Source organism: Periplaneta americana, chromosome 2, assembly GCF_040183065.1.
Source record: "Periplaneta americana isolate PAMFEO1 chromosome 2, P.americana_PAMFEO1_priV1, whole genome shotgun sequence".
In the NCBI taxonomy this organism is placed as follows: domain Eukaryota; kingdom Metazoa; phylum Arthropoda; class Insecta; order Blattodea; family Blattidae; genus Periplaneta; species Periplaneta americana.
Genome location: NC_091118.1, coordinates 20,452,517 through 20,524,605, shown reverse-complemented (window position 1 = coordinate 20,524,605; position 72,089 = coordinate 20,452,517). Strand labels below are relative to the sequence as shown.

General features: G+C 36.3%; 3 long non-coding RNA genes across 5 annotated transcripts; all 3 read right to left on the bottom strand.

Annotated features, from left to right (window-relative positions):
• Positions 1-13,209: 13,209 nt before the first annotated feature.
• Positions 13,210-18,772, bottom strand: LOC138715575 (uncharacterized). The gene is made up of 3 exons (XR_011336475.1): positions 18,716-18,772; positions 18,522-18,605; positions 13,210-17,653 (listed from the first exon to the last, which is right to left on the bottom strand). It is a non-coding gene; the product is annotated as an uncharacterized lncRNA (long non-coding RNA).
• A 23,935-nt stretch (positions 18,773-42,707) lies between these two features.
• LOC138715565 (uncharacterized) lies at positions 42,708-66,764 on the bottom strand. 3 transcript variants are annotated; one of them, XR_011336460.1, is made up of 4 exons: positions 66,643-66,764; positions 59,180-59,275; positions 58,103-58,197; positions 42,708-42,839 (listed from the first exon to the last, which is right to left on the bottom strand). It is a non-coding gene; the product is annotated as an uncharacterized lncRNA (long non-coding RNA). The 3 variants fall into 3 exon arrangements; XR_011336467.1 differs by lacking the exon at positions 66,643-66,764 and adding an exon at positions 59,848-59,904; XR_011336457.1 differs by lacking the exon at positions 66,643-66,764 and having other exon boundaries at positions 59,180-59,898.
• Positions 60,772-63,731, bottom strand: LOC138715561 (uncharacterized). Its single transcript, XR_011336455.1, has 3 exons — positions 63,514-63,731; positions 62,990-63,095; positions 60,772-61,926 (listed from the first exon to the last, which is right to left on the bottom strand). It is a non-coding gene; the product is annotated as an uncharacterized lncRNA (long non-coding RNA).
• Positions 66,765-72,089: the final 5,325 nt, after the last annotated feature.

The following is a 72,089-nucleotide window of genomic DNA, read 5'->3' as shown; positions in this document are numbered from 1 at the left end:
ACAGCCATGTTCCCGACATAACAAAACTGTGATTTTTTAAAATTAAGATACAATTTTCAAGGTATTCTACAAGTCTGAGTTATGGAATACTGAAATTATATACCGTTTTGTTCTCACGTACACATTTCTATTGATATCCGATTTTACTGGACTGGAATAATCTTTTCACTGTTTCGTTCACAACAGTATCTGTCATCTTAAGGCCTACGTGCTGGGAGAATACGTGTAGTAAAATATGCTAGGAAAAGAAAAAAATAATAACACAAGAATTGATTTTAATCAGACTTAGTTCCATATTCCTTCCCACCGCCATGCCTTAAACTGTGATTTCACACTGTCTTAAAAACCTCATCAAGAAGTGAGTGTTATAGTACCTTCAACAGTGGTTCATATTCCTCAGAGAAGTGAGTGGAAACAGAGACATGCGTTCAAAATGTTCACCAAGACGCTAAAGTTGATGTAGCTTAGCATTATCATGTTACTTAATCACTACTCTGAAAACACAAGCATGCAAACAAGGCTTAAATGTTAGCTTTCCAACCTCACTTCATACGATCAGGCATATGCTCAATATAGAGGGCGATATTAACAACCGCAGCTCTAGCTGCAAGTCTAGTCAATGACCATTATAAATAAAATACTTGAGTGGAGACCTTCCAGTTTTACGAGCTTAGTGAAGTTATTTTTCATAGGCTTTTCCACTATTCAGAGGCTTGCCTCTTAATGCTCTTTCTTCTCAATGGAGGAGAGTACAATGAACCAGTTGTGATGTTTCTCCGACAGACAGCAGAACTGTCGCGCTTAAGCGACTAAATTAAATGAAAAACACTGACTGAAAGATAATTAATCCTGCGATTAACACTGTGGCAAGAGTCCAAAGTACCAAAACAGTGACAATGTGCGGGTGTGTATGTGTGGACAAGCAGAAATTGGTCGCAACTAGTGAACTCTGGGAGCCACAAGTAGCTCCACTTAACGTCGAACATGTTATGTACAATGTATGTACAGTGGTTGGTTGTACAAGTTGCGACCATTATACAGCAAGTCTAGAAAGACTGCTATCGTCTACGTCAATATGGAGCCACAAGTAGCTCCACTCAACGTCGAACATGTTATGTACAATGTATGTACAGTGGTTGGTTGTACAATTTGTGACCATTATACAGCAAGTCTAGAAAGACTGCTATCGTCTACGTCAATATGGAGCCACAAGTAGCTTCATTTAATCATAGCAGTTGGTAAAACGTCCTAACACAAGTCATTGAAAAACCCTACGCCCACAAGTGCTATGTGCTCAAACACACCATACAGCCCGCACATGTCAAAGGCTCCCTCAAGATAACACCGCACGGTCATAGTTGGCGTTATTTGGCGACTCGTGTTGTGGGACTTAGTTTTATGAAGTAGCTTACACTTAGTTAGTTGACTGCGAACAATTTGTCTGAACATAAAGTTTCTTTCTTTTCATGGTACCCCGGCGGCGCGGTGGGAGGAACCACTTCCCAACTGCAGGATCGCCGTGGAGGATGGAGGTAAAACTCCTCATGGGGATAAAGGGGGGGTGGGTACAGGGAGGGAAGGGGTGGGGTTGGGTGAGTAGGGGTGGAATGGGGTGGGTAGGGGTGGGATGGGGTGGTTTGGGGTAGTATGGGTTTGAGTTGGGTGGGTTTGGGGAGAATATCGCATTAGTTTTGTGAACAGTGCAAATTTTAATTTATTTTACATTGCCGGAGTTCAGTGAATGTGCTTTCCTAAATTCATTTATAAGGCCCAGAAAGTAACAAAACATTTTATTGACTCCCAATAGGGGTATGGGTTTCGTAACCCGAATGGGAAGTCCAACTGACTTAACACACTTCACAGTTCCGAATGGAAGCACAGAACTCCGGCAGCAACACAGAATAAAAGGGGATTTGTGTCTCAATTATCTAAAGGGATGTAAACTAAAAATCTTGACCTCACAACAGAGTGAAAATTATGAAATTAAATCGTAATGAAACAAATTCAAGTCAGTTATAGAGTCATACATAAATTTAGAGAATAACATACTACAGCATTATTCTCATAATAACTGTGATAGCAATAATGAAAGACACATTTATTTATATTGTCATCGTAAACAATTACCATTATTAAATATATAAATATATGCAGCACAGAGAATATTAAACAGTGCTAAGTGTGCACAACAGAGCTAAAAGTCCACATCGGACCGGAATAATAAGGGCCAGCACGACAATTGACTAAAAAGTAACAGAGTTGAATTCTCTCCGGGATAAGGAGAGATATCAACTGTCACAAATTGTCTAAGGGCTTCTAACCGTCCCGCCTCGTTTCGGATGGGTCTCCCCGGGGACTCTATATAGGCATATGCAGAACAAGGTGATAAAGTATGCCTCAATCTCTACCGACACAATACAGAAATCATGGAGCCCTACCTCTATGCCTTCTGTGAACACTACTTTTATTTCTAGAATCGCCAAATGTATGAGAAATAAAGATTATGAAATCGATATGCATATCAACAACTCTGGGCTTATAAAAATAATAAAAACGAATGTACTTATATATCGAAAATTTATATTTCCATGCATTTGTTTAAAAATAAACTGGCAGACCTATCAAAATTCCAAAATAACAGTGATTGCAGAAATGTAACCATCACCTATAAGTTTACATTCACGAAATCATATTAATTACGCTAAATAAAGAATATCTAAAACATAAAATATATGCAGTGCAAACTGCACACAACAGAGTCCAAATCGGACCTGACTAACAGCAGTTGGTAGGGCAACTGACTGGAAGGTGGCTGAGTTCAGTTCTACCGAGATGAGGAGAGGAACTATCTGTGGCACAAAATGCAGTATGGCTGCTATCCGTCGAGGTTTGTTTCGGGGGTTGCCGAGTTACCCAACAACTGAATAACTAGCACAAGATGATCAAAGTTCAATCTTCCTTTGCACAGTACACAAAGCATGGAGCCCTACTTCCTCTGTGCTTTCTGTAAAAAAGTACTTTTGGCCGTATATGGTCACCAGAAGTAGGCTAAGGAAATCTAAAACAAATAATACAAGCCATTGAGCAACTATATTACAAATTAGATTTCCTTGCATTCATGTTAATAATGAATCAGTATCAAAATTCCAAAATAACAGTGATTGCAAGAATGTGGCAATCACCTATCTTGTAGCCTACTTATCCTGAATTTTATCGCAAACAATCATATTCATTATATAAAGGTTGTTTAGCAGATAAAAATGAAATTGTATACAATGAAGCGAGTAAGTACAAACTGGAGTTGAATAATATCAGTTGGTAGGGCAACTGACTGCAATGTGACTGAGTTCAGTTCCCTCCCAGATGAGGAGGGAAACGAACTGTACCAAAAACTACGAAACGGCCATGTGCCGTTCAAATCTCATTTCAATAATTACCTGGTTTGTCTATCCAGGAACTGAATAAGCGGAGCGAGATGATACAAGTATTGGTCAATCTTGCTCCGCACGGTACAGAGAGCATGGAGCCCTACCTCTATGCTTTCTGTAGAACTGAGTCGCCAAAAGCAAGAAATAAAAGAGAAATGAAAATGCAAAATATACCTCAAAACTATGAGTAATTCCCATGTATTTACAAAAAAAAAAAAAAAAAAATACATGGGCATTAATGGATTGTTACAGTGGCATAAAATTAAAAAACAAAAATATGTAACCTTTTGCTAAACATTCTCTATACAAACGAAATCAATTCATAATGCCACTGTTTTAAAAAAATCGGAATTGTTCAGATTAACTGAACTGAATTATCACTCGCGACCACTTGAAAAAAAAATCACAGCCATTTTAAACAATCATAACACCATGTGAAAAAAAATACCATCTCCAAAAAGAAAATCACGTGAAAAAAAAAAATTCTAATTCCAAAAATTACATCACCATCATTTGAAAAAAAAATCACCTTCATGAAAGTTGGCATTACTTATCACGTGAAAAAACAATCAACCTTCCTCCAAGGGGAAAAAGATCCAATGCATCATTTCATCTTCAATAAAAATTTCAAAAACTCGAAAAAAAAAAAAACTCATTACAATATCTGAAATCAATGATACAGTCATCAACTATCAATCTTAATTACATCTTTGCTCATAAATGAAACCCAAAAATATTCTTCAAACAAATCTTTCTTTTACTTCAGCATGCAACATTAACTCAACATGTCATTTCTTCTCATATGAGAAGCAGAACTCCTTCCAAATAATTAATAAAAAAAAATCAAGATCCCACAAGTAATATCATCCAGGAAACATTAATAAATTACCAATACAGAAGAGCTCCAGATAAAGCAAAACATTATCTTTAATAACGTATTCTTCAATGAACAAAAAAATAGAACTAAGAAGAAATTATATTATCTTTTGTCAACAAGGAAAACATTACTGTTTACAAAGAATTAATGCAACTGTGAAACAAAACATCTTATTCCAAGGAAATTTTACTCTACTAACTAGGAACACAAAAATACATTCTACCAAGAAGAAATGCAACAAGAAGCACTTGATAAACAATGAAGACGAAAGAATTTCTAAAATTGGAAATTACTGAAGCAAATAAAATGAAGTAGAAGCTGAAATATCTCTACATTGTATCAACTTAAGAAGAAATAAAATTGTTATAAAGAACATTACGTAACCGGACTTCAGCAGTCATCAGTAACCTACGACTGCAGCGAGGTGCTGAATCATCAGACTTCAGCCATAATCTACTTATAAAATGGCAGCGAGGTGCTGAATCATCAGACTTCAGCCATAATCTACTTATACAACTGCAGCGAGGTGCTGAATAATCAGACTTCAGCCATAATCTACTTATACAACTGCAGCGAGGTGCTGAATCATCAGACTTCAGCCATAATCTACTTAAACAATTGCAGTGAGGTGCTGAATCATCAGACTTCAGCCATAATCAACTTATAAAATGGCAGCGAGGTGGTGAATCATCAGACTTCAGCCATAATCTACTTATACAATTGAAGCGAGGTGCTGAATCATCAAACTTCAGCCATAATCAACTTATAAAATGACAGCGAGGTGCTGAATCATCAGACTTTAGCCATAATCTACTTCTACAACTGCAGCGAGGTGCTGAGTCATTAAACTTCAGCCATAATCAACTTATAAAATGGCAGCGAGGTCCTGAATCATCAGACTTCAGCCATAATCTACTTCTACAACTGCAGCGAGGTGCTGAGTCATTAAACTTCAGCCATAATCAACTTATAAAATGGCAGCGAGGTGCTGAATCATCAGATTTCAGCCATAATTTACTTCTACAACTGCAGTGAGGTGCTGAGTCATTAAACTACAGCCATAATCAACTTATAAAATGGCAGCGAGGTGCTGAATCATCAGACTTCAGCCATAATCTACTTCTACAACTGCAGCGAGGTGCTGTGTCATTAAACTTCAGCCATAATCAACTTACAAAATGGCAGTGAGGTGCTGAATCATCAGACTTCAGCCGTAATCAACTTATAAAATGGCAGCGAGGTGCTGAATTATCAGACTTCAGCCATAATCAACTTATAAATGGCAGCGAGGTGCTGAATCATCAGACTTCAGCCATAATCTACTTCTACAACTGCAGCGAGGTGCTGTGTCATTAAACTTCAGCCATAATCAACTCATAAAATGGCAGTGAGGTGCTGAATCATCAGACTTCAGCTGTAATCAACTTATACTTACAACTGCAGCGAGGTTTAGAAGTTCAGCTGTCGAAGTTCGTGATACGAACTGACAAAGGGATAAAGGTATCTACCCAATTATACACTTTTATGTCTGATTTAGCTTAGGATATATTATATAATGTGTTTTGTTGTGCCATTTTCATTTTAATATGGGTGTTCGTTTAGAGAGTGGTTGGATATAATCATAGGTGAGGGGAATGAAACCTACAAAGTAGGACTTGTTTTAGGTACAAAGCATGTACGGTCAGAAGACATGTGCATTTGATTTTAGAGAACATAATGATAATATAACATCTGTATGCATAATATTACTCAATAAATCCGTCTATCTATCTATTCAACTGCAGCGAGGTGCTGAGTCATCAGAATTCGGCCATAATCTACTTCTACAACTGCAGCGAGGTGCTGAGTCATCAGAATTCGGCCATAATCTACTTCTACAACTGCAACGAGGTGCTGAGTCATCAGAATTCGGCCATAATCTACTTCTACAATTGCAGTGAGGTGCTGAGTCATCAGAATTCGGCCATAATCTACTTCTACAACTGCAACGAGGTGTTGAATCATCAGAATTCGGTCATAATCTACTTCTACAACTGCAGCGAGGTGCTGAGTCATCATACGTCAGCCACTAACAACATCCGGAGGTCAGAGAGAGATGCTGAATCATCAAACAATAGCCACAATCTACGTTCATTGTACTTCTTTCTCAAATATGTAAAAATTAGCTAAATGATTGTTTTATATTCTGACCATCAGTTGTCTTGTCAGATCCATTTGGATGTCAGTATAATAAATATTGATTGCTACTATGTCTATTTTCATTCTTTGTAGGTGTTTTGTAAAACTTCATTCTCTATATTGTAGGCTACGTTAAGCTGCTGTACAATATAATAATAATAATAATAATAATAATAATAATAATAATAATAATAATAATGGCTTTATTTAACCTGGCAGAGTTAAGGCCGTAAGGCCTTCTCTTACACTCAACCAGGATTAAAACTTGCTTACACAGTTGAACATAAAACTGGAGCGGAATTAAGTAATTACATACTGATACAATTTAGGTACATAATGAGATCAAAAGAGGTAGTTACATAAAATTTATCTCATAAAATAAAAATAAACATAGTGGAATACATATTAATGTTGTTAGAATCAAATATGAATCACCTAAAAACAGAAGCCGATAATTCAATTAAAAAAATGTACACAGTAAAAATAAAAATAAACACATTAGTATTAGATTACAATTAAGTAGGATTGACATAATTAAACCAGAAACCGACAATTGAATGAAATGTACACACACAGAAAATAGATTAATAATAAAAAAAACAACACAGTGGGATACATATTGGCGATAAGTGATAAATAAACACGATTCAGATAATAAAAATAAGAAACAAAAAAAATAAATAAATAAATACAGTGGAACACATTCCATTAAATATTTGCAACGCGTTAGGTTTGGCAACTCATCATAAGATATTTTTATAATTTGCATTTAAAGGACTTTTACGGACCTAGTTATGGTCATCTTTCTAACTACGTGGATTATATGCAAAATAGTAATTCTAAGTCATGACTTGAAGATCACCTTCTGATCGGTATGTAAAGAGTAAGGCCTATACATATCAAGTTGGCAATATATTTGAAAGTATATCTTTGAACATAATAGATGTAATGGAATTCCATATTTACTTAGGTATTTACTTATGGCTTTTAAGGAACCCGGAGGTTCATTGCTGCCCTCACATAAGCCCGCCATCAGTCCCTATCCTGAGAAAGATTAATCCAGTCTCTATCATCATATCCCACCTCCCTCAAATCCATTTTAATATTATTCAACCATCTACGACTCAGCCTTCCCAATTCTGCAGGTGTTATATGCTCTCCTCATCCCAAACGCCTGGATTTGTTTCTAATTATGTAAGGTGAAGAACACAACACGTGCAGTTCTGCACTGTGTAACTTTCTCCATTCTCCTGTAACTTCATCCCTCTTAGCCCCAAATATTTTCCTAAATACCGCATTCTCGAACACCCTTAACCTATGTTCCTCTCTCAAAGTGAGAGTCCAAGTTTCACAACCATACAGAACAACTGGTAATATAACTGGTTTATAAAGTGTAACTTTCAGATTTTTCGAGAGCAAATTGAATGATGAAAGCTTCTCAACCAAATAACAGGCATTTCCCATATTTATTCTGCGTTTAATTTCCTCTCGAGTGTCATTTATATCTGTTATTGTTCATTCAAGGTACAAATGATAGCAGGATTTTGCATGCTTCAGGTATCGAAAACTGCATCAGTCCACTGGAAAAAAACTTCACTGTAGCCGTAGACATGTAACTTTGTGAGTGCAATAGATGAACAGTAGACGTTAACATAAGAATGAAATTAAGTGAGTTATGTTGGAAGTATTTGATTTGTGTTTAACCATTTATAATGGCCTATACTTTACGAATAATAAATTGTTATAGTAGTATTAACTGCATTTATGTGTGAACTAGAATATTATATACCCTACATCCTACCCAGCATGTAGGTAATTAAGTATGGACCCTTCGTGTCGGTATCATTGATGTAGCCGGACTGATTTCAATGACCTTCAAGCCAGCTAGAGCGTGAGATTCTGCTTTCTCCCTAGAGTTGGCACTGACATCACACCAGTTAGCAGTCGACACAGCGGAAATATAACACATACAATTAATACATCTAGGTACATTATGGACTCAAATAAAATAAACTGGATCCATAAAATAATAAATCCGTCATTAACTGTAATATCTAGACTCCAGAGTTGCTTTATAATGAGAGTTGAGACATTGACTCCAACAACAACTAAAATATGTAATGATTTGATAGCACTGAAAATGGAAAAACAAAACTCTTGAGAAGTAAAACCATATACCTAAATTATATTATATACAGATATTAAATGAATTCGATACTTAATTTTATAATGTATTATATTATTTTATAATATAATTTATTATATCTGAAATATAAAAAAAATTATTATTACAACTAGTTTGCCACTGAGAAATAAGGAAAAGCTGTTAACTTGCATTTATTTGAAGCAAAGCGTTACTGGATTATGCAATAAGGTAGGCGATGTTTGGATCCTGTGTCTCAACTCTATACTCAATTATTATCTTAGCGTATGCTCGATTACACTAACCTCTAGCGCTTGAAAGTGGAACTAAATGCTGGCGCACAGAGAAACTAAACACAGGAAAATTCGCTCAGTGTCCATTCTTTATAATTCCTATTCGCTGTCCTACCTGTAAGAAATTTTTTATTTTCCCGCCAAAAAAGATAAGCCTTTTATAGTGATTAATGTCAGATGTGCAGAGCAAATGCATCCATTTACCTTCTAAGTGCTGTTTATATAGGCTACACTAGAGAACTCTGGCAGACAAACTATACACTACCAGATACTTCATGAATTTATTCCAAGTCCTAATGTTTAATGGATTCAGAAATAATAAATGCATCCATTGAACATCAGGACTTTTTGGCAGGAAAATTTTTTCAAACAGAAAGGAATCTGAATAATTTCGAGGGAAAAATCAACTTTACAGGGACTTATACCTGAAAGCTTGATATGCATAATACACGTCACTGTACATTAACAGAAAACCACAATTTAAGTCACACAGAGTTATTGTGCACTCAATGTTGGTTGCTTGACGGTTGTCAGCCCACTTTGAGGTCTGTGGATATAGAGGGAAAAATTTGATCGGGTGTCTGGTAGAGTTCCCGGGTAGCTCAGTTGGGAGAGCGATGGTACATTTAACCAAAGGTCCTGGGTTCGATGCCCGGCCTCAGAACGATTTTTCCCCTCGAAATTATTCAAATCAACTTTACAGGGCGCTATACCTGAAAGCTTGATTTGCGTGAAAAGGAATCTCTTTGGGAAAGGTGGCAGTTCCAGGAGAAAAAACAGAACATAATACACATATTCTTTAATTAGCAATTCATGTTACAAAATCTCCAGATTACAAAGATATACATAAACTATAATCTCACTAGCAGTTTGCTAAAATATTCACCATCCCATATTCCTGTAACAGAATTTAATACATTAAAATAGCTATCTTCTATCCAATTTATATACATTAATATTTCTACATTATGAAACATTTTCATAAACTGTGTTGCAGTCTTCATTTCATGATTTCACACACTGTTAAATCACTAAAGATAGCTACACACAAAATGACAAATCATTGCCTAGATATTTTGGTTTGAACAGTTTATCAGTTGAAGTTAATTTTTCTAATCGATAAATTCGTGTTGAAAGAGACAACAGCCGATCAGTTGAAGCTTGTTGATCATTGAGAATAGCAGTGCATGCTGCAAGTTTTAGCAATGTCTCATGGAAACCAAAGCACATATCGCAAGAATTTGGAAGCATTCATTCAAAGCCACAGAAATGAACCTTGTCTCTAAATATCACGACTGCAACCAAAAAAAGGCTGCCTAAAAGCTGACTGAAAAATATGAACCCATTGATCCTAATGGCAACTTGATTAATCTTACAACTACAGTAGAACTTGGTTATAACGACATCCAAGGGACCTTAAAAATTATGTTGTTATAAACAAGTGTCATAGTAACCGAGATTCACATTATCAGTCTAGTGAGATGGAAAATGAAAAATAACAAAATTTAATTAGGTTTATTTTAGATGTATTCACTTTTAAGCCTACCATAAACATAATAAAATACATGTACAATTATAAATACAGTATTCTGTATTAAAACAGTTTGTTCAGAATTCACGAAACTACTTTAGTCTACTTTGGAGTGAAGTAATCAGTCATTTTACTCTGTTGTCTCATACTTGCTCAATACACACTTCCTAAATTACGTTCTATGTTCGTTATTTCAGTTGCAATTTCACTGCTCCCTCCCCTAGCTTCGTCCATTTTGTTTAAATGCAACAACAATTCTATCCTTGCTTCCAAATCGTTTGGACTGTGAAATTAACTAGGCAAAACTAACGACACACGTCAGGTTTATTAATTCCATTCTCAATTTGAGGAATCATTTTAACTTTTTCTTCCAACGTTATTAACTTTTCTTTTAGTGGCCATACTGCGTTAAAATGCGTGCACTTAGTGAAAACTTCCTGTCGAAACTGACTGCATGCAGGTACAGTCAATATCGCATCAATTCGGGCGGGTTACAATGGGGTGGGAAGTCTACCTGCATTCCAGAGGTGTATGACAGAGGAGGACAGTAAAAATTTGCCACGTTGCCAGATTTCAATAAAATATTTTGGTTCTTAGAAAATCTTATTCCAAACAGAGGTTGAAAATGACGTTATATGCAAGGTAGACGCATATATGTTTGTCGTATTAAGCAAGGTAGAAAAGCTTATGTCTTATAGGGAATTAGTTGGGACCACAGAATATTTGACGTTATAGGCGAGGTGTAGCACAAGACGAGGTCGCTATAACCAAGTTCTACTGTACTTGCAAGGAATTAAACATGAACAATCTAAAAAATTGCGAGCAGAAACTGAAGACATACAGGCCTGTATTCTACATTTGTGGTACTTTCGTCTATTGCATTACTTATATGAACAAGATCTCCTAGCTAGTTCCAATGGACCCATCGACCAACAGCAGTTGTGGTCCTCCAGAAATTCTGAGGGTTGTGTGTGAATGAAGTAGCCACCAAAACGTTAAAATATGGTGTTCACTTAAATCGGCTACAACTTGCCATTGGCAACAGGCCATGATTGTTTGGCCAAACACCTGCATCGAATTGGAATATATCAGTCCCCTAACTGCCCATTGTGCAACTCAAACCAACAAATGGATTCGGAACACCTCAAAATCTGTGCTTCAGTGGCTGACCATGATAATATCTTTGAAAAATATTGGAGTGCAAGACGTCAAATGACTTTACTGTCAAACGCCTGGCATTAGAAAACAACAACTTCTACATCTACTGTCCATTACTCAGGAGAAGACGAGGGGCAAGAATGTGACCTTCTTGACTATCGCTGTTGATTATTATAAACATCGCTCAGATAAGCATCCCAGTAGCCAGGTTATTACTCGTGCAGGAAACATGAGTAACAATGCGTATGGAAATTAAAGCTAAGTTGAACAGAAGGAGACCTAATATTTTTGCTTACTGCAATACAAATATTGACGTGTTGTCATACATTATCTGATCACATCCCTTCCCCCTCAGTCCGCTCTCGTCTTCTCCTGAGTCACCGACAGTAACATGAGAGAGATAGAATTTTATTAGACCCAAAACTGCAAGTATGTCATCTGTCGACATGTTGCTCAAGCAAATGTGTGTCAAGAACTGATGACCGATGCAGATATCTATGCTGTGTAATGGAGCATTCGATATCACCACTCAGCAGATTGTTACATTTTATCATTATGTGTGTAGCTACCTTAACACAAAAGAAACAAAGTGTATGGAGTAAAATATCGACAATACAGATCAAGCCTACTCTACACAAGAACTGAGGCGTTCCCTAGAATAACAACTTAATGTATGTTACATAATTTCTCCATTTCCAGCATATTATATTGAATTCTTAATAACACATCTCCCTTCTGACAATATTATTTCTCTCCAACAAACATAGCACACTCTACAAACATTTGAAGGATCCAGGGGAAAAACAAGTTAAGCCACATTTTCCAAATTTTTCAGGACAGCATTTACAGACTTGCAGAATAACAGTTTCTTCCCGTGTAAGCCTTTCCTTAATACACTTATAATGTGGAAATAAGCGATTTTCTCTCCTGTATGATTAGGGGCTCTTGAAGATCTCAACTTTAACTGTCAGATTCAATTAAAATATACTTTCTTATGGCTTTCTTCTCATAAAGACAAAAGTTCTTCAAAACATACAAAAGAAACCTAATGATTTACAAATGTTCCACAACATTCCCAGACACATACAAACTTCCTTAGCAAGAGCCAGGACAGGCCATGTTATCACTAAGAAGTATCTTCACTGCTTTAATCTTGTTGACTCTAGTAGTTGTTGCTGGTGCAACAATAACAAAGAAGATTTGGAACATATCCTTTTAAACTGGCCTGTCAGAAACTTCCATAGAACTAATCTAAAATCTGTAATCCCTGTAACCTTGGACAATTCTCTCCAATATAAACTGAATACACCTCATCTTTGGAATGTGGCTGCTGAAATATACAACCAGCATCGTGCTTTTTACCCATCATTTGTAAGAAGAGGAAACATAGTGGAACACGTGTTGTCAGCAAATAGCTGGATACACTACGAAGATAGAATTAAAATATACAAATTACTAGATTTGGACTAAACATGTTTTTGCCTGGACCCTTCATTTGAATGTGTAATGTTGTTAACAAGATCTAAAATGTCTGATGCTCTGTATCTCAAATTCAAGATTTTGTAATTGAGCTCTTGTTCCAAAGAATGCCTCGACTGAAAAAAAGAACAGCTTAAGATTACACTAAAAGACAAACCAAACACTATAAATGAAATCCCCCCACCCCGGGAATAAGGGACTAAGTACATTGCGAAGCCATGCATCATACACCCTTATTCCAGGGGGGAAGGGGGTATTCAAATGTATCAGAAAATTGACTTCCTCTGGAGGAGAAAGTCACTTGCATCTAATTTGTCATACTGCTCATGAGAACAATATACTTAAAACTTTTTCTATACTATACCATTTGATACGCCAGCAGAATTAATACAAGAGGGTGGAAGTGCATTATATAGCGAAATTTATAAACTTGTACTTGCTATTTGGGAAAAGGAAATTGTACCAGATCAATGGAAGGAGTCCATAATTGTACCTATTTTTAAAAAGGGGGACAAAACCAACTGTGGTAACTTTCGAGGAATATCACTTTTGTTGACGTCGTACAAAATTTTGTCCAATATTCTTTTGAGGAGATTAACTCCGTACGTAGATGAAATTATTGGGGATCATCAGTGCGGTTTTCGGCATAATAGATCGACTATTGATCAGATTTTTTGTATTCGGCAGATAATGGAGAAAAAATGGGAGTATACGGGTACAGTACATCAGTTATTCATAGATTTCAAAAAGGCATATGACTCGGTTAAGAGGGAAGTATTATATGATATTCTTAATGAATTTGGTATTCCCAAGAAACTAGTTCGATTAATTAAAATGTGTCTCAGTGAAACATACAGCAGAGTCCGTATAGGTCAGTTTCTATCTGATCCTTTTCCAATTCACTGCGGGCTAAAGCAGGGAGATGCACTATCACCTTTACTTTTTAACTTCGCTTTAGAATATGCCATCAGGAAAGTTCAGGATAACAGGCAGGGTTTGGAATTGAACGGGCTACATCAGCTTCTTGTCTATGCGGATGACGTGAATATGTTAGGAGAAAATACACAAACGGTTAGGGAAAACACGGAAATTTTACTTGAAGCAAGTAAAGCGATCGGTTTGGAAGTAAATCCCGAAAAGACAAAGTATATGATTATGTCTCGTGACGGGAATATTGTACGAAATGGAAATATAAATATTGGAGATTTATCCTTCGAAGAGGTGGAAAAATTCAAATATCTTGGAGCAACAGTAACAAATATAAATGACACTCGGGAGGAAATTAAACGCAGAATAAATATGGGAAATGCGTGTTATTATTCGGTTGAGAAGCTCTTATCATCCAGTCTGCTGTCCAAAAATCTGAAAGTTAGAATTTATAAAACAGTTATATTACCGGTTCTTCTATATGGCTGTGAAACTTGGACTCTCACTCTGAGAGAGGAACATAGGTTCAGGGTGTTTGAGAATAAGGTGCTTAGGAAAATATTTGGGGCTAAGCGGGATGAAGTTACAGGAGAATGGAGAAAGTTACACAACACAGAACTGCACGCATTGTATTCTTCACCTGACATAATTAGGAACTTGAAATCCAGACGTTTGAGATGGGCAGGGCATGTAGCACGTATGGGCGAATCCAGAAATGCATATAGAGTGTTAGTTGGGAGACCGGAGGGAAAAAGACCTTTAGGGAGGCCGAGACGTAGATGGGAGGATAATATTAAAATGGATTTGAGGGAGGTGGGATATGATGATAGAGACTGGATTAATCTTGCACAGGATAGGGACCGATGGCGGGCTTATGTGAGGGCGGCAATGAACCTTCGGGTTCCTTAAAAGCCATTTGTAAGTAAGTAAGTAAGTATACCATTTGATACGAGTATTCTAAACTACAGAGACAGTTACACTGGTGACAAAGTCTATAGGAAGGCTGTTGTGTTATAAGTCTTCTCCATTTCCATTGCACTGCAACTACATTAACAGCATATTATCACAGTCTAGTATATACAGTTACGAAGCTTGCGTTGTAAGGGTGCTAGGAACAATAGACTGTGACGGTACTATTTCGCATTGTCTGTAATGAGGCGATAATAGCGATCCTAGTGGTTAGCAACTATCTACGGATGCATATTTACTACGTATTGAGCTTCGTGACTGCATATACTAGACTGTGATATTATCTCATCATTTCAGGGTAAAATTCATAGATAGAGGACTTACTCAAGACTTATGGCCAGTTTCATCAACTTCTGTTACAAGTAACTACAGTGAAATGCCACTATTACGAATTTTTCGGAATAACAAAATGATTTTTTAGTCCCAGCTATTTTGCTATTAATTTACATCTTAAAAATGGTCAGTTTAATGAACACATAACAAACTATTCAGTTTAACGTAATAATAAATCCCGCTACAAAAGAAAAGTTATTTTAACGAAATTAGGCCTAACAGGCAGTTAAAAGTTACTTAAAATAAATTCGAAATAAAATAAAATAAACGAGTTATCGCTAGGCATGGGCCACTCTTGGTTTCTGAGAGTTTTCTGAATGCACTTTCACAGATGCGATTGTTGTGGTTTGAATTTATATTTAAATGAAACGGTTTAATAAAATCGAAATTTTGAAGACAATTTGTTCCTAAACGTTGAGGGAAGAAGTACAGAAGCAGGTATGGCAGAAAAAAAAAAGACAAGAAAGCAGTTTTTGCTAGATGAGATGGGAAAAGTCATTGAAGAAGTAGACAGAGGAGAGAAGAAAAGTGAAGTCGCAAGAAAATATGGCATAAATGCATCGACACTTTCAACGTTTCTCAAAGACAGAGTAAATATTGAGAAAGTATTGAGTCTGACACCATTGGACCTCAAAGAAAGAAGTCAAACTGTTAAAATAACACATGAAGGATACACGGGAAAAACGAACAATGTCACATTTCCATTAACACGTTGACTGCCACTTGATGCGTATATACGTCCATATACGTGCTGTGAGACGTATATATGCTTCAAGCGGCAGTCAACATGTTAAAGGGGAGATAGCGATCTATTTCAGTATATTATTGATGTTTCTACGTGACATGAAGGAAATGTTTAGGCCTAATGAACATCTAAAACGGAAAATACCCATAATACTTATCACTTTCATCACTGGATTCTCTGCGTATGTGTATACTAAAACAAAATACCGAAAAGACAAAATGCAGAAGTATAACATAAATGAGACTACAACTTTCCGCCATAAAACCAGATTGCAGGCTTAAAAAGCAAATACATTCGTCCCACTGAACACAATTATTGAGATACTAGCTCTCACTTGTCTGTTAACTATTAAATACTAATAAAATATTACAAGGATTCCAGAGTTACACTTTAGATTAAAAGGGGTTTCGCGGTGGAAAAACGTTTGAGGGACACTGCCATAGAGGAAAGAGTTTACGGATGTGTACACATGACAAACGTGATCGCCATTAGGTCGATAATCTCAAGTAGAGACTGTAGTCTACAACGGTATTAGTGTTTAGTTACAGGAATTGATGAGTAGGACATAATTTGTTTCGTGAGGGGACAACCTATACATTCGCTTGTCCATGGCTGATCTTGCTCCATAGCTGACGAAAGCAATCCTGAAGAGGCCGATGTGTTGAACGTAGGGTAGTAGGCACATGCGGTACCCAGGACCTCCCACTCACCCGCTCTGCGTCTCGCCCCGCAAAGAAACAGCTCAGGAAGTGAGGCACGGGCAGTACAAGGAAAACAAGTGCAACACAAGAAGGGAAAGACGAGAACAAGGGGAAGATAAGGAGAACAAGGCAAATATATGGGTATCCCACATTAAAGTACACTATTGTGATTTATCTTGTCTATTCAAAACTATCCACTTTTCTGTAATCTCATTTACTTTATCTAATTCAATAAATGGTGCTATTCTGTTTAAAATCAAAGTATGTAATACAGTGGACTCTCCTAAGTTCGACTGAACAGAATTATTGAAATTTCAGTCCAATAAGGGTAGTGGGTGTGGCAGGTGAAATGAATACAAATTCTTATTGGTTATCCATCAACGAATACAGTACTGTACTTGCATTTCCTGCCCGGCCCGAGACTTGTGTATGTGCTTCTACTACCACAGTGGGTCCCGACAGTTCCATCTCACAAACAGCACAATTCTCAAATAGAAAAAAAAAGAGTCCATTAATTTAAAATCAATGATTAAATATGGATGTCCTAATCAATAAAATATTCTGTTTTCCTTTAACAAAAGTATCACTAAAAGACACAGAACAAATTCCCATTTCTTAGTACCTGTATAGGGGCGTGTCTAATTCTCCTACGTAGAATGTCGGGACTTGTTTTCTGTCGAACTTAAGAGCTTCCACTGTACTTTATTATGCTTACCGGTACCTGTACCTACCTCAAACTAACTATGTTAATCAATTTACTCTATTTCATTGTAATAGTGTATAGGCTATTCTTATCTTAAATTCACGACGTCCTTGTTGAAATGTTTTGCTTCTTCATATCACTCATCAGTCTTGAATAAAGCCGTGGTCCTTCCCTGGTCCACGGACAATCTAGAAAGAAATTGTAACAAAATGTAATCTCAATGTCAGGTGAAATGTACATTCTTTATTTTAAAATTCCTGCTTTTACTTCTTCATCATATGCAGTAAGAAGATAAAGCATCATGATGCCGAAAAAATCCATATCGAGATTGCTCCAGAAATACAAATCCTGACATCGAACAAGTCACAATCCTGTGGATTCGGGTTCGATCCCAGCATACCCCCGATTTATAACTAGTGTTGTGTGGTCCAATGGTCCAGATAACACAGTGGTCTTCTCCGGGAGCTCCAGTACCTACCCCTGTGGCATCCCAACAAACCTCCATAATCAGCTCATATCGTCGCAGGTGTAGCATAGACCAGCCTCTTACGGCGCACCCTTGGCAACAACTCTGTCAGTAAATTGGTCTACACAACTGTCTTTATATGGGTGAATGACGAATAGTCGCCAGAGATCGAACCTGGGTCCACAGGATTGTAAGTCCAGCGCTCTAGCCACTAAACTACTTTATCAGCAAATTACTAATTGTAAACCACGTCCACCACTGTGGAGTAATGGTTAGCACAGCTAAATACTATCTAGGTAGATGAAGATCTGGTGATTTCGGGGTGAATGTAGAGTATCCAATGCCCACTGAACGAATATTTCACTTTTATCACTGCCAATGTTTCGCTATAAACGTACATGCAAGGTAGGCTATAACAAAAACCTAAACTAACCAAACCTAACCTGTCAAAGAAGCAACAAGTTATACTAAATATGTGTAAAATTGGCCTATGTCTCTATAGTGGGCGGGACATAAGTAACATTGACCAAAGTATGAAACGAAAGTATTTGTGACTACAAACTATAACCACTTCTTGAACACACATATACCTTAAAAACGCTAATGAAACGTAATGAAATTGGGCGTGCCGAAAATGTTGTGCCTTCTTCAAAGAAGATTTCTTGGAGAATAACCTGAAATATTACAGCCAGGGTGGTTTCTTGGGTAAGTTCCACATAATTAAATTCAATTTTACCTGGTTCTTTTACATTAATTTATTGCTAATTTATATTTATTTCTGTACCTTAAACACAACAAATCAACACACACTGCACCAGTCCGCCATGCTGTAATCATTTCGAACAAGTCGATTATTATCGAAATCGATTAACCACCTCGTCATTTACGAGAGTCTCGTGACAGATGACTGTAACATTCCGTGATGGCGGATGATTCAAATCGATACTCTATAATAGTTTGCTTTTAATTTTCTAGTAAAAATATTAAACTTATGACGCAACTTTCTTATTACGCGATTTAAGTATTTCAAAATAACTTAGTTCATTCACTACCCTGTAAATGACTATTAATATACTACTACTGCTGCTGCTGCTGCTGCTACTACTGTTACTCCTATTGTACTACTACTACTACTACTACTACTACTTCGTTTGTTAATTAGACTAATTAATTCATTTACTTATCTTTTGTATATTTATTATTTATTTATTTACTTATTTATTACTTATTGAATAATTGATTGATTGATTTATTTATATTTATTTGTTTATTTATTTACTTAATATTTATTTGCTTAGTTACATAACTTATTTAGCTATTTATTTACTTATTTATTTATTTATTTATCCCTTTATTCATTCACTCATTCATTTATTTATTTATACATCAATTCATTCATTCATGCATTAATTCATTCATTTATTCGTTCGTTAATTAAACTAATTAGTTAATTTACTCATTATGTGTTTATTATATATTTATTTACTTACTTATTACGTATTGATTGAATCATTCATTTATTTTTATTTATTTACTTCATATTTATTTATTTATTTATTTACTTATTTAGCTATTCTTTCATACATTTATTTATTTTATTTATCCATTTATTCATTCACTCATTCATTCATGTATTTATTTATTCATTCATTCATTCCTCCGTTCGTCAATTAGACTAATTAATTAATTTACTTATTTATTTGTTTATAATTTATTTATCTACTTATTTAATTCTTATTGATTGATTTATTAATTTATTTGTATTTATTTATTTACTTATTTAATATTTACTTATTCACTTACCCACTGCCTTAGTCCTTACTCATTTATTTGATATATTAATTTAATTACTTAATTGAAATATCTTAATAGTTCTTGAGTAACAAAATTGAAGTTAAAGTCCTTCAACGAAATTATAAATTCAAGGGCAGAAATCAAAGCCTGGTGATCCCACTCTTTACCAGGATCAGGAATTTTCTCGAATAATGAGATTAGTTGGTCGCGATTGCTGTTAATCGTGAATTGAAATTCCAGCACGTGAATTGGGAATCTCTTCCTGACTTCCTCATAGACCGCACGAATCTCTTCGGCGATTTTGGATAAAAAGGCCACCAATCGTTCAAAGCTAAAAAAAATACTCTGTAATCTTTGATATTATAAGCCGACTGTGATAAGACTAACATCAGTTTGTGGGCAAAACAGTGGACGAATATAGCATTAGAATACGATGCTCTTACTATTGCTGGAAGACCATTCAAGTGGCCCGAAAAAACCGCCACACCGTTATAGCTTTGCTATGATACACGCATTTGATGGCTGGAGAGGACTGCATAGTGTGGTGGATGTGGGACCGGCTTAGCCAGGCAGCACAGTCGTCATGTAACTCATTCCATCAAGGGTGCACAATAAGGCTATTTGAGCTCAAGAGCATAGGGATGATCCACGTCATGCCCGATAAGCAGCTCTATAGCTAAGTTATCTGTTTTTGTTATAAAATATGTTCAGAATGAGTGTGTAAAATTATATTAAGTGTTGATGTACAACGAATTAATATTGGATGAAAATAAAACCGTTTCGATATCCAGAGATCTGCCGTACTGTATACAACTGGTTATGAATTTAAGCTCTCGACTGTACTAACCAAATGAAAGTTACTTACTTACTTACTGGCTTTTAAGGAACCCGGAGGTTCATTGTCGCCCTCACATAAGCCCGCCATTGGTCCCTATCCTGAGCAAGATTAATCCAGTCTCTGCCATCATATCCCACCTCCCTCAAATCCATTTTAATATTATCTTCCCAACTACGTCTCGGCCTCCCCAAAGGTCTTTTCCCCTCTGGTCTCCCAACTAACACTCTATATACATTTCTGGATTCGCTCATACATGCTACATGCCCTGCCCATCTCAAACGTCTGGATTTAATGTTCCTAATTATGTCAGGTAAAGGATACAATGCGTGCAGTTCTGCGTTGTGTAACTTTCTTCATTCTCCTGTAACTTCATCCCTTTTAGCCCAAATATTTTCCTAAGAGCCTTATTCTCAAAAACCCTCAATCTCTGTTCCTATCTCAAAGTGAGAGTCCAAGTTTCACAACCATACAGAGCAACCGGTAATATAACTGTTTTATAATTTCTAACTTTCAGCTTTTTTGATAGCAGACTAGATGACAAAAGCTTCTTAACCGAATAATAACAGGCATTTCCCATATTTATTCTGCGTTTAATTTCCTCCCGAGTGTCATTTATATTTGTTACTGTTGCTCCAAGATATTTGAATTTTTCCACCTCTTCGAAGTATAAATCTCTAACTTTTATAGTTCCATTTCGTACAATATTCTGATCACGAGACATAATCATATATTTAGTCTTTCGGGATTTACTTCCAACCCTATCTCTTTTCTTGCTTCAAGTAAAATTTCCGCGTTTTCCCTAATCGTTTGTGGATTTTCTCCTAACATATTCACGTCATCAGCATAGACAAAAAGCTGATGTAACCTGTTCAATTCCAAACCCTCTGTGTTATCCTCAACTATCCTAATGGCATATTCTAGAGCGAAGTTAAAAAGTAAAGTTGATAGTGCATCTCCTTGCTTTAGCCCGCAGTGAATTGGAAAAGCATCAGATAGAAACTGGCCTATACGGACTCTGCTGTAAGTTTCACTAAGACACAAATGAAAACTGAATAAAATTGAGGATTGTCAGTTATCTATGATATGATAGTATAAAGGAAAACTGTTTCCTAAGAAATATCTTACTGGTGCAATTCAGTCCGACGCAGATGCTTCCCTTTCTTGTTTCTGGTCCGTCGTCACCTGGAAATTGCTTTCTGTGATCCAGCGACTGATCTATCGACTGATATATGGGAGTGGCGTACGGAGAATTTTGACAAGAGGGGATCATTATTAAAATAATTATTTACAATTTACATTATCGGTATTTTAAATTTTGTGCATTATTATTATTATTACTATTATTATTATTATTATTATTATTATTATTATTATTATTATTATTATTATTAGCTGAGTATTCTCAGGTGGATCAGAAACTAGTTCCGGAAAGAACAACCACGAAAACTTCATGGGGGAAATTTTACTTGACGAGATTCTAATATTGAGTGTTGAGGAAAATCCTCACGTTTTTTTAGATAAAAAGTTATTTAGGCTATAATTTATGATGCAAATAGTCATACATTTCACTACTTAGCATTTCACACACACCATTCGAATCACCCTGTCCGTTATGAGAAATTATAAATAATTATACTGTACGTTTTCTCATTAAGATTATTCCACACGTGACTGAAAAATGTGCAGGATGAACGCAAGTAATTTCAGAGAGCTACTCTTTGAGATATTTCAAACAAAATACATTAATACAACTTTGATCCTTTTTTACTTCCTTTCCGACATAAAAAAGTATTGTCCTTTGGCAAAAGCATTCATTTAATTCCCAATATGCCCATTGTCAGACAATTTAAGAGAGCAGCGTATTATGATAATAAATGAAGGACAAAACCAAAATCCAGTCCATCAGGTGTGCAGAAATTTCATCCCAACAAATGTAACATTGTGAAATACATTTGCAGAACGAAAAGTTGCATTTGCTCTGATCAGACAGCTGGGGAGGAGAGTAAAACAATACTGGGTGTTCAGTTCAAAGTGTGTCATGGCTCGCTGTATGCTGTCATGTGGCTAGCCGATGAGCCTAGAGAATTCAATCTTCCTACACTTTCGCAGAGGCGTATAACCTATGAGGTAGAAAATTTGCCTAGCAAGTACGGCGTTCATTCTGAAGAGTACGTACCGATACGTATGGTAACGCCAGTAGTGGCAGGAATGTGAACTGTTTGGAAATACGTACTGTCGGGATATGGGGAGAGGGTTAAGACTATTACTTACGCATTTGTTGACATTAACTTCGACGGTCAACATGGACACGGAGCATTTGATTTGTGTTGTGGAATGTTACCGTACGCAACCGATGATAACAAATACCCTGCGTACGACTTGCCGGCGCAAAACACAGTTCGAAAGAGGTTATGGTAGCACACAGACCGTACAGACCGCCATCTGTTGCTACGACGTTCAAGTTATACCGTACACGTTCTCAAGTTCAGATTGAAGAACGCCTTAAATAATAGGCAACTTCTCTAACATATAAGCTGAAACTCGCTTCAAATCGGTGACCCAACAACAGTGACGTCATGACACATTTTCAAATCAACACCCAGTAGAGGCAGGAGGTTAGGAGTTAAATGGAGACTAATGAGTACTAATATGATGGATGGAAAATAATAGCGAGTGGACTCTAGATAACCGGGAAAGGAAAACAAAACAAAAACGTCAGTAAGTGGCATGCAGTATTACTGATACGAAAAAAGTGGTTTTAGTTATACACTCTCTCTCAGTACAGCGACAAGTCCTAGGTCCAGGCCTGTGACGTAATTATTACTAGTGGCTACCGATCTATTCGAAAATACCTAGCCCACGTTCAGTTTCCACTGTAAAGAACATTTAGAGTTGAAAACGGCGTTAAATACCACCACCACCATCACCACCACCACCACCACCACCACCATCACCACCACTGTTATTGCTGTGTCTGTGTAGGGCTGGGGACGGAGCAGTTCGGTTCGGAGCAGTTACTGTGACGTCATTACTCGGTTGAATTATTTCCTTATCCCCAAGGCGGGCTGAAAGGCCTCTAGTATTGTAGAGGAGTTCATTCTATTATAATATAAAAGACATTTTAATTCCTATGTATTTGTATGTAGGTGTTCAATACTCGTCTAGCTATAAAACAGTAATCACTAGACTTCGTTGAATTGCCACACGCAGCATGCAATCAGGTTGCCGATGTATGGTAGTATAGAGGAGGTGAGCGACCTTCCGGTCTCGTAGTAGCAGCAGTTCATGTTAAGAGTTGTGACCGGTCCAAATAGATAGAGCAGCTACAGCTAATGTACACCTATGTAAGCACTTGTTTTTGCATTACTGTGGTTGGAATAGTCAAAGCTTAACATTTGTTCAGTGCAGACAAGAATTCAATCAAACATACTATAATGAGAGTGTTGCTGTTCCAAACAATTACTCCTGGAATAACCTTACCCCCGCAGCCAGTCTTGACTCGTTGGGGAACGTGGTTGAATTCTGTTAATTATTATGCAGAACATTACGGAAAAATAATGGAGGTAATTCATGCATTGGATAGCACAGACAGTTCCGCTGTTGCAGCTGTAAAATCATTGCTTTCTGAACAGCTATTGAAAGATATTCTGTCATTGATTCTAATTTTAAAATCGTGTCCAAAAGCATCATCCTGTTAGAATCGTCTAAACTACAACTCTCAGAAGCCCTTCATATAGTGGATTAAAAGTATCACAAACCATTATATAAAATAACAATTCACTAATTTCAGAAAAAGTGAAATGTAAGTTGAGAAACATTATTGCTAAAAATTCTACCTATTCACAACTTCGTATTATAAATGATGTACTGTCAGGTCACGACAAGATGGCTGAAGTTGGTGTACTAAAAAGTAGTGACTTTCCGTTCTTCAAATATGCACGTATTACATCGTGCGATGTTGAACGTACATTTTCCCAATCTAAAAACTGTTTAAGTGACCATTGGAGGGTGTTACTTTGCAGTCGCTCAAAATGTACATAACTCTTTACTGTAATGTAGGCCTACATATTCAAGGATTATGTATCTTACATTAAATTTTAAGAGTTAATATATCTCACTATAAAATAATTGTGTATTTACATGTTTAGACATTTCCTACTTCAATGATCATTCATTATATTTCTTGAATGCAGGATACAGGTTTTATTGTAACCGCAGTATACTGCTCAGTGTTTACATCAGAGACACGCCCCCTTCTCATACAGTCTATACCGCGTGCACAATAAGCCTTGAGAATCTCGTGGCAATTCCACGAAGTCTAGCAATCACATTTCTTAACTAGTCGCATAAAAGAAGGAAATAATAATATCGCAAGGATAGAAGAAGTGTAAACGTTCGCATCTTTATTGTATCGGTATTTGAACGCACTCGCAGCTTGGAAAATAATTTGTCCCGCAGCAGATAATATTTAAATACAACAGTACCTACGTTATTGTCTGCTACAATTAAGTAAAACACGAGAACCCTGATTCAACGTTTGAACTGACCGGTAACGGCTACGGTTAACCGAGTAATTTCGGTGCTCCGCTGCCAAGCACATAAACCGATAGAACCGAGTAACTCAAACGGATCTACTCGCTCCGTCCCCAGCTCTATGTCTGTGAACCATGCAACATCTCTGTGCTCTGCCTCCTTCACAATAGCCACAGTCGGTCCTGGAATTCTTTGCATAAGACGTCAGGAATAGTCGAGGTCTGAAAGTTTTAAATCTCTGCTGCTGAAAAACAGTACCTCTGAATAAAACTAGTGCCTTGTGAAATAAAAGATATAAATTATAATTTCCTTTATTTCCATTCAGTAATCTCAGCTTATATTTCTATATTAATTCCACATAACACACTTCAGGGTGTTTAATTTCATGTAATTTTACTAAAGTCTCCCCTAAATCTTTTGTACTTTTGTGTCTAATATTAATAAAATAATAATAATAATAATAATAATAATAATAATAATAATAATAATAATAATAATAATAATAATAATAGTAATGATAATAATAATAATAATAATAATAATAATAGTAATGATAATAATAATAATAATAATAATAATAATAATAATAATAATAATAATAATAATTCTCTATTAATTGGTATTTGCAATTGTTTATTTAGGTTAATGTTCATGTCCAGTTATTTTTATGTCGCTTTTTTTCATTGTCTTTATGTAATTTTGTGTGACGTATTCTTAAATAAGCTCCTCATTTATGGTATTTAGTGTATAGTTTTTACGAGTTGCAGATAAGGTCTAATGGCAGGAATGTCAAAGCGCCTGTATTACGTGCTAATACCGCAAGCAATATAAATCAAATAAGGTTCACTTCTAGCAAGATAAAGTACAATCATCTATTTAAGGAAATGTTGTGCGGGTTGCTGAGAGCACTGCAGGCGCTTAAACATCACTGCCTTATGGCGCAACTCTGAAATGGAAAATAAAGCTTAATACCACCACCACCAGCACACTTCCTCCCACAATACTGTCCATGTTAAGCTTACAAATTATTATTGTTATTCGGTTGTATATGCCACAGAACGCTCAATAAAATTATTCAGTATACTACAACTTATACAGTTTATGCAACGTTTCATTTCCCCAAATATGAAGCATAACTTACAGAAAGCATTGGGCTACACTTTGAGAGTTTTGCGGGTTGCATACAAACTTCAGAGAAAGGTTAATTCTGGCTTCCTGACCGTCTCAAATATCAGGTAACAATCTGTGTAATCTAATTCTGCTGTGATTTTATTTCTGCTTGAACCAGCTATATGTAAAGTACTGGGATATTTTTCGGGAGTTTAATTAACATACATGTTTCCAGGATTACTGATAGACAATTGCTATTTCCGCCATACTGTCCGCAACAAATAATTAAAACAATTGCGTGAAGGATATGAAAATATTCCCAACTTCTGCTTTGCTTTAATTTGCAATGGACGAAGTGTACAAAGGAGTAGTTCTACTGCACAAAGGTTCACTGACTGCATATAAGAACGAACTGTTTAAATAATATATACTATATATTTATTATTTACTCATCAATGGAAATGGCCCATTATAAAAAATTAAAGTAATAAAAACATTAATGTATTACATAATATGTGGCAGTAATATGTTGTAGATGCATTTATCCAGTACAGTTTATATTCAAAAAGAAATAATTATTGAAACCAGCGGTGGAGTTATATTTTGTCCCACTGCAAGCATGACACTCTGAACTTTAAGGTCGTCCAACAGTTTATTAACTTTTAAGGTCACTTCAGCTTATGTGTTTGGAATACTTTTATGTAAATGTAAGGCATTAAGCATATTCGTTATTTTCAGTTATTTTTAGGTAATGAACATCCGTCTCTTACTAATAACTAAATCTGAGATATTATACAAAAATTTTCCTGTTCTCGGCGTAAGAATTGCTTATCTTACGACACATTAATATTTATTATTCAAACAAGAAGATGCCTCTAAATAATATATCACCGTATGAAGTCAAAACGAGTAAAGAACTGACCCTGAATTACAATTTATGTATGAGAAGGCTGATTGAATTCTAATAGAAATTTTAATTCCCATGTATTTGTATGTCGGTATTCAATACTCGTCTAGCTATAAAACAGCAATCACATTTTTTAACTATTTGCATAAAAGAAGGAAATAATATCGCAAGGATAGAAGATGTGCACACGTTCGCATCTTTTATTGTATCGGTATTTGAACGCACTCGCAGCTTGGTTATTGTCGTGGCGACGTCATCAACAATGCTCAACACACAGGACGTGGGGATTGTTTCCCTGGAAACACTTGGGATTGCGATTTCGAAGCTTCGAAATGTCGAAAATATTCCAATCCCTCAAGTTTCATTCTCAGAAACTCAAGAATGCGTTCTGGGGAGGACCTGCGGTTGTGCAAGCACCATCGCGGATTTCGTGGGGTATGCCAGATTTGGTAAGAACCGTGGGTATCGTTGGGACTGTGGGGTTGGGGGGCTATTACCTATGGAACCGTCTACCGGAGAGAAGTGATGCCTCCACGTCCCCTGATCGTGTTCCTCCGCCGTCTCCGCCTTCACAGTCACCACACGCACACTCCCGTTATTGCACACATTTTCCATACTTTTACGCACCCCCCTGCACACCAACACGCCCACCACCAGTGACACTACAGTCACCCCCCTCATCCCCACATCCATCTTCATCCGAACCACCGCCACCCCCGCCGCCCCGCTCTATTCTCAAAAAGGGTACACCAGAAGAACAGGGGGCCGACCGTCCGCGCAAGAGGGTGACGCTTGTGCTTGTTCCCGAGGTTCGTGAGATACCTCGGGAGGAAGACAAGCCGTCACCCTCTATGCGGGCGGGAATGGCAGACAGACCGTCCACCCCACAACGTACAGACAGAATTCCTCCCTGGTCAAGTCGTCAAAGGCAGCAGGAAGCGAGGCGCTCCTCCCAGAGGGAGAGCGCCCCGCAGCCTGCTACAAAGCCCAGTACGGGCAGAGTCGCCAGCCAGCAGACTCCGGGGGGCTCTGCCTCGCAGCCTGGTGGCGCGTCCAGTACGGGCAGACGCGACTTCAGCCAAGGCATGACAGAGGAGCAACACGAGGCTTTGTACAGAAGATATTTGGCATCTAATCCTACCAAGGAACAATTGGAATTCTATGAAAAGGTCCTTAGAAATTACGGGACGGAGCGTAGACACAGGGACGGAGGGGATTAGGCCAAAACTTGCACGGCCGCGGTCCTCGTAGGGCTCGTCGCCAAGACAATTAAGGTAAGTCGAGAATCTGCTTCATTAACATTATCATTATTCTTAGTGTTCTAGTGTGTAGGATAGGTATAGGTTATTGTAGTTATAGTTTTTGATATTTATAGTATACAATCAGTGTCTTATTTCATTCTTAATATTTATACAGCAAAAATTAAATTCCTGTTCTAATCAAATTTTATTCGTCATTATACAAAATCTGTAGTAATTTCTGGTTCACTTTCTGTCATTATCTTACCACCTTCATCTCATTCAGACGCTAAATAAACATCGCAGTTGGTAAAGAGTCATTACAAACTAATTACATTTTTTTTAATATCTGCATACAGGTAAGGACATTTACCACCTGCATTTAGGAATCACGATTTAGAAAAGTGATGCAGTCTCATAACACGAGTAAGAATATAAAATAAATAGTTCCTCAGTAAATCGACGAAAGAATAATCACAAGGAAAGTACTTGTGTCAAATTTCTGACAGTGCAGCACATACTTTGAGGTCACAGACTCAATTGCAGATAGCACTTTAAAAATAGCATTAAATTATGAAGCGATTAAAACAACGCTACTATAAGCATGCTATCACTAATAGCGAATTACTCCCATACAGCGTAATCACTGTTAATAACACAAGTGTTATGCATCGACTTACTGAGTCAAAGATTGGAGAAGGAGAAAAGCCAAATAACGCCACAGGTTCTAATATCGCCTTCATATTACAAGAACTGAGCAACTTACTGCAGTGGAAGAACCAAATCACAGACATTTTGAATTCAAGAGGAACAAAAACAGGCGAACATGTCTCACAGTTGGCCGTTATTAATGGCCCAAGAAAACAAATTATGACTACGGTAGGGCCTGCTTCAGAATCCTGCTGTAAGTGATTCATGAGTCGTAACCAGCAAATATGCAAACACGTACCAATTACGCATGGCATATGGCAAGGTCCTTCATTGTATTAAACAGATCAGACGAACAGTGCAGTCTTTTCTAAAATTAGTTTGCTATTGAAAAATTTAATTCACTGCACAAGTTATATGAAAAATAAACACATCGAAGTTACATTGGAAGAAGATACTTCCAAATATAGATACGCATGTAGAATGACAAAATGAATTCAATTCCTCAGTGAAAAGTTACAACTGAACAAAGTAGTCAGTAAACGCAATTCCATTACAGGTCAAATCGGCCCAGAGGGTCGCGGGACGTTAAGGCTCCAGCTATACAATCGGCATTAATGCCAGTAGGGATGTCAGCCCTACGTGCCCGCCGTTCTTATCCTCAAGGAAATGTCCCTGGTACTCATTCATTTCTGATAGGGGATGAATAAAATGCAGGTGAATAGTGCGGCTGGAAGGGTTAGAGAAAATCCATGGCAACATAGCGAACTTCCGGCTTTAGCTGCCATTCGGCATCGAACACATAGCCTCTATGTTAGCTGGCACAAATTAGTATCGGGAAATATGAGAAAATTCAATGTAGTTAAGCTGTGTAGGAACAGGCTCTTAAAATTAGAGTATTCAGTATCACCCCCGTCTGCAGGACGATACGAAGTTCACAGAGACAACGAGATCAGCTTACACTTGGCTGAAACCGAAGGAGTTCAGAATCATGATGGTGATGTTGCACTCTTTCATTCTACATAATAAAGCGAATTCAAATGAATAAGGAGGCATTGATTTAATAGAGTAAGGGAGGGTATTGTCGGATACAATTTTGATGTTTCAAAATAAAGGTAATTAAAAAAAGTTAGAACCGGAAGTACTCAGAATTATAATAACCTATTGGGGTTCCTGGAGATTGTACATAAGTATTAGGTAATTTACATAATATGCATTTGCTGTATAACTTGCAAAGACAAAACAGAAATAATTTCATCACTGACAGAATGGAAAGCTAATATCGGATACATTAGACATTGTTATGTAAGAGGTATGATAATGATAATACAATAGTGTTCTGTTTAGCCAACTGATATGCAAGCCTTTTAACATCATTTCTGGTTCATCCAAAATATTTTCTCTCCATCATTAACACATAATCAACTAGCTTCTCTTCAAGTGAAGCTGTGAGTATTGGTTTTCGTCCAAGTTTCGATTTAACGGCTTTGGTGGATTCAGAGTTGGACCGTACATAATCAAATAATGTTGATCGAGGTACATTGAATCTTTTGGAAACAGGAAGCTAGCCCATTCTTTTCTCCCGTACTGCGACAATGGCATTTACCATATCTTCAGACTTCCATTTTCTTTAGACTGAATCTCTTTTTTCTTTTACTTTAGGCAATTAAAAATATCAGAAGAAGAAACAATTCGTTACTTCATAATATTTGATTAATTATAAAATTAATTACTTACATTAATTAAAAATACCCATGAGTAAAAATGTAGTGGTTTGTTATAGAAAACATATAAATGTGTTTAAGGCAGCTTTTATGTAGCGAGCAGTATTGAAAGACAGCCGACAATGACTTCGGCTAGTATCCGACATTGCCCTCGGCCAGTATCCAACATTGCCCTCAGCTAGTATCCGACATTGGCCGACTCTTCACAAACAGTAAAACAAGCCAGCTGCATGAAACATGTTGTCGATAGCATTTCTGCAATTAGAGAATTAAGAAGCCTTATCTATGGTATATCAAACAGTGCATATCATGTTGTGTAAATATAAGAATAACTTGTAACGAATAAATCACATTACGTACCCTCAAAAAGTTTTTTTTTTTTTTTTTTTTTTGTGCAGAAACGTTGAAAACACGCTATCCACAAACAGTGAAGCACTCTACAGTAATGGCTATTCATGCAGATGTTCGTCTACTTGTAGAGAACGTAATGCATTATTTTCACATCAGATTGCATCATTCGATGGAAAAGAAATATGTTATCCGAGATTATCCGACATTACCAGACCTATCCGACAATCCCCTCCCTTACTCTAATAATTCCAATATACTCTTCAGACAGTGAATTTCCAAACTGGCAGCTAAAATATTCTTTCGCTAATATCTATTTGACTGACAACCATTTTGGGCATGGGTGATATTTCAGGGCAGTATATCTCGCGATTCCGAGGTGGTAGCACGCTGATCTTTGTACCAAACGAAAGATCTCGTCTTGATCTGTCCACTTACGGCAGAAGTATTCACGTAAAGTCCACGGCTATGTTCCCGACATAGCAAAACTCTGATTTTTTAAATTAAGATACGATCTTTGAGGTATTCTACAATTATGGAATACTGAAATTGTGTACAGATTTGTTCTCTTGTGCACATTTCTATTGTTATCCGATTTTAAGTATAATAATTATTGATATCAATGATTTTCCTTTGGAGTGCAATGGCTCATATTAACGTCTGGGCTGTACATATTCACAATCGTCGCCTCCGTAATTGCATTTTGTCCAATCATCTCTGAGTACTTCACGCATTGAATTAAATTTATTTCAATTGTATTCTTGTGACACGACATCACATTCTAATTAATGAAGACTGGAGTAACCTTTTCACTGTTTTGTTTACAACAGTATCTGTCATCATAAGGGCTACGTGCTGGGCGAATACGTGTAGTAAAAGATGCTCTGAAAGAAAAAAATAATAAGTACAAGAATTCATTTGAATCAGACTTAGTTCCATATTCCTTCCCACCGCCATGTCTTAAGCTGTGATATCACATTGCCTATATAAAAGACCTGATCAAGAAGTGAGTCTTGTACCTTCAGTAATAGTTCATATTCCTCAGGAAAGTGAGTGGAAACAGAGATATGCGTTCAAAATGTTGACCAAGACGCTGAAGTTAATGTAGGTTAACATTAGCATGTTATATAATCACTACTGTGAAAAAACAAGCATGCAAACAAGGCTTAAATGTTATTTCTCAACCTCACTTCATACGATCAGGCATATGCTCAATATAGAGGGCGATATTAAGAACCGCAGCTCTAGCTGCAAGTCTAGTCAATGACCATTATAAATAAAATACTTGAGTGGAGACCTTGCTGTTTTACGAGCCCAGTAAAGTTATTTTTGATAGGCTTTTCCACTATTCAGAGGTTTGCCTCTTAATGTTCTTTCCTCTCAACGGAGGAGAGTACAATCAACCAGTTGTGATGTTTCTCCGACAGACAGCAGACCTGTCGCGCTTAACAGATGAAATTATATGAAAAATACTCACTCAGTCGCCAGCTCAAAGATATTTAATCCTGCAATTAACACTGTGGCATGATTCCAAAGTACAAAAACAGTGGCAATGTGCGGGTGTGTATGTGTGGACAAGCAGAAATTGGTCGCAACTAGTGAACTCTGGGAGCCACAAGTAGCTCCACTTAACGTCGAACATGTTATCTACAATGTATGTACAGTGGTTGGTTGCACAAGTTGCGACCATTATACAGCTAGTCTAGAATGACTGCTATCGTCTACGTCAATATGGAGCCACAATAGCTCCACTTAACGTCGAACATGTTATGTACAATGTATGTACAGTGGTTGGTTGCACAAGTTGCGACCATTATAAAGCTAGTCTAGAATGACTGCTATCGTCTACGTCAATATGGAGCCACAATAGCTCCACTTAACGTCGAACATGTTATGTACAATGTATGTACAGTGGTTGGATGCACAAGTTGCGACCATTATACAGAAAGTCTAGAATGACTGCTATCGTCTACGTCAATATGGAGCCACAATAGCTCCACTCAACGTCGAGCATGTTATGCACAAAGTATGTACAGTGGTTGGATGCACAAGTTGCGACCATTATACAGCAAGTCTAGAATGACTGCTATCGTCTACGTCAATATGGAGTCACAAGTAGCTCCACTTAACGTCGAACATGTTATGTACAATGTATGTACAGTGGTTGGCTGCACAAGTTGCGACCATTATACAGCAAGTCTAGAATGACTGCTATCGTCTACGTCAATATGGAGTCACAAGTAGCTCCACTTAACGTCGAACATGTTATGTACAATGTATGTACAGTGGTTGGTTGTACAAGTTGCGACCATTATACAGCAAGTCTAGAATGACTGCTATCGTCTACGTCAATATGGAGTCACAAGTAGCTCCACTTAACGTCGAACATGTTATGCACAATGTATGTACAGTGGTTGGTTGCACAAGTTGCGACCATTATACAGCAAGTCTAGAATGACTGCTATCGTCTACGTCAATATGGAGTCACAAGTAGCTCCACTTAACGTCGAACATGTTATGCACAATGTATGTACAGTGGTTGGTTGCACAAGTTGCGACCATTATACAGCAAGTCTAGAATGACTGCTATCGTCTACGTCAATATGGAGTCACAAGTAGCTCCACTTAACGTCGAACATGTTATGTACAATGTATGTACAGTGGTTGGCTGCACAAGTTGCGACCATTATACAGCAAGTCTAGAATGACTGCTATCGTCTACGTCAATATGGAGTCACAAGTAGCTCCACTTAACGTCGAACATGTTATGTACAATGTATGTACAGTGGTTGGCTGCACAAGTTGCGACCATTATACAGCAAGTCTAGAATGACTGCTATCGTCTACGTCAATATGGAGTCACAAGTAGCTCCACTTAACGTCGAACATGTTATGTACAATGTATGTACAGTGGTTGGTTGTACAAGTTGCGACCATTATACAGCAAGTCTAGAATGACTGCTATCGTCTACGTCAATATGGAGTCACAAGTAGCTCCACTTAACGTCGAACATGTTATGCACAATGTATGTACAGTGGTTGGTTGCACAAGTTGCGACCATTATACAGCAAGTCTAGAATGACTGCTATCGTCTACGTCAATATGGAGCCACAAGTAGCTCCACTTAACGTCGAACATGTTTTGTACAATGTATGTACAGTGGTTGGCTGCACAAGTTGCGACCATTATACAGCAAGTCTTGAATGACTGCTATCGTCTACGTCAATATGGAGTCACAAGTAGCTCCACTTAACGTCGAACATGTTATGTACAATGTATGTACAGTGGTTGGCTGCACAAGTTGCGACCATTATACAGCAAGTCTAGAATGACTGCTATCGTCTACGTCAATATGGAGCCACAAGTAGCTCCACTTAACGTCGAACATGTTATGTACAATGTATGCACAGTGGTTGGCTGCACAAGTTGCGACCATTATACAGCAAGTCTTGAATGACTGCTATCGTCTACGTCAATATGGAGCCACAAGTAGCTTCACTTAATCATAGCAGTTGGTAAAACGTCGCAAATCAAGTCATTGAAAAACCCTACGCCCACAAGTGCTATGTGCTCAAACACACCATACAGCCCGCACATGTCAAAGGCTCCCTCAAGATAACACCGCACGGTCATAGTTGGCGTTATTTGGCGACTCGTGTTGTGGGACTTAGTTTTATGAAGTAGCTTACACTTAGTTAGTTGACTGCGAACAATTTGTCTGAACATAAAGTTTCTTTCTTTTCATGGTACACCGGCGGCGCGGTGGGAGGAACCACTTCCCAACTGCAGGATCGCCGTGGAGGATGGAGGTAAAACTCCTCATGGGGATAAAGAGGGGTGGGTACAGGGAGGGAAGGGGTGGGATTGGGTGAGTAGGGGTGGAATGGGGTGGGTAGGGGTGGGATGGGGTGGTTTGGGGTAGTATGGGTTTGAGTTGGGCGGGTTTGGGGAGAATATCGCATTAGTTTTGTGAACAGTGCAAATTTTAATTTATTTTACATTGCCGGAGTTCAGTGAATGTGCTTTCCTAAATTCATTTATAAGGCCCAGAAAGTAACAGAACATTTTATTGACTCCCAATAGGGGTATGGGTTTCGTAACCCGAATGAAAAGTCCAACTGACTTAACACACTTCAAAGTTCCGAATGGAAACACAGAACTCCGGCAGCAACACAGAATAAAAGGGGATTTCTGTCTCAATTATTTAAAGGGATGTAAACTAAAAATCTTCACCTCACAACAGAGTGAAAATTATGAAATTAAATCGTAATGAAACAAATTCAAGTCAGTTATAGAGTCATACATAAATTTAGAGAATAACATACTACAGCATTATTCTCATAATAACTGTGATAGCAATAATGAAAGACACATTTATTTATATTGTCATCGTAAACAATTACCATTATTAAATATATAAATATATGCAGCACAGAGAATATTAAACAGTGCTAAGTGTGCACAACAGAGCTAAAAGTCCACATCGGACCGGAATAATAAGGGCCAGCACGACAATTGACTAAAAAGTGACAGAGTTGAATTCTCTCCGGGATAAGGAGAGATATCAACTGTCACAAATTGTCTAAGGGCTTCTAACCGTCCCGCCTCGTTTCGGATGGGTCTCCCCGGGGACTCTATATAGGCATATGCAGAACAAGGTGATAAAGTATGCCTCAATCTCTACCGACACAATACAGAAATCATGGAGCCCTACCTCTATGCCTTCTGTGAACACTACTTTTATTTCTAGAATCGCCAAATGTATGAGAAATAAAGATTATGAAAACGATATGCATATCAACAACTCTGGGCTTATAAAAATAATAAAAACGAATGTACTTATATATCGAAAATTTATATTTCCATGCATTCGTGTAAAAATAAACTGGCAGACCTATCAAAATTCCAAAATAACAGTGATTGCAGAAATGTGACCATCATCTATAAGTTTACATTCACGAAATCATATTAATTATGCTAAATAAAGAATATCTGATACATAAAATATATGCAGTGCAAACAGCACACAACGGAGTCCAAAGCGGACCTGACTAATAGCAGTTGGTAGGGCAACTGACTGGAAGGTGGCTGAGTTCAGTTCCACCGAGATGAGGAGAGGAACTATCTGTGCCACAAATGCAGTATGGCTGCTATCCGTCGAGACTTGTTTCAGGGGTTACCGAGTTACCCAAGAACTGAATAACCAGCACAAGATGATCAAAGTTCAATCATCCTTTGCACAGTACACAAAGCATGGAGCCCTACTTCCTCTGTGCTTTCTGTAAAAATGTACTCCTGGCCCTATATGGTCACCAGAAGTAGACTAAAGAAATCTAAAACAAATAATACAAGCCATTGAGCAACTATATTACAAATTAGATTTCCTTGCATTCATGTTAATAATAAATCGGTATCAAAATTCCAAATTAACAGTGATTGCAAGAATGTGGCAATCACCTATCTTGTAGCTTACTTATCCTGAATTTTATCGCAAACAATCATATTCATTATATAAAGGTTGTTTAGCAGATAAAAATGAAACTGTATACAATGAAGCGAGTAAGTACAAATTGGAGTTGAGTAATATCAGTTGGTAGGGCAACTGACTGCAATGTGACTGAGTTCAGTTCCCTCCCAGATGTGGAGGGAAACGAACTGTACCAAAAACTACGAAACGGCCATGTGCCGTTCAAATCTCATTTCAATGATTACCTGGTTTGTCTATCCAGGAACTGAATAAGCGGAGCAAGATGATACAAGTATTGGTCAATCTTGCTCCGCATGGTACAGAGAGCATGGAGTCCTACCTCTATGCTTTCTGTAGAACAGAGTCGCCAAAAGCAAGAAATAAAAGAGAACTAGAAATGCAAAATATCCCTCAAAACTATGAGTAAGTCCCATGTATTTAAAAAAAAAAAAAAAAAAAAAAAAAAAATACATGGGCATTAATGGATTGTTATAGTGGCATAAAATTCAAAAACAAAAATATGTCACCTTTTACTAAACATTCTCTATACAAACGAAATCAATTCATAAGGCCACTGTTTAAAAAAAACGGAAATGTTCAGAATAACTGAAATAAATTATCACTCGCCACCACTTGAAAAAAAAATCATAGCCATTTTAAACAATCATAACACCATGTGAAAAAAATACCATCTCCAAAAAGAAAATCACGTGAAAAAAAAAAAACATTTCCAATTCCAAAAATCACATGACCATCATTTGAAAAAAAAATCACGTTCATGAAAGCTGTCGTTACTTATCACGTGAAAAAAAGAATCATCCTTTCTCCAAGGGGAAAGAGATCCAATGCATCATTTGATCTTCAATAAAAATTTAAAAATCTCGAGAAAAAAAAACTCATCACAATATCTGAAATCAATGATAAAGTCATCAACTACCAATCCTAATTACATCTTTCCTCATAAATGAAATCCAAAATATTCTTCAAACAAATCTTTCGTCTAGTCCAGCAAGCAACATTAACTCAACATGTCATTTCTTCTCATATGAGAAGCAAAACTCCTTCTAAACAATTATTTTAAAAAATCAAGATCCCACAAGTAATATCATCCAGGAAACATTAATAAATTACCAATACAGAAGAGCTCCAGATAGAGCAAAACATTATCTTTAATAACGTATTCTTCAATGACCAGAAAACTAGAACTAAGAAGAAATCTTTTGTCAACAAGGAAAACAACATTACTGTTTACCAAGAAGTAATGCAACTGTGAAAAAACACATCTTATACCAAGGAAATTGTACTGTACTAACCAGGATCACAAAAATACATTCTAGCAAGAAGAAATGCAACAAGAAGCACTTAATAAACAATGAAGACGAAAGAATTTCTAAAACTGGAAATTACTGAAGCAAATAAAATGAAGCAGAAGCTGATATATCTCTACATTGTATCAACTTAAGAAGAAATAAAATTCTTATAAACAGCATTACGTAACCAGACTTCAGCAGTCATCAGTAACCTACGATTGCAGCGAGGTGCTGAATCATCAGACTTCAGCCATAATCAACTTATAAAATGGTAGTGAGGTGCTGAATCATCAGATTTCAGCCATAATCAACTTATAAAATGGCAGTGAGGTGCTGAATCATCGGACTTCAGCCATAATCTACTTCTACAACTGCAGCGAGGTGCTGAGTCATCAGACTTCAGCCATAATCAACTTATAAAACGGCGGCGAGGTGCTGAATCATCAGACTTCAGCCATAATCTACTTCTACAACTGCAGCGAGGTGCTGAGTCATCAGACTTCAGCCATAATCAACTTATAAAATGGCAGTGAGGTGCTGAATCATCAGACTTCAGCCATAATCTACTTCTACAACTGCAGCGAGGTGCTGAGTCGACTTCAGCCATAATCAACTTATAAAATGGCAGTGAGGTACTGAATCATCAGACTTCAGCCATAATCTACTTCTACAACTGCAGCGAGGTGCTGAGTCATCAGACTTCAGCCATAATCAACTTATAAAATGGCAGTGAGGTGCTGAATCATCAGACTTCAGCCATAATCAACTTATAAAATGGCAGCGAGGTGCTGAATCATCAGACTTCAGCCATAATCTACTTCTACAACTGCAGCGAGGTGCTGAATCATCAGACTTCAGCCATAATCAACTTATAAAATGGCAGCGAGGTGCTGAATCATCAGACTTCGGCCATAATCTACTTATACTTACAACTGCAGCGAGGTTTAGAACTTCAACTGTCGAAGTGCATGATACGAACTGATGAAGGGATAATGGTATGTGCCCAATTATAACCTTTTATGTCTGTTTTAGGTTAGGATATATTATATAATGTGTTTTGTTGTGTCATTTTCATTTTAATATGTGTGTTCTGTTAGAGAGTGTTTGGATATAATCATAGTTGAGGGGAGTGGAACCTACAAAGTAGAACTTGTTTTGGGTACAAAGCACGTACGGTCAGAAGACCTGCGGATTGGATTTTAGGGAAAATTATGATAACACAACATGTGTATGTATAATATTACTCAATAAATCCGTCTATCTATTTATTTAACTGCAGCGAGGTGCTGAGTCATCTGACATCAGCCATATTCTACTTCTACAACTGCATCGAGGTGCTGAGTCATCTGACGTCAGCCATATTCTACTTCTACAACTGCAGCGAGGTGCTGAGTCATCTGACGTCAGCCATATTCTACTTCTACAACTGCATCGAGGTGCTGAGTCATCTGATGTCAGCCTTATTCTACTTATACAACTGCAGCGAGGTGCTGAGTCATCTGACGTCAGCCAAATCTACTTCTACAACTGCAGCGAGGTGCTGAGTCATCTGACGTCAGCCATATTCTACTTCTACAACTGCAGTGAGTTGCTGAGTCATCTGATGTCAGCCATAATCTATTTCTACAACTGCAGCGAGGTGCTGAGTCATCTGACGTCAGCCATATTCTACTTCAACAACTGCAGCGAGGTGCTGAGTCATCTGATGTCTGCCATATTCTACTCTACAATTGCAGTGAGGTGCTGAGTCATCTGATGTCAGCCATATTCTACTTCTACAACTGCAGTGAGGTGCTGAGTCATCTGACGTCAGCCATATTCTACTTCTACAACTGCAGCGAGGTGCTGAGTCATCTGATGTCAGCCATATTCTACTTCTACAACTGCATCGAGGTGCTGAGTCATCTGACGTCAGCCATATTCTACTTCTACAACTGCAGCGAGGTGCTGAGTCATCTGACGTCAGCCATATTCTACTTCTACAACTGCATCGAGGTGCTGAGTCATCTGATGTCAGCCTTATTCTACTTATACAACTGCAGCGAGGTGCTGAGTCATCTGACGTCAGCCAAATCTACTTCTACAACTGCAGCGAGGTGCTGAGTCATCTGACGTCAGCCATATTCTACTTCTACAACTGCAGTGAGGTGCTGAGTCATCTGATGTCAGCCATAATCTATTTCTACAACTGCAGCGAGGTGCTGAGTCATCTGACGTCAGCCATATTCTACTTCTACAACTGCAGCGAGGTGCTGAGTCATCTGATGTCTGCCATATTCTACTTCTACAATTGCAGTGAGGTGCTGAGTCATCTGATGTCAGTCATATTCTACTTCTACAACTGCAGTGAGGTGCTGAGTCATCTGACGTCAGCCATATTCTACTTCTACAACTGCAGCGAGGTGCTGAGTCATCTGATGTCTGCCATATTCTACTTCTACAATTGCAGTGAGGTGCTGAGTCATCTGATGTCAGCCATATTCTACTTCTACAACTGCAGCGAGGTGCTGAGTCATCTGATGTCAGCCATATTCTACTTCTACAACTGCAGTGAGGTGCTGAGTCATCTGACGTCAGCCATATTCTACTTCTACAACTGCAGAGAGGTGCTGAGTCATCATACGTCAGCCACTAACAGCATCCGGAGATGAGAGAAAGGTGCTGAATCATCAAACAACAGCCACAATCTACGTCCGTTGTACTTCTTTCTCAAATATGTAAAAATCAGCTAAATGATTGTTTTACATTGTGACCATTAGTTGTCTTGTCAGATCCATTTGGATGTCAGTATAATAAATAATGATCACTACTATATCTATTTTTCTTCTTCGAAGTAGTTTCGTAAAACTGTATTGTGAATAAATAAAACATCCACCTGTTTGCTATACACTGTCCTGTAGTGGCAGCCCTTAAATTCGGGGGCCAGTATCGTTCAAAAATAAATTGATATCCATATACTTAATCAATAGGAGTAAAGTATTACGAACATTTGATATCCAGTAATATTTTCGATGCTTAATCAATTTTGTTTACAGCTAGCTCTGTCTGGGACTTGTAGGATGTATATAATACTGATTCAGAGAAGATGTCTATTAATGACAGGGTGATTGAACAAATGAATGTAAATTAATGGATAAATAAATAGATGCATGAATGAAATAATACAGACCTACTCATGGTCATCTTCTTAAATACATGGATTATATGCATCACAGACGACGCAAAATGGTAATTCGAAGTCATGACTTTAAGATCACCTGATCAGTATGTAAAGAGTAAGACCTATACATATCAAGTTGACAATATACTTGAAAGTATATCTTTGAATATAATAATCATAATGGAATTCCATATTTACTTACTTACTGTACTTATGGCTTTTAAGGAACCCGGAGGTTCATTGCCGCCCTCACATAAGCCCGCCATCAGTCCCTGTCCTGTGCAAGATTAATCCAGTCTCTATCATCATATCCTATATCCCTCAAATATATTTTAATATTATCCTCCCATCTACGACTCGGCCTCCCCAAAGGTCCTTTTCCGTCAGGTCTTTCAACTAACACGCTATATGCATTCCAGGATTCGTCCATACGTGCTACATGCCCTGCTCATCCCAAACGTCTGAATTTGTTTCTAATTATGTAAGGTAAAGAACACAACGCGTGCAGTTCTGTGTTGTGTAACTTTCTCCATTCTCCTGTACTTTCATCCCTCTTAGCCTCAAATATTTTCCTAAGTACCTTATTCTCGAACAGCCTTAACCTCTGTTCCTCTCTCAAAGTGAGGTCCAAGTTCGACAACCATAAAGAACTGTTTTATGAAGTCTAACTTTCAGATTTTTCGAGAGCAAATTGAATGATAAAAGCTTCTCAACCAAATAACAGGCATTTCCCATATTTATTCTGCGTTTAATTTCCTCTCGAGTGTCATTTATATCTGTTATTGTTCATTCAAAGTACAAATGATAGTAGGATTTTGCTTGCTTCAAGTATCGAAAACTGCACCAGTCCACTGGAAAAAAAAAAACTTCACTGTAGCCAGCAGAAGTGTTGCAACTTTGTGAGTGCAATAGATGAACAGTAGATGGAAACATAAGAATGAAATTAGGTGAGTTATGTTGGAAGTATTTAATTTGTGTTTAACCATTTATAATGGCCTATACTTTACGAATAATAAATTGTTAAAGTTGTATTAACTGCATTTATGTGTGTACTAGAATATTATATACCCTACACCCTACCTCTAAGAAATTTTTAATTTTCCAGCCAAAAAAAGATAAGCCTTTTATAGTGACTAGTGTCAGATGTGCAGAGCAAATGCATCCATTTTCCTTCTAAGTGCTGCTTATATAGGCTACACTAGAGAACTCTAGTGGACAAACTATACACTACGAGATACTTCATGAATTTATTCCAAGTTCTAATGTTCAATGATTCAGAAATAATAAATGCATCCATTGAACATCAGGACTATTTGGCGGGAAAATTTTTTGAAACGGAAAGGAATCTGAATAATTTCGAGGAAAAAATCAACTTTACAGGGAGTTATACCTGAAAGCTTGATATGCATAATACACGTCACTGTACGTTAACAGAAAACCACAATTTAAGTCACACAGAGTTAGTGTGCACTCAATGTTGGTTGCTTGACGGTTGTCAGCCCACTTTGAGGTGTGTGGATATAGAGGGAAAAATTGGATCAGTGTCTGGTAGAGTTCGATGCCCGATCCCAGAATGATTTTTCCCTCGAAATTATTCAAATAAACTTTACAGGGAGTTATACCTGAAAGCTTGATTTGCGTGGAAAGGAATCTCTTTGGAAAAGGTGGCAGTTCCAGGAGAAAAAACAGAACATAATACACATATTCTTTAAGTAGCAATTCATGTTACAAAATCTCCAGTTTACAAAGAGATACATAAACTATAATCAAAATAGTAGTTTGCTAAAATATTCAGCTGTTTGGAGTTATTCTCTTCACCATCTCATATTCCTGTAACAGAATTTAATATATTAAAATAGCTATCTTCTATCCAATTTACATACATTAATATTCCTACATTAAGAAACATTTTCATAAATTGTTGCAGTCTTTATTTCATGATTTCATACACTGTTAAATCACTAAAGATAGCTACACACAAAATGATAAATCATTGCCCAGATATTTTGGTTTGAACAGTTTATCAGTTGAAGTTAATTTTTCTATAGCCACGACACTATTATTCCCGGCGTGACTCCTCCTCTTTGCTTACGTCTTAGGAAGTGAAGGCTCTATAAAGTTTAAGTAGGTAGTATCGTTCGCTATTTTTGTTCTTTCGTTGCCGAGCTACCATACGAGGAATCCATTTGACACACCGTTAAACATTATCATGTCGTAGCTCCTATGATAATAAATCAAATGCACTGTAATTCATCAAATAACTGAGCAGCAAATAACGTCCTCGTGCACTTTCTGTGAACGCCAACGAAAGAGCCAAAATGGCGGGCGATTATATTAAGTATTTATCGAGCCTTAGGAACTTCATAACGTCTTCATCAGTGAATCGCAAGACGAACACGTTTAAATGTAGCAGACTTGCAGCGTAATTGGCTGCCGAAAATTAGAGCGACGGGACTATAATCAATAAACTCGTGTTGACAGAGGCAACAGCTGATCAGCTGAAGCTTGTTCATCATTGAGAATAGCAGTGCATATTGTAAGTTTTAGCAATGTCTCATGGAAACCAAAGCACATATCGCAAGCATTTGGAAGCTTTCATTCAAAGCTACAGAAATGAACCTTGTCTTTGGCAAACAAAATCTAAATATCACGACTTCAACCAAAAAGAGGCTGCTTAAAAGTTGACTGAAAAATATGAAGCCATCGATCCTAATGCTAACTTAATAATCTTACACAACTACTTACAAGGAATTAAACATGAACAATCTCAAAAGTGGGGGGGGGGGAGCAGGAACTGATGACATATAGGCCTGCATTCTACATTTGTGGTGCTTTCATCTACTGCATTTCTTATATGAACAAGAGATCCCAAAACTTCTACATCTATAGTGAGGGTCACATAAGAACAGTTCCTAAACATCAAATATTGCTGTCTTGTCAGTGTTGCCACTGTTACCAGATATCACATGATCCTACATACTAAATGATTTATTTACTTACCGTACTTTATGCTGGAAGGTTATTCTAAATAATTCAATAATTTGTAACATTTTTTCGCAGGCAAACTATATGAGAAAGGGATCAACATGTCAAGTATTTTGTCTGGCAATACGAAATTCATTGGTTTGACTAAAAAGTTGACTCACGAGACCTAACCTAAAAATATATTTTGTTTGACCACATGAAATTATTAGTACTAACTCCGAAAACTTACCTGATTGTAGTCTTGAATTATAACTACAATGCAACTATTATGTATTGATATTAATATTGATATTAATTATTAATATGATCAAAGTTCACTAGCTTTCAGTAACAGGCTCAGAAATCTAGTACAATTTCAATTTCATAGAACTCCAGTACCGACAAATATTGTCGATATTTGTCTCAGCTGCTAACATACTAGTTACAAAATCACTACCATTTGTAGTATTTGTCAGTATCGAAATTCGAAACGAAGTTTGCAAAAGAAAATTCAACCTGCAAACTAGAAAATCACCACAATCCACTAGCATATGTAGTAATGGGGGGAAAATGGTTAGGTTTCACCCTTAGAGTATGAAGTAAGCTGACCCGGACTGTAACATGAGCGAGATGGAATTTTATTAGACCCAAACTGCAAGTACGTCGTCTGTCAACATGTTGCTCAAGCAAATGTCTTTCAAGAACTGATGACCGATGCAGATATCTATGCTGCATAATGGAGCATTCGATATCACCACTCAGCAGATGGTTACTATTTATCATTATGTGTGTAGCTACCTTAACACAAAAGAAACAAAGTGTATGGAGTAAAATATCGACAATACAGATCAAGCCTACTCTATACAAGAACTGAGGCATTCCCTAGAATAACAACTTAATGTATGTTACATAATTTCTCCATTTCCAGCATATTATATTGAATTCTTAATAACACATCTCCCTCCTGACAATATTATAGCTCTCCAACACAGCGCACACTAAAAACATTTGAAGGATCCAGGGGAAAAACAAGTTTAGCCACATTTTGCAAATTTTTCAGGACAGCGTTTACAGATTTGCAGAATGACAGTTTCTTCCCATGTAAGCCTTTCCGTAATATGCTTATAATGTGGAAACAAGTGATTTTCTCTCCTGCATGATTAGGGGATCTTGAAGATCTCAACTTTAACGGTCAGATTCAATTAAAATATAAAAATTACTAGATTTGGACTAAACGTGTTTTTCCATGGACCCTTTATTTGAATGTGGTTCTGTATAATGTTGTTAACAAGATCTAAAATGTTTGATGCTCTGTACACGGATAAATATATAATAGGATGCGAAACTGCGGTCAGCACCATCTGGGGCAGGGGGCTCAAATAACATGATCAGTGCCCAACGTCGTAGGTGGTGAACATTAGAACTACATGTTGGGTACATTACCCAGAGTTCTCTATTTATCCGTTCGAGATGTTGCTCGAGAATACAAGATGGCAGCAAGAAACTTTCTAATAAGTGAACATAAAGTGATACTATGTGTGTGTATAAGCAGTGTATGTTAAACAGTGATGTTTATGGATGTTGTAAAAATAGTGTTGTTGAATGTATTGTAAAGTAATAGTAATATAATAAATTGAACTATCTAAATAGTTTTTGCAGACTTTTCCATTGCGCTGTACACTAAATATCCAAAGAATACAATTCCAATTATCTAACATTTTGCTTTATTTTTTGTCTCTATCTGATTATATTTTAATTGGACAGTGTAAAATAGATCGTCTCTTTTATCTTCCTGTTGACTCTGATAAGAATTTTCAGTAGAAGATGCTGTGAGGAATAAAAATGTAAATGTTTTATTTTAATGGGTTAGTTTTGAATATGGATGAGGGTGGGTGGGAATATTTTCTGTACAGTTTAACATTTTCGTCACCAGGTGCGCTGCTAAATGCATGAAGTAATTAATTTTTATTTTTGCTATTTGGTGCGCTGCTAGATGTAATAAGTTCGCCTACTCCCAACAGGTGGCAGAAAGATCAATTTCTACATTAGTGCCTCTAGCATGTGTTATGGGAAACTCAGTAAGTTTCGCATCCTATTATGTATATATTTATCCATCCTCTGTATCTTAAATTTAAGATTTTGCAATTAAGCTCTTGTTCCAGAGAATGCCTCAATTGAAAAAAAAAAAAAAGCTTAAGATTACACTAAAAGACAAAGCAAACACTATAAATTAATACCCCCCCCCCCGAATAAGGGTCTAAGTACATTGTGAAGCCATGCATCATACACCCTTATTCGGGGGGGGGGGGTATTAAAATGTATCAGAAAATTCACTTCGTCTGGAGGAGAAAGTCAGTTGCATCTAATTTGTCATACTGCTTATGAGAACAATATACATAAACTTTTTCTACACTATTTTTTTGATATTCTAAACTACAGTGACAGTTACACTGTTAGCAAAGTCTGTAGAAAAGCTGTTGTAATATAAGTTTTCTCCATTTCCATTGCACTGCAACTACATTATCAGCATATTATCACAGTCTAGTATATAGAGTCACGAAGCTTGAGTTGTGAGGGTGCTAGGAACAACAGACTGTGCCGGTACTATTTCGCAATGTCTGTAATGAGGCGATATTAGCGATCCTAGTGGTTAGCAACTATCTATGGATGCATATTTACTACGTATTGAGTTTCGTGACTGTATATACTAGACTGTGATATTATCTCATCATTTCAGAGTAACATTCATAGATAGAGGACTTACTCAAGACTTATAGCCAGTTTCATCACTTTCTGTTACAAGTAACTACAGTGAAATGCCACTATTACGAATGCTGCAATTATGAATTTTTCGAAATAACAAAATAATTTTCTAGTCCCAGCCATTTTGCTATTAATTTACATGTTAAAAATGTTCAGTTTAAAGAAAGCATAACAAACTATTCAGTTTAACGTACCATAATAATAAATCCTGCTACAAAAAAAAAGTTATTTTAACGAAATTAGGCCTAATAGGCAGTTAAAAATTACTTAAAATAAATTCGAAATAAAATAAAATGAATGAGTTATCGCTACGCATCAGTCACTCTTGGTTTTAGTGAGATTTCTGAATGCACTTCCATAGACGGGACTGTTGTGGTTTGAATTTATATTTAAATGAAACAGTGGGTGCTAGAGGCACAATTACAAAAAAAAATGGTTAATTTCTGCAAAGAGTTCAATCTTGAATCCTCTTTGGACAAGATTGTTCCTTGATAGCTCTAAAATATTCAATCTATCTTCTGAGAAATCACATACATAAAGTAAATTAATAACACAATAATAATAATAATTATATTTCTCACGAAAACATTTTCGTAAAATTGTACGTATTTTCTAATACTTGTATATTTGGTATACTTTGTCCTTCAGGGCAACCCCTGTTTTAGGGGAAAAGTTTGAAAATTAATATTACAATCGAACTTTTGAAGGCAGTTTCATCCTAAATGTTGTTGAATAAAGAAGTACAGAAGCAGGTATGGCAGAAAAAAAAGACAAGAAAGCATTTTTCGCTAGACGAGAAAAAAAAAATCATTGAAGAAGTAGACAGAGGAGAGAAGAAAAGTGAAGTCGCAAGAAAATATGGCATAAGTGCATCGACATTTTCAATGTTTCACAAAGACAGAATAAAATTGAGAAAAGTATTGAATCTGTCGCCATTGGACCTCAAAGAATGAAGAAGTCAAACTGTTAAAATAACACGTATTACTACAGGTTCGTTCCAAGAAGCAGTTCATGGATCAGTTCATGTACGAACCAAGGATCATCTTATGCACATGCGCTGGTTGGGTATCTGCTACGGGATTGCAACAGATCTGGATGATGTTGAAACGTTTTTCGGATCATCGTGTACTAAATCCAGAGATGCTATAACTGCGATCATCTTTGCTGAGAACAGGCTGCTAAATTATTATCGTTTCGCAGCTAATTGAAATTGCAGAAAATAGAATTTTGATCATTTTTCATAAAAAGATAACAAAAAAATTATGGAAGGCAAGAATTCTGTTAATTCAATGTCGTGTACTGGGGGAATTTCATCTAAAACTAGTTTTTTTTAATTACTCATTTACATACTCTGAACATCATCAATCACCATCTCTATTCATCTTTATAATATTCAATGTATATTATTTATTTTCAATAAATTTTTATCGTTTTGATAGCTACCAAATCTTGTCGCAGAATATTCTTTTTTTTTTAATTTAATTATGTATTTTTTTACATTCATTTACATTTTCTTTTTTTTTTTTTCATTTGAATTGATTAGGATGCCGATATTTTAAATCCAAGATTTGGACGGCTATCATTTCGATGATATTCTCTCACATTTAATCAAAATTTCATGTTGAAATTGTAATTAACTATTTCAATACCCAAATAATTTCCATTCTCCTTCTTTTTGGCGGAAATTTAAATTAAGTCTCTAGTTTTATTAAATATTCAAATATCTTGGAGCAACAGTAACAAAATATAAATGACACTCAGGAGGAAATTAAACGCAGAATAAATATGAGAAATGCCTGTTATTATTCGGTTGAGAAGCTTTTGTTATCTAGTCTGCTGTCAAAAAATCTGAAAGTTAGAATTTATAAAACAGTGATATTACCGGTTGTTCTGTATGGTTGTGAAACTGGGACTCTCACTTTGACAGAGGAACAGAGATTAAGGGCGTTTGAGAATAAGGTTCTTAGGAAAATATTTGAGGCTAAGAGGGATGAAGTTACAGGAGAATGGAGAAAGTTACGCAACGCAGAACTGCACGCATTCTATACTTCACCTGACATAATTAGGAACATTAAATCCAGACGTTTGAGATGGGCAGGACATGTAGCACTATGGGCGAATCCAGAAATGCATATAGAGTGTTAGTTGGGAGGCCGGAGGGAAAAAGACCTTTGGGGAGGCCGAGACGTAGATGGGAATATAATATTAAAATGGATTTGAGGGAGGTGGGATATGATGATAGAGAATGGATTAATCTTGCTCAGGATACATACTCAAACTTCAAAAAAAGGTAAAAGATAAAGGTATCCCCATCACATACCATGAAGGCACTTGGGGGGGGCATGGAGGTAGAGCCTCATGCTTTCCATGACCTCGGCTCTAGAATGAGGTGGTGTGGTTGGCACCACGCTCTGACCGCCTTTTACCCCCGGGAAAGACCAGGTACTCAATTTTATAGGAGGCTGAGTGAACCTCGGGGCCATTCTGAAAGTTTGGCAATGAGAAAAATCCCGTCACCACTTGGGATCGAACCTCGGACCTTCCAGTCCGTAGCCAGCTGCTCTACCAACTGAGCTACCTGGCTGCCCGCTTAGACTTCAACAAACAAAATTTTATAACACAATCTCAAAAGAAAAAATGGAACTCTCTGCATCATAATCCACAGTCAACTCCTGATTTACCACGAAAATCGTCTGTAACTGGAATTAGATTGCCAAGCACCTGCATAGAATTGGAATATATCAGTCCCCTAACTGCCCATTGTGCAATTCAAATCAAGAAATGGATTCGGAACACCTCAAAACTGTGCTTCAGTGGCTGACCATGACAATATCTTTGAAAAATATTGGAGTGCAAGAGGTCAAATGACTTTATTGTCAAACACCTGGCAATAGAAAACAACAACAAACAACAATTTTTGGTCCTAACAAGGCCATGATGAATGAAAAATAATACTTACTGGCTTTTAAGGAACCCGTAGGTTGTTTGCCGCCCTCACATAAGCCCACCATTGGTCCTGAGCAAGATTAATCCATTCTCTATCATCATATCCCACCTCCCTCAAATCCATTTTAATATTATCTTCCCATCTACGTCTCGGCCTCCACAAAGGTCTTTTTTTTCCTCCGGCCTCCCAACTAACACTCTATATGCATTTCTGGATTCGCCCATACGTGCTACATGCCCTGCCCATCTCAGACATCTGGATTTAATGTTCCTAATTATGTCAGGTGAAGAATACAATGCGTGCAGTTCTGTGTTGTGTAACTTTCTCCATTCTCCTGTAACTTCATCCCTCTTAGCCCCAAATATTTTCCTAAGCACCTTATTCTCAAACACCCTTAACCTATGTTCCTCTCTCAAAGTGAGAGTCCAAGTTTCACAACCATAAAGAACAACCGGTAATATAACTGTTTTATAAATTCTAACTTTCAGATTTTTTGGCAGCAGACTGGATGATAAAAGCTTCTCAACCGAATAATAACAGGCATTTCCCATATTTATTCTGTGTTCAATTTCCTCCCAAATAATGTAAAGAATAATTATTCAGTTGTTGAATATGCATAATTATCATTGTACCGATTCTTATTGAAGTTGCAATATAATATGGATATACAGTATAACCTAACCCAGGTACAGTATCTGTTATTCCATAATATGGGACAGAATTTGTAGGCAAATTTAATCATTTTCTGTTTAACGAAATTTCACTATAACGAAAATAGTTACAGTACCCCTCGAATTCGTTATACTGGCATTTCATTGTACCAGTACTATTAAATCTCTTGTTTATTCAATATCCCATTTCTGTACTACTATTAAATGTAACGAAATGCTACAAAAATTTTAGTATTGCAGCATGATAACACTTTCCAGCTTAAAAGATTAACGATATAACAAAACTGAGCCCAGAATAAATTATTACGTTAGCTCATCTGAAAACAAACAAATTTGTTAAACCGAGTACGAGTGGGCGATTTATCTGTGAAACATAAGCATAGCGGAATGTTAGCTTGGAGTTGGCTGATATTTTGAATGGAGGCGAACCCTGCATAAGATGATATACATGGCAATATGTGGTATACACGTGTTTGTTGGTAAATTGTACTACCTGCGCACTTTTTCTTAAGCTCTCGTTGAGAGGGGTTGCGGGAAGTGGAGAGGTTCGCATCTTCCTGACTTGCTGCAGCACTGCCAACATGAGAAAATGAAAGGAAATATACTGTACTTGAAATTTACGCGAAAGATTATTCCTAACATATTTATAAGCTCTTATTAATTTGAAATTGCTTAATAATTTTGAACATTTATATATTAATATGTAACCATATAAGTAATATTGATTTTAGTATTTAATTATAATTATATTTTATTTACCTTACAAAACTCAGTCACTGTTGTCTGACTGTGTTTTCAGATGAATCATCTTCATTGCTCGTATCTGGAGAGGTAGTACTGATGAAGACTTGATCAACTACAATTTTCATTGTTCCATCGCGCCTCCAATATTCTTCTTCCTCCTCTTCTACTTTCCTGCAGTAACCCTCTCTATCTTCAGCAGTGACAGAACGAAATGCATCAATGGTGTGTTGACATTAATTTTCAGCTGACATGTCCCCAGTAATATTGTGTTCCCAGAATATTCTTTTAATTTTCGCCCACGCCAGCTCTATCCCGTTTAAATCACATTGTATCTACAGCATAAACTTTATGTGGTGGTTTGTTCGCTTGAATTAAGCTGTAAAGGGCCTCTTTCCTTATGCCAGCACCACAAGCAATATCCCTACTTCGCCGCAGAGACTACAACATGTTCATAATATGTCCTTTTCGTCTGCAATATTCGCCGGGCTGATCACGTAACACCATCCCTCGAAATGTTGTCCTGGCTCCGTCTAGAAGATCGTAGGAAAATCCACTATCTTTCCCTTCTCTTTCACATTTATTGCATTTCTCCACTCCTGTCTATCTTGCGTCTCGTTTTCAAAATTTATCCACCCATCATAACCTAGACACACGATCACAACACTCCTCAATATTATCCATTCCCTCCCACCGAACATCCTCATATTCATCTTCTTTCACTGTGGCTGTTCCTCGGCTTTGGAATTCCCTACCGAGTAATGTCAGGGACTGTCAGACATCAAACCAATTTACGAATAGGCTAACGAAATATTTTTCTAACAATTCTTGTTAACAATAATAGCTGTTTCAGGTTTCTCAATGTTTAATGGTTTTATATATATATATATATATATATATATATATATATATCACAGATAAATATCTAAATTATCTCATTATTATTATTATTATTATTATAACTATTTCTTACCAAAGTTTATTATTATCACACTAACATTACTTATCCAACTTTCATTATTTACTTTCAAGTTGTTTTATGGTCTAGATATTAATGTAATAACTATGTAAGCAATTGTATTGAATTAGAATTAGAGTCTGGCTGGGCGGAAGAGAAGGCCTACTGGCCTTAGCTCTGCCAGATTAAATAAATAAATTAATTAATTAAAATTAAAAATACTCTCTAACCATTGGACCATCGTCACATTTATGTCATACCTTGACGGTGTTTTCTCGACCTGTCTAGAATGGTAGGATGGGTTCTGAATCGATCTCTCGAAATATTAGCTTTGAGATTTTAACAGTTTCACTTAACCTATGTAGTAAAGAAGTCTGTAATTTTCTTGAGACTTCGCTTTTCTTCTCTCCTCTACCTACTTCTTCAATGATTTTTCCTCTTCACTCTAGCAAAAACTGCTTTCTTGTCTTTTTTTTCTGCCATATTTGCAAGAAGCAGTTTTACTTCTTCCCTCAACAACGTTTAGGAACAAATTTCCTTTGAAAGTTCGATTTTATTAAACTGTTATATTTAAATATAAATTCAAACCACGACAATCACGTCTATAGAAGTGCATTCAGAAAACTCACTGAAACCAAGGGTGACCAATGCACATAGGCGAAGAGAGAACCGTTTCCATGGGGGGACAAAAGAAATTTATAGAATCTCGATATAACGAGATTATGGGGGACATCATTTATCTTCTCCCCCCATTATAGCTTGACCTCGGTACAGTATATCGGAATATGATCATTTAATCAGGGTATCGTAAAATAAAGTAAAATTGTAACAAAATATGAGTATACAGACAATTTTACTTTTTTTTCCTCTTGCTCAAAACTCAGAGACCCGAAGGCTTGTACTGCAGCCTGAAGCTTATTGTGCTTGCCACTCTTATTTGGTGAATGATTGGGTAGCCAAACGGCCGTGCTCTTGTACAAGTACATCACGCCACACCGTGAACTTAATCCAGGCTATTGTATATATGGATGATGATGATGATGATGATATGTGAATTAATGATAGCAAAATGAGTCCGAGGTCCAACATTGAAAATTACCCAGCAATTCTGCTTCAATTGGTCAAGGAAAAACCCCAACCAAGTAACTTATCCCAACCAGGATTTGACCCGGGTCCGCTCGTTTCACAGCCAGACGTACTAACCACAGTGGTGGACCAACTTTACATTTACTTTATTGGTTTATTTAAAGGCAAGATATCATATGAAATGTAAATTCTAAATATTTTATTTAACACGTTGACTGCCACTTGACGCGTATATACGTCCCTATACGTGCTGTGAGACGTATATACGCTTCAAGCGGCAGTCAACATGTTAATCTCGTCTTTATGTTTACACATTACACCAGGATCACTTTTCTTTTTTCTGCATTGTTGTGCAGTATGTTATTCATATTTCTCCAAGTGGAAGCCTGAACACCTGCAGATTTCTAACACATGAGTACAGGCTGTTACAAAAGAAACATTACAGTGCTTCCATTCCTCAAATGAGGTAAAAAAATTCTTATACATTCAGAAATTTAAAATAAATATTATAGTCCAGACACATGATCTGAAGACATTAATTCGTCACTTTAAGCACAGAAACTTACTGATAAACAAAAACAAGAAAAATTTTTTAAATTCAATATTTTCTAACGTTAATAGAAAAAAGAGTTTGGCCAAGTTTGGGTGGGGGCAGTGCCCTCCCATACCCCCCAATAACTCCGCCTGTGCCAATGCATAGTGATAACTCATTTACTTCCTTTTCTTTCGAATTTATTTTAAGTACGGTACTTTTTAACTGTTTAATAGGCCTAATTTCGTTAAAGTAACATTTTTTTGTAGTTCGTTACTTATGTTTTCTTTAAACTGAACATTTTTAACATGTACATTAATAGCAAAATGGCTGGGACTGAAAAATTATTTCGTTATTCTGAAAAATTCGTAACTGTGGCGTTCATAATAGTGGCATTTTACTGTAATTATTTATCTACATAATTATGTTCATTTATGTATATGAATCTATAGACCTACACATCTTCTCACATTAAAACATAAAACTAGCACACTGTTACTTGCTTATATAATCAGAAATACCTAATCTCTCCTAATCCAATCCAATTTAATAAAACATAATTCAATAAATTATTCTGCTCTGTTTAATCAAAGTTATCTAATGTACTCTATTATGCTCTCAACAAATACAGTGACATTATTTTGTTAGGCGGCAGAGTTTTCATTTGCCGCGTTGCCCGCACAGCTAGTGTGTTTCCCACCTGCTTCCACTAATGAACACCAAGCCATACAGTGCCAGTTGCGAGTTAGTTTATCATCTGCACTCGTGCGTGAAGGTTGAATTAGCCGTGTTGTATTGCATGTGTGTGTGTGTTTGGCGTTGTTGCAATGCGATTTTCATTACATGAACGTGTGTATATGCTTACTATTTACATAAAATACAGAAAATCTCGTGTGAGAACACGACAAAACTTCCGTAACAAATTTCCAAATAGACCCGTGCCTAATGCCACTACAATAAGAAGGTTAGCCAAAAAATTCAGACAGGTTCAGTAAATGATCATAAAATACAAAGAAGGAGAAATGTTCTTACAGAAGAAAAATTAGACGAGATAGGACAGAGACTAGAGTACACCCCGCAAAAATCTCTTAAGCGTTACGTGCAGGAAACAGAAGTTATGAGTCCGCTTGTCAAGCAACGAAATTACTTTAATTTCTACCACTTAGTCTAAAAAAAAATCTTATTCAGACGCTTGTAATGCCCCATTTTGATTATTGCAATCCCTTGCTAACTAATGTAAGTTCACTCTTAGCTAAGAGACTACAACGTGTTCATAATGTGTGCATACGATTCATCTGCAATACTCGTAAATTTGACCATATAACACCTTCCCTCCAGTTACTTTCATGGGTGCATCTGAAGGAACGAAGAACAATACATTCAATGTCTCTTCTCTTTAGAATCATGCATACTTCTACTCCGAATTATCTGTTATCATGCTTTCAATTTCTTACAACTCTTCGAAACCGACATCAAGCACTTCTTTCTATCCCTCATCATAGAATGTCTTTATACTTATCTTCCTATACTGCAGAAATACCTCGCCTCTGGAATTCGTTACCTAATGACGTCAGGGACTGCCGGACTTTATCACAATTCAAAATTAAATTGGAAAATTTTGTCTTAGTTAATGTTTTTAGGTATTGCTAGAAGTATTGAGTTGTGTTTTCTTTTTCTTTTTTAATCTAGATTAAAATTGCAAGTTCCTTGTTTATGTTAGTTAATTAGTTAGGATACAATTAATTATGATACTTAATCACTCATTTAAAGTTTGTGTGACTGCAACCTGTGTATATTTTTGTGTGGCTTTACTTTCTTTATAGTGGTTTTTTTTCTCTCTCTCTTTATTTCTTGTGTAGCTTTACTTTGTATATAGTGTATTTTTTTCTGTTTATTTCTATTATTGTATTTGTATTCCTGGTGTTGTGGAAGAGAAGGCCTGATGGCCTGAACTATACCAGAATAAATAAATAAGTAAATAAATTAAAGTTATACAGAATTCCGGTATTTCAAAAGTTAAATGAACAAGATCCCAATAAGAGGCTGCATTTTTATAATTGGATTTTTGAGAAAGTAGTAGATTCTGAAGTAATTTATTTTCCTGATGAGGCCTATTTTCATTTAAATGGACACGTATCCTCACAAAATCATCAGTATTACAGTCAGGAGAAACCCAATATTTACTCAAAACACCTTCGTACGGTGAAAAAAATAGGCGTGTGGTGTGCAATGAATGGACACAGAATTATTGGGCATATTTTCACCCAGGACACAATTACCAGTGAGCATTGTGTGAATGAGGTCCTTGACCCATTTTTAGATGAATTGAGTTACGAAAAACATTCCTCAGTATATTTCCAGCAAGAATCCGCCACTGCTCATACTGTCGAAGAATCCATGAGAGAATTGCGTCGAATTTTCGGAAGGAGAATCATCAGTAAAAATTTGTGGGCCACACGCAGTTCAGATTTAACACCATGTGATTTCTATCTATGGAGGGGGCACTTAAAAATAAGGTTTATGCGAAAAAACCACATACATTAAATGAGCTTAAAGACTATGTAAGAGCTGAAATCAAGTCAATCAGCGAAGCAGAACTTCTTAAGGTATATGTACACCCACAAAACGCAAAAAATGACGAAAAATTAGAATTTTCAAAATGTAACTACTTCAATAGAGAATTTTCTTCCCTTTAATTTGATATAAGAATTTTCGATTTATGCCTTATGGTTTTCCAGATAAGTCCCATTTTCCAAAATTCTGCTCATCAGCCACGGTCACTTCTATGAAGATCACTCCAAAAGTAATGCACAACATTTTTAAAAATTTATTTTTTATTCTAAACCTTTGCAATTGATGGAGGTCATAGATGCATCCTTCCCCCCTGTAATCAAATTTAATTTAAGTCGTTCCCGTGAGTGGCGCCAGAGAGTAGCTCAGACGTGTTGGTTCAGACTTTTATCGTGCAGGCATACAGGCTCTCATTCCAAGGTGGCGTAAGGCAGTTGAAAGGTGCGGGGATTATGTGGAAAAGTGACGTATTGTTCCTGAAGGATGTATCTACATTCTATGAAAATAGCAAAGCTGTAGGATAAAAATGTAATTTTAAAATAAATATTGTGGATTACTTTTGGAGTGATCCTCGTAGCAGTCAATCCCCTCGTCCAGCATTGCTTGTAAAATAAACTTCTTTCCAGTCCCAAAATAGATGCATAGATATCAGGGCATGGTCATTAGATTGAAAACACGTTTTTACATAATGAAGTAATTTATAATCTTTTACTGTTAGTCATAAAACTGTAAATTTGTGTGTCTGTGATGTTGTACATCGTTTTAATAAGAGTCCAAAAGGAGAAATTAAAATTCTGAGGAGGATGAGCATCAACCCTAGGACAAACACTATCGCAAGATTTGTTGCATCAATGGAAAATAAGGACAAAAATGCCAAAAAACATTCAACACCTGAAGTTAAAACAAGGAGGAGGTATTTGAAAGGCAGAAAGAAGCTGAAACTGGACCGACATGAAGCTGCTTAAGGGGTGACATATGATGATGGAGTCTTCTAGGCTCTGAGAGTTTGTGGTTCATTTCCTGTAAGTAGTAATTTTAGAATATTTAATTCTTTTAAACATGATACCTCAGTCAAATATGGTGATACCAAGAAGATATTGGTGTCATTTTGAAGCTTGAAATGTCCCCTAGTGCCTGACAATTAGTAAAATAACATTAATGTAGTTAATAATTATCTATGGATTTTTTACATGATATATGCAACATAAAATATTAGTTTAAGTTACATATATGGTAATATTTAATTAATGTGAATGAAAATAAAAAATAGATCTATGTCAGGCACTAGAAAATATTTTTAGCTATAAAACAGTGAAAAAAATGTGGCTCTATCTTAAAAACTGCATGAGCTATCACGTTTCAAGTTGTATGTCAAAATTATAAACAAAATAATTTTTATAAACAATTTAGACATAATTTCAAGGGATCTGTTCACTGCATCCTCTTTCTGGTACCATTCCCAATTGTATAAAAATTTTACACAGCAAAATTATGCAAAACAAAATTTTTGTATGTAAAGGTGAACATATACCTTAAAGTAATTAACAATTTCATAAGAAGGTGTCAACAGTGTGTAGCTGTTGGTGGGGGAAATTTTCAACACCTACTTTGAGCTGGGTAAGTACAAATTCCTATACTGAATGTTTCAGTGCCGGCAGACTGGGTGGCCGCAGATAAACTCCTAGCGGCGGGCGATGGGAAAATGAAAACTGTGTGGCTAAACAAAACAGTGTCACTGTATGATATACCTGCAACTACTATAACAAATTCTGTTAAATACTCTGATTAAACGTAATTTAATCTAATCTACTGAATTATATTGCATTATAGACCATTTCATTGTAATAGTATACATCCTACCTTAAGCTGACGACTTCTTGTCAAAATCTTTTGCTTCTTCATATCACTCATCAGTCTTGTGTAAAGCCGTGGTCCTTCCCTGGTCCACAGACAATCTGGAAAGAAATTCAGACAGAATTTAAGCTCACTGCTAGGTGAAATGTAATATTCTCTACATATTAGAATTTCTGTGTTTACTTTATCATATGAAGACAACCCAGGAATACAAATGAGGGGCTTAGAACAAAAAGCAGGTAAGTAACATTATTAAAAAAAATGAGGTAAGTGCGTGTTGTGATAGCCCAAAAGGATGTTTCTTTGGGATAAAATCAGGTAAGTGATCACAAAGTGCAGTGCTGCTATATGGGCATCATTTCACCAAACTAGTGTATAATATTCCATTGCATGTAGAACTTCAACTGTAATTTCCTCAAAATTAGGTTTATGTCACTTACCTGCTTTTCGTTCTAAGCCCCTCAAATAATAACAAGGTGACGAGAAGGAGAACAAGGGTTCTACAGGGACATGGTGACAACAAGGGGAATACAAGGAGAACAAGGGGACAAGGAGAATACAAGGAGAACAGAACAATGGGATGACAAGGAGAACAAGGGGAATACAACGATAAGGTGGCAAGGAGGACAAAGGGACGAGAAGGAGGACAATGGCAATACAAGAAAGGAAAGACTAGAACAAGGGGAAGATGAGAACAAGGAGAAAAAAGGAGGACAAAACAGGGCTTGAAGGATAACATGGAACAATACAAGAACAATTGCAATACAAGAAGGGAAGGACTAGAACAAGGGGAAGATAAGGAGAACAAGGCAAATATATGCGTATCCCACATTAAAGTAAGCTATTGTGATTTATCTTCTCTATTTAAAAATATCCAATTTTCTGTAATCTCATTTAATTTATCTAATTCAATAAATGTTTCTATTCTGTTTAAAATCAGAGTATATGTAATAGGCTTAATTCATTATGCTTTAGACAAATTTTGTATACCTATACCTACTTCAAACTAGGTAACTCTGTTAATCAATTTACTCTATTGCATTGTAATTCATTTCATTATAATAGTATATAGAATATTCCTACCTTATGTTCACGACGTCCTAGTTGAAATCTTTTGCTTCTTCATATCACTCATCAGTCCTGAATAAAGCCGTGGTTCTTCCCTGGTCCACGGACAATCTAGAAAGAAATTGTAACAAAATGTAATCTCAATGTCAGTTGAAATGTACATTCTTTATTTTAAAATTCCTGCTTTTACTTCATCATATGCAGTAAGAAGATAAAGTATCATGATGCCGAAAAAATCCATATCGAGATTGCTCCAGAAATACAAATCCTGGATAAACTCCAGAAAATGGATTGCACCCTTTCCCTCTTACTTCAAAATTCCAACCTTGTGCACACAAAATAAATTATTGGCAATGAAAAGTGCCTTTTCGTAAATATAATGTTGCGCATTCGACAAACGCAGACAAATCTGCTCTTTTTAGTATTTTAAGACATAATTTAGTAGGTGCAATCCATGTTCTAAAGTTTTCCCAGAAATTGTAATAAAATGTAATCTGAATGTCAGGTGAAATGTACATTTTTTATTTTAAAATTCCTGCTTTTCTACTTTTCTCCGTCCTAAGTATCAAACGATTATGTTAAAAGTATGACACAAAAGCATTTGTGACTACAAACTATAACCACGTCTTGAACACTACATATACCTTACAAACGCTAATGAAGCGTAAGGAAATTGGGCATACCGAAAATTTTATTGTTCCTTCTTCAAAGAAGATTTTTTGGAGAATAACCTGAAAGATACGACCGTAGAGCCATCTGTAGTCTTTTGTAAACAAAACGGTAACAGCATTTTTACCACCCACCTCTACTGCTGTGTCGGTAACTACGTTCACTACTATACCAAGCCATTCTATTTACTAGTACAGAATGAATTATTTCTTTTAAAACATTTCACTTTTGATGGAAATGTTTGAATGCAATTTTTTTTTATTGTATAATATACAATATTGCATATATATCTTGTAAAAGGCGAAGGTCTATTTGAAAAAAAAATCACTACAATGTACAGAACTATTTATATTGCATTTTGATTATAATTTTATCCTCCTTTCCCAGCCCACCTGCCTGTAACAACAATCAATAGTTCTCAGCTTGGTATTTCAGTTTGGGAAGGAATGGAAAGGGAACTTTTAGGGATTTAAATTTCTTTCTCCATTTTTTTAAGCTAGCGACTTAATTTCTGTATTCAGGAACCTCTTGTTATTAGTATTAATGTCCGTAAGTTCCAGCAGTACCAGGTGAAAACTTTAGAGTTTATTATTATTTTATTTTCACCTATTTTAAAACATATCTATTCCCACAAAATATGTTACTGGTCTGACAAAAAATGGACATGCATATGTCTATGATGCATATAATTTAACAGCAGATCCATAATTTGAATTTCGAATGCAGAGAGTTAAAAATCTTTAATTCAATTTTTGTGTCTGACTAAATATTTCACTATTAATTTTGAAAATATTTACTTTACCCAAAAAAAGTCTCAGCAGTTTTGTTAACCATACTTGTCAGAATATGCTGTAAAAATGTCAACTTTTTAGCATGAAATCTGTTGAAGCTTATATTATTTGAATCAGGAAATGGAGTAAAAGTAAAATGCGAGAATGACTACCATCACAAAAGTCTGTTTGTAATTGTGAAACTAAACTAAACCATGAATTTTGAGAAAGATGATGGTTATAAACTTGTCCCACATAAAAATGAAAAGTCACGGATAATTTTAATTCTGCAAATTGCATTTTTCTCGAAACCTAACCAAAATTTCACTCATCTCCCTCCACACATCCATACTACCCTCATATTTCACACAGCCGCCTCCTCCTCTACAGCACAATATGGATCGAGCAGAGCAAGCATAGTTACAAATGAACACAATAGACACAATAGTGTTCCAGAAATATTTATTTGTAAAGTAACATAAAAGAATGTGGAAGAAGCACAAAGAACACAAAATATATTGTACAGGTATTATTACTAAATTATCAAAATAATAAGGGACAACTCTCAGTGATCATTATTACTATTATTATGCATTCGTCTGGCTTTTAAAAGCCACTTTATTCATGCACTAACAGGGCACACTCTGTGAGTCTCCGTAGTGATTCTTTTACATTTACATACTTCTATTAATATCAGAAATACGCAGTACATTGCCATTTGTAAGTAAAAATTGTTTAAATTCGTATACTATGCAAGTGTTCAAGATTATAAACCATTTTAACACATTTTTTCTCAGCAAAGTACAATGTTTATTGTGAGGAAATGAGATATTTATGTCGAAGAATGTTTATTTATGTGCTACTTCTGTAATTTCACTAGAAAACAAACTGATACAATGACATGCTACATGAAAACAGTAATATATGTCTGGTGTTGGTGGGACTGGAATGTGTTCTTTGGCAAAGGAGGAGGGACACAGGCCTGTGGACTTTCTTTGATAGGTTTTTGAGGGTTGTAGGAATTTGAGGTCTTTTTGAGGAGACAATTGGGTAAGTTCATTTTCTGGTAAAAGTCGTATAGTTGATAGAATGGATGAAGGATAAGAAAGTTGTGCGGATGAAGGGTAATTCGATTGTGAGTCTGAATGTGCGCTTGTGATTGATCCATCCAAAGATGGAACTGCCGACCAGTTGAGACCTTTTCTCTCTTTTGTTTTAAAATCAGTCTCTGAAAAGTGACGACTGCATACTACTCTGTTGAACAGTGTTGTAGCAGTATGTTCGGTATAGGTTACACCTATACTTTCTGCCCAATGTACAGCCCTGTAAAATGTAGAAGTATTAATTAGAATTACCAGTAAATAGAATAGGCCTACTCTAGTATCATACAACCTTGGGTCTATTGTATATTCTGGGGCATTTAAGAACTACGAATTTTATGATACTGTTCGAAACTCTAAGCTCGTATATCATACAGATCGAGTCTCTTTCTAGTTCTATGATTATGTAACTAGCAAAATATGCAATTAGGTAGTTACTTTGTAGAATTTCTAGGCATTTTTGACAATGCCGGCTTTGTTTTCAACAACAATTTGTGAAACGGGAGTAGTCCAAGTTTGTACATGCAAATGCAAAAACTGTTGCGCATTCTCAGATACTTTCATTTCAAGTAAGGTTGTCTAGTGACAGTACTAAATAAGAACCTTTTCTTTTGATCCATTTTTATATTTAATATGGTATTTTTCCTGAAAAGCTACACCAAAAGAGACACAGTTTCCTCTTGTTTCACTGGATTCTGTGTGATTTATATAGTCATAAACATGTGATTTTAGTTTCCACGCACAAATAATTTCAAAATAAAAATCCTATGACATCTCTTTATACTTATGTATTGTTGTAGCTCCTCCCGTATTTGTTACAATGTTACTAATTTATTACCAACATAACATGTGAGAGGCCAATCTTAATTAGGTTACTAGGGAAATTGTCTATTTCTCTAGTATTGCGTTCTTAAACTCTCTAGTGTTATACTTGTAAGAAGTGGAGAGACGGGCTATAACAATGCATTAGAATATACCGTACAGGTAAGCATAAAACCACGTGTTTTACATTATACTGTATAAATCTCACAAAAACCTGTGAAGCAATAGAAGATTGCACTTTATTTGGTGTAGCTGATCTGGGCAACTACTACTGATATTTTTATTATTACAAAACATGTTTGGCTACTGCAATATTGCACAGCTAATCACGTGCTTAAATGTTAGGTTAGGTTTTAGCATATAAAAATGGACTCGCCTAAAAAAACATTGCTGTATTACTCTCTGTAGGTACAAATACAAGAGTAATTTAAAGGAATATAGATTAAGTAATCAATATTACTAACCTCAACATTTTTCGGGAAGTGGAAAAATGGTAAGTCCGAATCTCTTCTATTTGACCCCAGACAACCAGGCACAGAGCAAGTTTTTACCCAGGTTTTCTGGGACATGCTGGAATGACAGACAATACTAGTGATTTTTCTTACATCCCTAATAAGTAATTAAATAATAAATACATATTATGTTAATCAATCAATTAAGTTAATTAAACATATTATGTGTTTAATTCTTGCATTGTTTGCTTGAAACGTGTCAATCATGTCACCTCACAATAACTTCAATCACAATGTATTAAAACTACATCACAATAATTATTCACTTATAGTTATAATTTCAGCAAATAAATCTCCATTTGTAAAATAATAAGTACTAAATATCACCTCCTTCTCAGAATAGCATAGGTGAACACATGTAACACACGTTAACAAAAGACACGAATACATAAATAAACAACACAATAAGTGCTCATTATGTTTCATTTATAATCTCAGATCTCCAATGCAAAATAAGTACGTAAATATCATCTCACCTCAATAGAAGAAAACACGTGTAGCACAAAACTTCTGAGTAATATTACCCAAAACACGTTGAAATACGAATGAAAACACATACCGGTACGCAAAACATCGACGCAGAATTCGATTTGTTGATTTGTTTGCCATCTATTGAGGAATTATTGAAGGAACGAGGACTTATTGCTTACCAATGTCGGTAGATGTCTCTCAGTTCACGTTGTAAATAACTCAAATCAAGTTAACAGAGTTATATCGAACAAGTCGATTATTATCGAAATCGATTAAGCACCTCGTCATTTACGAGAGTCTCGTGACAGATGACTGTAACATTCTGTGATGGCGGATGATTCAAATCGATACTCTGTAATAGTTTGCTTTTAATTTTCTAGTAAAAATATTAAATTTATGACACAACTTTCCTATTACACGATTCAAGTATTTCAAAATAACTTAGTTCATTCACTACCTTGTAAATCACTATTAATATACTAGTAATGCTGCTGCTACTCCTACTGCTGCTACTACTACTACTACTACTACTACTACTACTACTACTACTTCGTTTGTTAATTAGACTAATTAATTCATTTACTTATCTTTTGTTTATTATTTATTTATTTACTTATTTATTACTTATTGATTAATTGATTCATTAATTTATTTATATTTATTTCTTTATTTATTTACTTAATATTTATTTACTTAGTTACATTACTTATTTAGCTGTTCATTCATTCCTTTAGTTATTTATTTACTCATTTATGTGTTTATTATTTATTTATTTACTTATTTATTACGTATTGATTGATTCATTTATTTTTATTTATTTATTTACTTCATATTTATTTACTTACTTATTTAGCTATTCTTTCATTTATTTATTTATTTTATTTATCCATTTATTCATTCACTCATTCATTCATGTATTTATTCATTCATTCATTCATTCCTTCGTTCGTCAATTAGACTAATTAATTACTTTACTTATTTATTTATTTGTTTACAATTTATCTATTTACTTATTTATTACTTATTGATTGATTTATTCATTTATTTTTATTTATTTACTTACTTATTTATTATTTACTTATTCACTTACCCACTCCCTTAGTCGTTACTCATTTATTTGATATATTAATTTAATTACTTAATTGAAATATCTTAATAGTTCTTCAGTAACAAAATTGAAGTTAAAGTCCTTCAACGAAAACTATAAATTCAAGGGCAGAAATTAACGCCTGGTGATCCCACTCTTTACCAGGATCAGGAATTTTCTCGAATAATGAGATTAGTTGGTCGCGACTGCTGCTAATCGTGAATTGAAATTCCAGCACGTGAATTGGCAATCTCTTCCTGACTTCCTCATAGAGCGCATGAATCTCTTCGGCGATTTTGGATAAAAAGGCCACCAATCATTCAAAGTTAAGAAAAATAGTCTGTAGTCTTTGATATTATAAGCCGACTGTGATAAGACTAAGATCAGTTTGTGGGCAAAACAGTGGACGAATATAGTATTAAAATATGATGCTCTTACTTTCGCTGGAAGACCATTCAAGTGACCCGAAAAAACCGCCACTCCATTATAGCTTTGCTATGATATACGCATTTGATGGCTGGAGAGGAATGCATAGTGTGGTGGATGTGGGACCGGCTTAGCCAGCCAGCACAGTCGTCATGTAACTCAATCCATCATGGATGCAAAATAAGCCTATGTGAGCTAAAGTACGTAGTGATGCTCCACGTCATGCCCGATAAGCAGCTCTATAGCTATCTGTTTTTGTTATAAAATACGTTCAGGATGAGCGCGTAAAATTATATCAAGTGTTGATACACAACGAATTAATATCGAATGAAAATAAAACCTTTTCGATATCCAGAGATCTGTTGTACTGTATACAACTGGTTATGAATTTAAGCTCTCGACTGTACGAACCAAATGAAAACTGAATAAAATTGAGGATTATCAGTTATCTATGATACGATAGACTAAAGGGAAACTGTTTCCTAAGAAATATCTTACTGGTGCAATTCAGTCCGACGCAGATGCTTCGCTTTCTTGTTTCTGGTCCGTCGTCACCTGGAAATTGCTTTCTATGATCCAGCAACTGATCTATCGATTGATAGATGGCAGTGGCGTACGGAGAATTTTGACAATAGGGGATCATTATTAAAATAATTATTTACAATTTACATTATCGGTATTTTAAATGTTGTGTATTATTATTATTATTATTATTATTATTATTATTATTATTATTATTATTATTATTAGCTGAGTATTCTCAGGTGGATCTGAAACTAGTTCCGGAGAGAACAACCACGAAAACATCATGGAGCAAATTTTATTTGATGAGATTCTAATATTGAGTGTTGAGGAAAATCCTCACGTTTTTTTAGATAAAAAGTTATTTAGGTTATAATTTATGATGCAAATAGTCATACATTTCACTACTTAGCATTTCACACACACCATTCGAATCACCCTGTCCGTTAAGAGAAATTATAAATAATTATACAGTACGTTTTCTCATTAAGATTATTCCACACGTGACTGACAAATGTACAGGATGAACGTAAGTAATTTCAGAGAGCTATTCTTTGAGTTATTTCAAACAAAATACATTAATACAATTTTGATCCTTTTTGCTTCCTTTTCGAGATAAAAAAGTATTGTCCTTTGGCAAAAGCATTCATTGAATTCCCAATATGCCCATTGTCAGACAATTTAAGAGAGCAGTGTATTGTGATAATAAATGAAGGACAAAACCAAAATCCAGTCCATCAGATGTGCGGAAATTTCATCCCAACAAATGTAACATTGTGAAATACATTTGCAGAACGAAAAGTTGCATTTGCTCTGATGAGACAGCTGGGGAGGAGAGTAAAACAATAGAGGCAGGAGGTTAGGAGGTGAATGGAAACTGATGAGTAGCAATATGGTGGATGGAAAAGAATAGCGAGTGGACTCTAGATAACCGGGAAAGGAAAACAAAACAAAAACGTCAGTAAGTAGCATGCAGTAATGCTGATACGAAAAAAGTGGTTTTAGTTATACTGTCTCTCTCAGTACAGCCACTAGTCCTAGGCCCAGGCCTGTGACGTAATTATTGCTAGTGGCTACCGATCTATTCGAAAATACCTACCCCACGTTCAGCTTGCACGGTAAAGAACATTTACAGTTGAAAACGGCGTTAAATAACATTACTGCTACCACCACCACCACCACTGTTATTGCTGTGTCTGTGTAGGGCTGGGGACGGAGCGGTTCGGTTCGGAGCAGTTACTGTGACGTCATTACTCGGTTGATCTGAGTACAAATTTGTGGCGGGAGATTTAAAATTTAGATAGATTGAGTCGATTTTAGAACGTACTTTGAAAGTGAAACCAAGCGTGTTTTAAAAGCGTTGTAGTAAAGCGCTTTCGTTTTGCCGATTGACGAGAAAAAAGTGCTTCCCTTCATTGCAAAATGGCGGTTGCAAATTTAATTTGCATGATTACAATTATTTGCGGAGTTATTTTGTATGAAAGGCCTGTTTAGCTTTCAGTGTTGTTATATATGACAGAAGAAATAAAATTAATAAAACAATGTATAATACTAACAGCTAATAAATTAACATGTGAGGTAAACGTTAAACGCTGCAGCTAAGTAAAAAAGAAGATAGAAAGAAACGGGCTCCATGAAGCGCTGCCTAAAACACTTAAAAATAACACACAGAATTATTTACTATCAACAAAACGTGGAATCTTAAACTGAAGAACATAATGTTTATTTATTTTATAACATTACTAGTCTTCAATACAACCATGTTCTCTTTGGTGAAGAGTAATATTATTGATAAATTAAAGTAATTAGGTAACATAATTCGTAGAAATAAATACAAATAAAATGATGACTGAGGAGGTAACACAAATCCAATAAACACAAATGGAAGAGAAACATAATGCAATTCTTTTTTTAACATATTTTAATATTAATCAAACACTCTAATATGATGATGATGATAATATTATTATTATTATTATCATCATTATTATTATTATTATTATTATTATTACGTACAGTAATATGTTCAGGCTGTCAGTGTTCATTAGGCCCACTTGACAGGTCATATAATAGGATGAACTCCTCTTCAATACTAGAGGCCTCTCAGCCCGCCTTGGGGATAAGGTAATAATTTGTCCTGCAGCAGATACTATTTAAATACAACAGTACCTACGTTATTGTCTGCTACAATTAAGTAAAACACGAGAAATCTGTTTGAACGTTTGAACTGACCGGTAACGGGTACGGTTAACCGAGTAATTTCGGTGCTCCGCTGCCAAGCACATAAACCGATAGAACCGAGTAACTCAAACCACAGTCTACTATATACAGTCGCGAAGCTCAATATGTAGTAAAAATGCAAACATAGATAGTTGCCCACCACTAGGATCGCTACTATCGCCTCATCATCGCAGATCTCTCTCCTAGTAGACGACAAAATATGTTACACTTTCGTTGTGTTCTTTTGGAAATATTAACACCTTCCTTCCATTATTGAAATATTAAATGCATAAAGTTAATTTACTATTTTAATGAAATATATTAAATTCCACCATAAACTCGAAGATACCTACAAGAAATAGGTTAATATTATTTTTGTTTGTGCAAAACGAACTGAAATTTACTATAATCGCTTCACTCATTCAAGATTATAGTGATAATTAACTATGAAACCAATAAATATTAATTTGCATTTCCCTTTACAACAATAATAATGGAAATATGAATTAATGGAGTAACTTACGTGTACCGGTACTTGTAGTGTACGCTTACGTAGTGAACAAAGTGGGATGAGGTTAAGCAATAATAATCACACCAGAATTGGAAATAAAACGTGATCAATAAATTTTATTGTAACAGACTTTTTCTACGTCTCTAGTAAAGTAACAAATAAAAAAACAACAAAATTAACAGCTATAATTAAAAACGTATCCTTTGAAAAAAAAAGTAGGCTTAAGGAATAATAATCCCACCAGAATTGAAAATAAAACGTGATCAATAAATTTCATTAAAACAAACTTAATTTTTCTACGTCTCTAGTAAAATATTATTATTCCAATTATTGTATTTTAGCCATTAACATTTTCATTACAACCAATAACGAACATTTCACAAGCATCAATGTGAAATACGCAACGAGCTAGCACTCGATGGAAATACGACACAGTCCAAAGTCGACCGTGGACAGTCTATTGTTTCTAGTTGCTAACCGCTTGGAGCGCTTTATCACGAGATTTGCAAAAAAATCAGCTCAAGCTTCGCGACTGTATATAGTAGACTGTGCTCAAACGGATCTACTCGCTCCGTCCCCAGCTCTATGTCTGTGAACCATGCAACATCTCTGTGCTCTGCCTCCTTCACAATAGCCACAGTCGGTCCTGGAATTCTTTGTCACAAGACGTCAGGAATAGTCGAGGTCTGAACGTTTTAAATCTCTGCTGCTGAAAAATAGTAGGTCCTACCTCTGAATAAGACTAGTCCCTTGTGAAATAAAAGTTGTAAATTATAATTTCCTTTATTATGATTCATTAATCCCTGCTTATATTTCTATATTAATTCCACATAACGCACTTCAGGTTGTTTAATTTCATGTAATTTTATTAAAGTCTCCCATAACTCTTTTGTACTTTTGTGTCTAATATTAATAAAATAATACTAATAATAATACTAATACTAATACTACAACTACTACTACTACTACTACTACTACTACTACTACTACTACTACTACTACTACTACTACTACTACTACTAATAATAATAATAATAATAATAATAATAATAATAATAATAATAATAATTCTCTATTAATTGGTACTTGCAATTGTTTATTTAGGTTAATGTTCATGTCCAGTTATTTTTATGTCGCTTGTTTTCATTGTCTTTATGTAATTTTGTGAGACTTATTCTTAAATAATCTCCTCATTTGTGGTATTTAGTGTAAAGTTTTTACGAGTTGCAGATAAGGTCTTATGGCAGGAATGTCAAAGCGCCTGTATTACGTGCTAATACCGCAAACAACATAAATCAAATAAGGTTCACTTCTAGCAAGATAAAGTACAATAATCGATTTAAGGAAATGTTGTGCGGGTTGCTGAGAGCACGCGGTGCAGGCGCTTAAACATCACTGCCTTATGGCGCCACTGTGAAAGGGAAAATAATGCTTAATACTACCGCCACCAATACACTTCCTCTCACAATACTGCCCATGTTAAGCTTATAAATTATTATTGTTATTCTGTTGTATATGCCACAGAACGCTTAATAAAATTATTCAGTACACTACGACTTGTGCAGTTTACGCAACGTTTCATTTCCCCAAATATGAAGTATAACTTACAGAAAGCATTGGGCTATACTTTGAGAGTTTTGCGGGTTGCATACAAACTTCAGAGAAAGGTTACTTCTGGCTTCCTGACCGTCTCAAATATCAGCTAACAATTTTTGTGTAATCTACTTCTGCTATGATTTTATTTCTGCTTGAACCAGCTGTATGTAAAGTACTGGGCTATTTTTCGGGGGTTTAATTAACATACATGTTTCCAGGATTACTGATAGACAATTGCTATTTCCGCCATACTGTCCGCAACAAATAACTAAAACAATTGCGTGAAGGATATGAAAATATTCCCAACTTCTGCTTTGCTTTAATTTGCAATGGACGAAGTGTACAAAGGAGTAGTTCTACTGCACAAAGGTTCACTGACTGCATATAAGAACGAACTGTTTAAATAATATATACTATATATTTATTATTTACTCATCAATGGAAATGGCCCATTATAAAAAATTAAAGTAATAAAAACATTAATGTATTACATAATATGTGGCAGTAATATGTTGTAGATGCATTTATCCAGTACAGTTTATATTCAAAAGAAATAATACTGAAACCAGCGGTGGAGTTATATTCTGTCCCTCTGCAAGCACTGACACTCTGAGGTTTAAGATCGTCCAACAGTTTATTAACTTTTAAGGTCACTTCAGCTTATGTGTTTGGAATACTTTTATGTAAATGTAAGGCATTAAGTATATTCGTTATTTTCAGTGATTTTTAGGTAATCAACATCCGTCTCTTACTAAATGTGAGATATTATACCAAAATTTTCCTGTTCTCGGCGTAATAATTGCTTATCTTACGACATATTAATATTAGGATTCAAACAAGAAGATGCCTCTAAATAATATATCACCGTATGAAGTCAAAACGAGTAAAGAACTGACCCTGAATTACAATTTATGCATAAGAAGGCTGATTGATTTCTAATATAAATTTTAATTCCTATGTATTTGTATGTCGGTATTCAATACTCGTCTAGCTATAAAACAGTAATCACATTTTTTTAACTATTCGCATAAAAGAAGGAAATAATAATATCGCAAGGATAGAAGAAGTGTAAACGTTCGCATCTTTTATTGTATCGGTATTTGAACGCACTCGCAGCTTCGTTATTGTCGTGGCGACGTCATCAACAATGCTCAACACACAGGACGTGGGGATCGTTTCCCTGGAAACACTTGGGATTGCGATTTCGAAGCTTTCGGATGTCGAAAATTTTCCAATCCCTCAAGTTTCACTCTCAGAAACTCAAGAATGCGTTCTGGGGAGGACCTGCGGTTGTGCAAGCACCATCGCGGATTTCGTGGGGTATGCCAGATTTGGTAAGAACCGTGGGTATCGTTGGGACTGTGGGGTTGGGGGGCTACTACCTATGGAACCGTCTACCGGAGAGAAGTGATGCCTCCACGTCCCCTGATCGTGTTCCTCCGCCGTCTCCGCCTTCACAGTCACCACACGCACACTCCCGTTATTGCACACATTTTCCATACTTTTACGCACCCCCCTGCACACCAACACGCCCACCACCAGTGACACTACAGTCACCCCCCTCATCCCCACATCCATCTTCATCCGAACCACCGCCACCCCCGCCGCCCCGCTCTATTCTCAAAAAGGGTACACCAGAAGAACAGGGGGCCGACCGTCCGCGCAAGAGGGTGACGCTTGTGCTTGTTCCCGAGGTTCGTGAGATACCTCGGGAGGAAGACAAGCCGTCACCCTCTATGCGGGCGGGAATGGCAGACAGACCGTCCACCCCACAACGTACAGACAGAATTCCTCCCTGGTCAAGTCGTCAAAGGCAGCAGGAAGCGAGGCGCTCCTCCCCGAGGGAGAGCGCCCCGCAGCCTGCTACAAAGCCCAGTACGGGCAGAGTCGCCAGCCAGCAGACTCCGGGGGGCTCTCGCTCGCAGCCTGCTGGCGCGTCCAGTACGGGCAGACGCGACTTCAGCCAAGGCATGACAGAGGAGCAACACGAGGCTTTGTACAGAAGATATTTGGCATCTAATCCTACCAAGGAGCAATTAGAATTCTATGAAAAGGTCCTTAGAAATTACGGGACGGAGCGTAGACACAGGGACGGAGGGGATTAGGGCAAAACTTGCACGGCCGCGGTCCTCGTAGGGCTCGTCGCCAAGACAATTAAGGTAAGTCGAGAATCTGCTTCATTACTATTAGCATTATTCTTAGTGTTCTAGTGTGTAGGA